General features: G+C 37.4%; 1 protein-coding gene across 1 annotated transcript; it reads left to right on the top strand.

Annotated features, from left to right (window-relative positions):
* The first annotated feature begins 16,006 nt into the window (after positions 1-16,006).
* Positions 16,007-44,455, top strand: LOC118815497 (tumor necrosis factor alpha-induced protein 2-like). Its single transcript, XM_036581649.1, has 15 exons — positions 16,007-16,257; positions 19,884-20,253; positions 23,892-24,261; positions 27,908-28,277; positions 28,950-29,111; positions 36,221-36,872; positions 37,000-37,114; positions 37,246-37,368; positions 37,541-37,635; positions 38,012-38,104; positions 38,924-39,044; positions 39,943-40,068; positions 40,183-40,338; positions 41,863-41,984; positions 43,852-44,455. The coding sequence occupies exons 4-15, from the start codon at positions 28,229-28,231 to the stop codon at positions 44,009-44,011; spliced, it is 1,974 nt and encodes a 657-aa protein (XP_036437542.1). The 5' UTR covers positions 16,007-16,257; positions 19,884-20,253; positions 23,892-24,261; positions 27,908-28,228; the 3' UTR covers positions 44,012-44,455.
* Positions 44,456-52,299: the final 7,844 nt, after the last annotated feature.

A 52,299-nucleotide genomic window follows, 5' to 3' on the forward strand; every position in this document is an offset into this window, starting at 1 on the left:
GGGCTAAGGGATAGCTAAATTGTTGCCAGCACATGCAAAAGTATTTGTAAAAATCTAGGATAAAAATAAATTTTTTAAATGTCAATAATGGATAGTAAAAATAAATTGTAATATGGAATTATTGAGATACCAAAAAGTGTTGAACAAATCAAACTGTCTTCAATATTGGATTATTTTAGAAGTAAACCCCCCTTTGCCTTCATGTAGCTTTACACTCTTGAACATTCTCTCAAGCAGTTTCATGAGGAGCCTTCTGAGATGCTTTTCTAACAGGACTGAAGAAGATACACATATGCTGAGACCTTGCAGTGCTAAAAACTATTACATGGGAAATTTAGATGTGACATAAATGACTTAAAACTTATATTTCTTCAACTTTTTCATGCACAGTTTAGATAAAACAGCAGGTGCAAACATGCCCAACATGCGTCTGCATGAGTATTTCTAAAGTAATGTCTTGGGATGTTGTGTGTTATTGACTTTACCATGAGGAATAAGTGCAGTTAGACACAAAGTGGAGTGTGTATATATATATAAATATATATATATATAGTCCCACACTGACGATGGCAGACCCACCATAAACTAATTTAGAGCTGTTAAATTCAAAATAAGTATATATTCATCAAACGCAATCAAATTTCTCTGTTTTATGAGTTAATATGTTGTCTTTGTCCAATTTAAAAAATGTTCTGTTCTATATTTAAAAAAAAATATATATATATATATATATATATATATATATGTATATATAGGGTTTACATGATTTGTGCATCACTGCATTCTGTTTATATTTACAATTTGCAGAGTATCACAACTTTTTAGAACCAGGCTTGTAGATTCAGCTGCACCAAATGTATCTGTTGTAACATTATACAGGCTTTGTTGCACAGGTTATGTCAGAACCAAAAGAATTTTATATGCTAGCTCAGTGGCGTAGGCCTGAAATAACTTTTTGGGTAGGCTTGTGGAGAAAGGCCTCTTTGGGAATGAGGGAGTAGTTACATTTTTCAAACTCATTGTGTCCTCATCATATCAGCCCCACATTAGTGCAGTCATTATGTGCATTGCTTTATGTTTTAGGATGCTTCCTGATCTGTACCCAACATGCAAGCTTCTTTTTACAACACCAGTTAGCTTGGCGTGTTTAATGCTACATTAAACACCAGTATATAAACAGTCATAAAAATGCTTATACATATGCTGTACAGATTGGATAGTACTGGTAAAAGTAATGCTCTGTATGCATGTGCAGTGCAAATTTGCCAGGGGATGCAGATTAGGTAGCAACAGGGACTCACGTCACATTTTAACACAGTATTCACAGTATTTTCAGCTCTATTAAACTTCGTCCTTCAGCCAAGGCTCACAAGAGAGGAAGCATCTCAAAGGATGAGAAAATGTGTCTATACTTGTTAACTGTATTTCATCAATTGATTGTGAAATTAATGCCATATATCATTTATATCATTGATCTTAAATATTGGCTGCTGCTGGTGGGGCAGCCAACTAACAAAATCTTCCATTTTTACCAGCATGTCATTGGTGTCACAGTCACTGGTGCTAAGTCATATTCATATTCAACACCACTGACTAACGTTAATGTCACAGGTGATCAGAAAACGTGAAAAATTAGTAAATATGGTAATCTTTGTCCATATTGAAGTCTATTAGTGCTTATTTTGTCATTTTGCTCCCATGGCTAGGTACAGCCAAACAGGGCACGAGACAGAGACAGGGGCTGAATAATCAGCAAAAAGGACATAGCGCTGCTTACTTGGCCGCCCCGGTCACCCTGCCTACACTTCTAACTCCCCCTGCCAGTCCAAAAATCCAACTCAAGCTTAGTTGTGAGACTATGCTGTGTATATATTATGTAGTTATACATTTAGGTATACAGTCATTTCTTATTGCATTTTTTAATAATTCGTAATTCTTATTTTATGCTTGTACCACCAGACAGTGTGTATAAGTGTTTCATTTTTATACAGATTTTTTTAGATTTTATGTGTTTATTGTACAACAATTTATTCATTTCAAAATAGAATATGGAGGCGCCTTAAAACATACAACAGACCTCTGTATTTTTTCAGTGCATGTGTATAAAAGAATTTTGGTAACATGATTATTCAAATTAAACTTCTTCATTAAACACAATCACATTCAAATTATGAATCAAATTAAAAATTAATACATTTATGACAAAAATAATGCTTCATAAATATGTTGGATAATTTACCACAGGATAACTAAGATTAAAATTTAGAAATATATGAAAACATCCATTCATAATTTCTGTGATGCAATGAGGAGACCACGCATTGACTTTCAAAAGTAAAAGAGATTATTAAATTTAATAGGAAAAATGTCTTTTAAGATTACAGGAACACAAAAAAGTAGAAATAATTTAAAGAATTTAAAGAATGTACAATTATCTACACACATTCACACAAACACACACAACCTCACACGCAAAGGCTTAACAAGGTAAAAGCTTAAGGGGCAGCAGCAGGCTAAAACTCCCACAACACCCACAAGTGTCTTCCCCAAACTAACGTCTCATCTTCATGATGCTGAATGGCTCCAGTCTGTCTGCAAAATAGCTGATATGGGTACAAACAAGTCCTTAACTCACAGCATCTTTCTCAAAGAAGAGGCACAAAAGCCAAAGAGCTGTTATTCCTGGGCATAAGAAATCTATTCTTTAAGAACATATTCTGTATTAAAAAGATTAAAATCTGGTCATGGGAGATACTCTACCACTGCCAAATTCAACAAATCTTTGAATTTTACATAAAAAAAATATCAAAATGTGTTTGGAATTAAGCTCGGCATTAAGCAAGCACTACAGAGAGGGTCCACCTTGTAGATCCACCCCTGGATCATCGGTTTCCATATATAATTTGTTTTATTCACGGTGTGCAAAATGGTATGCATACCAAGCACACTGTTTTTTCATAGTTAGTCCACAGCTTTACGCAGATAAGATCGCTATAACCAGAAAAGATGGATCTGTACAATCAAACAAATGGCGTGCAGATGCTGCAGGACATGATCATACATGTCCTTGAAAAAAATCAAAAGGAAAACCTCCCCAACATACTGACCAGCTCCAACCTGTTCATCTAACCAGACTAAACTGCCACCTATTCATCTGCCTGCGTGCCGTAACAATGCAGAGCACCTTATAAATCCTGCTAATGTAATGTAAACATGAGGAAATGCACACATCTCTACTCGACATTACAGATATGTAAAACATACTGGAAACCATTTGGCTATAAAACACACTGTAATTTGGTCTATCTGGGTTTTGGACATTTGCATACTTGCCTTACACTATACTGAACTTCTTATATAGCTTTATAGCTGCCAAGAGAAAACATCTGAATCTATTTGTTCAAATGAATCTTTTGGACCTACTATAAGAGCTCTGTTTTTAAAAAATTAAGGTATACTTGAAGGGGAATGTTTGCGAACGAACTTTATGTCAGCTGCTGCTATGAAATCCCAGGTGGTTGCTAAGGTTGCTAGGCTGTTGCTATGGCATGCCACATGGCTGCTTTTTTAAGCCTCGATAAAAGTGACACGAGAACAGAACAACATTTTCTGATGTGCTTTAGAAATGGTTCAGATGATCACAATTTTTAAAACAGAGGTGAGAAGCAGAAATCAAGGGCAGAATAACAACACTGACAGAAACTCAGAACCAGGCTTCATGTTCTGTGTTATATTGTAAAATGATATTGTTCTGTGTAATAAAAAACAGAAACCATCTTTATCATTTATAGGCATTTTAGTAACGTTCACATGCGTACATCTTTCATTTTCAGTCTGTGCCAGATGCAATGGAACACAAGTGGAAGTGTTTAAGATATAAGATTAAAAAAAACAGTCCGCCAGAGGAAACATGCATGGTAAAAGGGGTACAATCTGGAAAACCCCAATGGCATTGAGCTAGGGAAAAGGAAACTGAAAGAGGTTTTAAATGGCCATGAACACTTCACAGCTGTCATCCAGACCACATGACCATGGGATGGAAGGGTGGAGCGACTAGCTGAAGCTTATAAAACACTGAAGAACACAGTCCCTCACACAGACGAGATAAAGAGTCTCCACAACTCAGAGAGAACCTGACTAATCTTCATGTGATAATGAAAACCATCCAGCTTCCCACAATAACCCTAAGGAGGAAAAGTAAAGGTGAGAAGAGTCCTTTGTTTTAGATGTGCAATATTAGGGAGAGTTGTGTTTTTGGCAGATTCATGACCTCAACTCATCTGTTACTCTGTTTAGTCATCTAGCTGTCTAGTCTGATGTGAATAATTATAGCAGAGCTATGAAATGATGGAAAACTGCAATAATATAAACACTGCCATTTTTTCAAATCAATTGACTATTACATATTAATCTCCTTGGAATTGTTCACTATTAAAGCAAATCAGCATACACTGATAGTCTTTTCTCATCAAGTTTCTAATCCCGCACATGAAAAACGGGAACACAAAGCAATTTTTGATCTGCCATCGTCAGTGTGGGACAATATATATATATATATATATATATATATATATATATATATATATATATATATATATATATATATATACATTGTCCCACACTGACGATGGCAGATCCACCATAAACTAATTTAGAGCTTTTAAATTCAAAATAAGTATATATTCATCAAACGCAATCAAATTTCTCTGTTTTATAAGTTAATATGTTGTCTTTGTCCAATTTAAAAAATATATATATAGGGTTTACATGATTTGTGCATCACTGCATTCTGTTTATATTTACAATTTGCAGAGTATCACAACTTTTTAGAACCAGGCTTGTAGATTCAGCTGCACCAAATATATCAGTTGTAACATTATACAGGCTTTGTTGCACAGGTTATGTCAGAACCAAAAGAATTTTATATGCTAGCTCAGTGGCGTAGGCCTGAAATAACTTTTTGGGTAGGCTTGTGGAGAAAGGCCTCTTTGGGAATGAGGGAGTAGTTACATTTTTCAAACTCATTGTGTCCTCATCATATCAGCCCCACATTAATGCAGTCATTATGTGCATTGCTTTAAGTTTTAGGATGCTTCCTGATCTGTACCCAACATGCAAGCTTCTTTTTACAACACCAGTTAGCTTGGCGTGTTTAATGCTACATTAAACACCAGTATATAAACAGTCAAAAAAATGCTTATACATATGCTGTACAGATTGGATAGTACTGGTAAAAGTAATGCTCTGTATGCATGTGCAGTGCAAATTTGCCAGGGGATGCAGATTAGGTAGCAACAGGGACTCACGTCACATTTTAACACAGTATTCACAGTATTTTCAGCTCTATTAAACTTCGTCCTTCAGCCAAGGCTCACAAGAGAGGAAGCATCTCGAAGGATGAGAAAATGTGTCTATACTTGTTAACTGTATTTCATCAATTGATTGTGAAATTAATGCCATATATCATTTATATCATTGATCTTAAATATTGGCTGCTGCTGGTGGGGCAGCCAACTAACAAAATCTTCCATTTTTACCAGCATGTCATTGGTGTCACAGTCACTGGTGCTAAGTCATATTCATATTCAACACCACTGACTAACGTTAATGTCACAGGTGATCAGAAAACGTGAAAAATTAGTAAATATGGTAATCTTTGTCCATATTGAAGTCTATTAGTGCTTATTTTGTCATTTTGCTCCCATGGCTAGGTACAGCCAAACAGGGCACGAGACAGAGACAGGGGCTGAATAATCAGCAAAAAGGACATAGCGCTGCTTACCTGGCCGCCCCGGTCACCCTGCCTACACTTCTAACTCCCACTGCCAGTCCAGAAATCCAACTCAAGCTTAGTTGTGAGACTATGCTGTGTATATATTATATGTAGTTATACATTTAGGTATACAGTCATTTCTTATTGCATTTTTTAATAATTCATAATTCTTATTTTATGCTTGTACCGCCAGACAGTGTGTATAAGTGTTTCATTTTTATACAGATTTTTTAGATTTTGTGTGTTTATTGTACAACAATTTATTCATTTATTTTTTTTTCAAAATAGAATATGGAGGCGCCTTAAAACATACAACAGACCTCTGTATTTTTTCAGTGCATGTGTATAAAAGAATTTTGGTAACATGATTATTCAAATTAAACTTCTTCATTAAACACAATCACATTAAAATTATGAATCAAATTAAAAATTAATACATTTATGACAAAAATAATGCTTCATAAATATGTTGGATAATTTACCACAGGATAACTAAGATTAAAATTTAGAAATATATGAAAACATCCATTCATAATTTCTGTGATGCAATGAGGAGACCACGCATTGACTTTCAAAAGTAAAAGAGATTATTAAATTTAATAGGAAAAATGTCTTTTAAGATTACAGGAACACAAAAAAGTAGAAATAATTTAAAGAATTTAAAGAATGTACAATTATCTACACACATTCACACAAACACACACAACCTCACACGCAAAGGCTTAACAAGGTAAAAGCTTAAGGGGCAGCAGCAGGCTAAAACTCCCACAACACCCACAAGTGTCTTCCCCAAACTAACGTCTCATCTTCATGATGCTGAATGGCTCCGGTCTGTCTGCAAAATAGCTGATATGGGTACAAACAAGTCCTTAACTCACAGCATCTTTCTCAAAGACATGTCAGAGGCCTCACAGAGCACAAAAGCCAAAGAGCTGTTATTCCTGGGCATAAGAAATCTATTCTTTAAGAACATATTCTGTATTAAAAAGATTAAAATCTGGTCATGGGGGATACTCTACCACTGCCAAATTCAACAAATCTTTGAATTTTACATAAAAAAAATATCAAAATGTGTTTGGAATTAAGCTCGGCATTAAGCAAGCACTACAGAGAGGGTCCACCTTGTAGATCCACCCCTGGATCATCGGTTTCCATATATAATTTGTTTTATTCACGGTGTGCAAAATGGTATGCATACCAAGCACACTGTTTTTTCATAGTTAGTCCACAGCTTTACGCAGATAAGATTGCTATAACCAGAAAAGATGGATCTGTACAATCAAACAAACGGCGTGCAGATGCTGCAGGACATGATCATACATGTCCTTGAAAAAAATCAAAAGGAAAACCTCCCCAACATACTGACCAGCTCCAACCTGTTCATCTAACCAGACTAAACTGCCACCTATTCATCTGCCTGCGTGCCGTAACAATGCAGAGCACCTTATAAATCCTGCTAATGTAATGTAAACATGAGGAAATGCACACGTCTCTACTCGACATTACAGATATGTAAAACATACTGGAAACCATTTGGCTATAAAACACACTGTAATTTGGTCTATCTGGGTTTTGGACATTTGCATACTTGCCTTACACTATACTGAACTTCTTATATAGCTTTATAGCTGCCAAGAGAAAACATCTGAATCTATTTGTTCAAATGAATCTTTTGGACCTACTATAAGAGCTCTGTTTTTAAAAAATTAAGGTATACTTGAAGGGGAATGTTTGCGAACGAACTTTATGTCAGCTGCTGCTATGAAATCCCAGGTGGTTGCTAAGGTTGCTAGGCTGTTGCTATGGCATGCCACATGGCTGCTTTTTTAAGCCTCGATAAAAGTGACACAAGAACAGAACAACATTTTCTGATGTGCTTTAGAAATGGTTCAGATGATCACAATTTTTAAAACAGAGGTGAGAAGCAGAAATCAAGGGCAGAATAACAACACTGACAGAAACTCAGAACCAGGCTTCATGTTCTGTGTTATATTGTAAAATTATATTGTTCTGTGTAATAAAAAACAGAAACCATCTTTATCATTTATAGGCATTTTAGTAACGTTCACATGCGTACATGTTTCCTTTTCAGTCTGTGCCAGATGCAGTGGAACACAAGTGGAAGTGTTTAAGATATAAGATTAAAAAAACAGTCCGCCAGAGGAAACATGCATGGTAAAAGGGGTACAATCTGGAAAACCCCAATGGCATTGAGCTAGGGAAAAGGAAACTGAAAGAGGTTTTAAAAGGCCATGAACACTTCACTGCTGTCATCCAGACCACATGACCATGGGATGGAAGGGTGGAGTGACTAGCTGAAGCTTATAAAACACTGAAGAACACAGTCCCTCACACAGACGAGATAAAGAGTCTCCACAACTCAGAGAGAACCTGACTAATCTTCATGTGATAATGAAAACCATCCAGCTTCCCACAATAACCCTAAGGAGGAAAAGTAAAGGTGAGAAGAGTCCTTTGTTTTAGATGTGCAATATTAGGGAGAGTTGTGTTTTTGGCAGATTCATGACCTCAACTCATCTGTTACTCTGTTTAGTCATCTAGCTGTCTAGTCTGATGTGAATAATTATAGCAGAGCTATGAAATGATGGAAAACTGCAATAATATAAACACTGCCATTTTTTCAAATCAATTGACTATTACATATTAATCTCCTTGGAATTGTTCACTATTAAAGCAAATCAGCATACACTGATAGTCTTTTCTCATCAAGTTTCTAACCCCGCACATGAAAAACGGGAACACAAAGCAATTTTTGATCTGCCATCGTCAGTGTGGGACAATATATATATACATATATACATATATATATATATATATATATATATTGTCCCACACTGACGATGGCAGATCCACCATAAACTAATTTAGAGCTTTTAAATTCAAAATAAGTATATATTCATCAAACGCAATCAAATTTCTGTTTTATAAGTTAATATGTTGTCTTTGTCCAATTTAAAAAATATATATATAGGGTTTACATGATTTGTGCATCACTGCATTCTGTTTATATTTACAATTTGCAGAGTATCACAACTTTTTAGAACCAGGCTTGTAGATTCAGCTGCACCAAATGTATCAGTTGTAACATTATACAGGCTTTGTTGCACAGGTTATGTCAGAACCAAAAGAATTTTATATGCTAGCTCAGCGGCGTAGGCCTGAAATAACTTTTTGGGTAGGCTTGTGGAGAAAGGCCTCTTTGGGAATGAGGGAGTAGTTACATTTTTCAAACTCATTGTGTCCTCATCATATCAGCCCCACATTAGTGCAGTCATTATGTGCATTGCTTTAAGTTTTAGGATGCTTCCTGATCTGTACCCAACATGCAAGCTTCTTTTTACAACACCAGTTAGCTTGGCGTGTTTAATGCTACATTAAACACCAGTATATAAACAGTCAAAAAAATGCTTATACATATGCTGTACAGATTGGATAGTACTGGTAAAAGTAATGCTCTGTATGCATGTGCAGTGCAAATTTGCCAGGGGATGCAGATTAGGTAGCAACAGGGACTCACGTCACATTTTAACACAGTATTCACAGTATTTTCAGCTCTATTAAACTTCGTCCTTCAGCCAAGGCTCACAAGAGAGGAAGCATCTCAAAGGATGAGAAAATGTGTCTATACTTGTTAACTGTATTTCATCAATTGATTGTGAAATTAATGCCATATATCATTTATATCATTGATCTTAAATATTGGCTGCTGCTGGTGGGGCAGCCAACTAACAAAATCTTCCATTTTTACCAGCATGTCATTGGTGTCACAGTCACTGGTGCTAAGTCATATTCATATTCAACACCACTGACTAACGTTAATGTCACAGGTGATCAGAAAACTTGAAAAATTAGTAAATATGGTAATCTTTGTCCATATTGAAGTCTATTAGTGCTTATTTTGTCATTTTGCTCCCATGGCTAGGTACAGCCAAACAGGGCACGAGACAGAGACAGGGGCTGAATAATCAGCAAAAAGGACATAGCGCTGCTTACCTGGCCGCCCCGGTCACCCTGCCTACACTTCTGACTCCCCCTGCCAGTCCAGAAATCCAACTCAAGCTTAGTTGTGAGACTATGCTGTGTATATATTATATGTAGTTATACATTTAGGTATACAGTCATTTCTTATTGCATTTTTTAATAATTCGTAATTCTTATTTTATGCTTGTACCGCCAGACAGTGTGTATAAGTGTTTCATTTTTATACAGATTTTTTAGATTTTATGTGTTTATTGTACAACAATTTATTCATTTATTTATTTATTTTTTCAAAATAGAATATGGAGGCGCCTTAAAACATACAACAGACCTCTGTATTTTTTCAGTGCATGTGTATAAAAGAATTTTGGTAACATGATTATTCAAATTAAACTTCTTCATTAAACACAATCACATTAAAATTATGAATCAAATTAAAAATTAATACATTTATGACAAAAATAATGCTTCATAAATATGTTGGATAATTTACCACAGGATAACTAAGATTAAAATTTAGAAATATATGAAAACATCCATTCATAATTTCTGTGATGCAATGAGGAGACCACGCATTGACTTTCAAAAGTAAAAGAGATTATTAAATTTAATAGGAAAAATGTCTTTTAAGATTACAGGAACACAAAAAAGTAGAAATAATTTAAAGAATTTAAAGAATGTACAATTATCTACACACATTCACACAAACACACACAACCTCACACGCAAAGGCTTAACAAGGTAAAAGCTTAAGGGGCAGCAGCAGGCTAAAACTCCCACAACACCCACAAGTGTCTTCCCCAAACTAACGTCTCATCTTCATGATGCTGAATGGCTCCAGTCTGTCTGCAAAATAGCTGATATGGATACAAACAAGTCCTTAACTCACAGCATCTTTCTCAAAGAACATGTCAGAGGCCTCACAGAGGCACAAAAGCCAAAGAGCTGTTATTCCTGGGCATAAGAAATCTATTCTTTAAGAACATATTCTGTATTAAAAAGATTAAAATCTGGTCATGGGGGATACTCTACCACTGCCAAATTCAACAAATCTTTGAATTTTACATAAAAAAAATATCAAAATGTGTTTGGAATTAAGCTCGGCATTAAGCAAGCACTACAGAGAGGGTCCACCTTGTAGATCCACCCCTGGATCATCGGTTTCCATATATAATTTGTTTTATTCACGGTGTGCAAAATGGTATGCATACCAAGCACACTGTTTTTTCATAGTTAGTCCACAGCTTTACGCAGATAAGATCGCTATAACCAGAAAAGATGGATCTGTACAATCAAACAAATGGCGTGCAGATGCTGCAGGACATGATCATACATGTCCTTGAAAAAAATCAAAAGGAAAACCTCCCCAACATACTGACCAGCTCCAACCTGTTCATCTAACCAGACTAAACTGCCACCTATTCATCTGCCTGCGTGCCGTAACAATGCAGAGCACCTTATAAATCCTGCTAATGTAATGTAAACATGAGGAAATGCACACATCTCTACTCGACATTACAGATATGTAAAACATACTGGAAACCATTTGGCTATAAAGCACACTGTAATTTGGTCTATCTGGGTTTTGGACATTTGCATACTTGCCTTACACTATACTGAACTTCTTATATAGCTTTATAGCTGCCAAGAGAAAACATCTGAATCTATTTGTTCAAATGAATCTTTTGGACCTACTATAAGAGCTCTGTTTTTAAAAAATTAAGGTATACTTGAAGGGGAATGTTTGCGAACGAACTTTATGTCAGCTGCTGCTATGAAATCCCAGGTGGTTGCTAAGGTTGCTAGGCTGTTGCTATGGCATGCCACATGGCTGCTTTTTTAAGCCTCGATAAAAGTGACACAAGAACAGAACAACATTTTCTGATGTGCTTTAGAAATGGTTCAGATGATCACAATTTTTAAAACAGAGGTGAGAAGCAGAAATCAAGGGCAGAATAACAACACTGACAGAAACTCAGAACCAGGCTTCATGTTCTGTGTTATATTGTAAAATTATATTGTTCTGTGTAATAAAAAACAGAAACCATCTTTATCATTTATAGGCATTTTAGTAACGTTCACATGCGTACATGTTTCCTTTTCAGTCTGTGCCAGATGCAGTGGAACACAAGTGGAAGTGTTTAAGATATAAGATTAAAAAAAACAGTCCGCCAGAGGAAACATGCATGGTAAAAGGGGTACAATCTGGAAAACCCCAATGGCATTGAGCTAGGGAAAAGGAAACTGAAAGAGGTTTTGAAAGGCCATGAACACTTTACAGCTGTCATCCAGACCACATGACCATGGGATGGAAGGGTGGAGTGACTAGCTGAAGCTTATAAAACACTGAAGAACACAGTCCCTCACACAGACGAGATAAAGAGTCTCCACAACTCAGAGAGAACCTGACTAATCTTCATGTGATAATGAAAACCATCCAGCTTCCCACAATAACCCTAAGGAGGAAAAGTAAAGGTGAGAAGAGTCCTTTGTTTTAGATGTGCAATATTAGGGAGAGTTGTGTTTTTGGCAGATTCATGACCTCAACTCATCTGTTACTCTGTTTAGTCATCTAGCTGTCTAGTCTGATGTGAATAATTATAGCAGAGCTATGAAATGATGGAAAACTGCAATAATATAAACACTGCCATTTTTTCAAATCAATTGACTATTACATATTAATCTCCTTGGAATTGTTCACTATTAAAGCAAATCAGCATACACTGATAGTCTTTTCTCATCAAGTTTCTAACCCCGCACATGAAAAACGGGAACACAAAGCAATTTTTGATCTGCCATCGTCAGTGTGGGACAATATATATATATAATATATATATATATATATATATATATATATATATATTGTCCCACACTGACGATGGCAGATCCACCATAAACTAATTTAGAGCTTTTAAATTCAAAATAAGTATATATTCATCAAACGCAATCAAATTTCTCTGTTTTATAAGTTAATATGTTGTCTTTGTCCAATTTAAAAAATATATATATAGGGTTTACATGATTTGTGCATCACTGCATTCTGTTTATATTTACAATTTGCAGAGTATCACAACTTTTTAGAACCAGGCTTGTAGATTCAGCTGCACCAAATGTATCAGTTGTAACATTATACAGGCTTTGTTGCACAGGTTATGTCAGAACCAAAAGAATTTTATATGCTAGCTCAGCGGCGTAGGCCTGAAATAACTTTTTGGGTAGGCTTGTGGAGAAAGGCCTCTTTGGGAATGAGGGAGTAGTTCCATTTTTCAAACCCATTGTGTCCTCATCATATCAGCCCCACATTAGTGCAGTCATTATGTGCATTGCTTTATGTTTTAGGATGCTTCCTGATCTGTACCCAACATGCAAGCTTCTTTTTACAACACCAGTTAGCTTGGCGTGTTTAATGCTACATTAAACACCAGTATATAAACAGTCAAAAAAATGCTTATACATATGCTGTACAGATTGGATAGTACTGGTAAAAGTAATGCTCTGTATGCATGTGCAGTGCAAATTTGCCAGGGGATGCAGATTAGGTAGCAACAGGGACTCACGTCACATTTTAACACAGTATTCACAGTATTTTCAGCTCTATTAAACTTCGTCCTTCAGCCAAGGCTCACAAGAGAGGAAGCATCTCAAAGGATGAGAAAATGTGTCTATACTTGTTAACTGTATTTCATCAATTGATTGTGAAATTAATGCCATATATCATTTATATCATTGATCTTAAATATTGGCTGCTGCTGGTGGGGCAGCCAACTAACAAAATCTTCCATTTTTACCAGCATGTCATTGGTGTCACAGTCACTGGTGCTAAGTCATATTCATATTCAACACCACTGACTAACGTTAATGTCACAGGTGATCAGAAAACTTGAAAAATTAGTAAATATGGTAATCTTTGTCCATATTGAAGTCTATTAGTGCTTATTTTGTCATTTTGCTCCCATGGCTAGGTACAGCCAAACAGGGCACGAGACAGAGACAGGGGCTGAATAATCAGCAAAAAGGACATAGCGCTGCTTACCTGGCCGCCCCGGTCACCCTGCCTACACTTCTAACTCCCCCTGCCAGTCCAGAAATCCAACTCAAGCTTAGTTGTGAGACTATGCTGTGTATATATTATATGTAGTTATACATTTAGGTATACAGTCATTTCTTATTGCATTTTTTAATAATTCATAATTCTTATTTTATGCTTGTACCGCCAGACAGTGTGTATAAGTGTTTCATTTTTATACAGATTTTTTAGATTTTATGTGTTTATTGTACAACAATTTATTCATTTATTTATTTTTTTTTCAAAATAGAATATGGAGGCGCCTTAAAACATACAACAGGCCTCTGTATTTTTTCAGTGCATGTGTATAAAAGAATTTTGGTAACATGATTATTCAAATTAAACTTCTTCATTAAACACAATCACATTAAAATTATGAATCAAATTAAAAATTAATACATTTATGACAAAAATAATGCTTCATAAATATGTTGGATAATTTACCACAGGATAACTAAGATTAAAATTTAGAAATATATGAAAACATCCATTCATAATTTCTGTGATGCAATGAGGAGACCACGCATTGACTTTCAAAAGTAAAAGAGATTATTAAATTTAATAGGAAAAATGTCTTTTAAGATTACAGGAACACAAAAAAGTAGAAATAATTTAAAGAATTTAAAGAATGTACAATTATCTACACACATTCACACAAACACACACAACCTCACACGCAAAGGCTTAACAAGGTAAAAGCTTAAGGGGCAGCAGCAGGCTAAAACTCCCACAACAACCCACAAGTGTCTTCCCCAAACTAACGTCTCATCTTCATGATGCTGAATGGCTCCGGTCTGTCTGCAAAATAGCTGATATGGGTACAAACAAGTCCTTAACTCACAGCATCTTTCTCAAAGACAGTCAGAGGCCCAGAGCAAAAGCCAAAGAGCTGTTATTCCTGGGCATAAGAAATCTATTCTTTAAGAACATATTCTGTATTAAAAAGATTAAAATCTGGTCATGGGGGATACTCTACCACTGCCAAATTCAACAAATCTTTGAATTTTACATAAAAAAAATATCAAAATGTGTTTGGAATTAAGCTCGGCATTAAGCAAGCACTACAGAGAGGGTCCACCTTGTAGATCCACCCCTGGATCATCGGTTTCCATATATAATTTGTTTTATTCACGGTGTGCAAAATGGTATGCATACCAAGCACACTGTTTTTTCATAGTTAGTCCACAGCTTTACGCAGATAAGATCGCTATAACCAGAAAAGATGGATCTGTACAATCAAACAAATGGCGTGCAGATGCTGCAGGACATGATCATACATGTCCTTGAAAAAAATCAAAAGGAAAACCTCCCCAACATACTGACCAGCTCCAACCTGTTCATCTAACCAGACTAAACTGCCACCTATTCATCTGCCTGCGTGCCGTAACAATGCAGAGCACCTTATAAATCCTGCTAATGTAATGTAAACATGAGGAAATGCACACATCTCTACTCGACATTACAGATATGTAAAACATACTGGAAACCATTTGGCTATAAAACACACTGTAATTTGGTCTATCTGGGTTTTGGACATTTGCATACTTGCCTTACACTATACTGAACTTCTTATATAGCTTTATAGCTGCCAAGAGAAAACATCTGAATCTATTTGTTCAAATGAATCTTTTGGACCTACTATAAGAGCTCTGTTTTTAAAAAATTAAGGTATACTTGAAGGGGAATGTTTGCGAACGAACTTTATGTCAGCTGCTGCTATGAAATCCCAGGTGGTTGCTAAGGTTACTAGGCTGTTGCTATGGCATGCCACATGGCTGCTTTTTTAAGCCTCGATAAAAGTGACACAAGAACAGAACAACATTTTCTGATGTGCTTTAGAAATGGTTCAGATGATCACAATTTTTAAAACAGAGGTGAGAAGCAGAAATCAAGGGCAGAATAACAACACTGACAGAAACTCAGAACCAGGCTTCATGTTCTGTGTTATATTGTAAAATTATATTGTTCTGTGTAATAAAAAACAGAAACCATCTTTATCATTTATAGGCATTTTAGTAACGTTCACATGCGTACATGTTTCCTTTTCAGTCTGTGCCAGATGCAGTGGAACACAAGTGGAAGTGTTTAAGATATAAGATTAAAAAAAACAGTCCGCCAGAGGAAACATGCATGGTAAATGGGATACAATCTGGAAAACCCCAATGGCATTGAGCTAGGGAAAAGGAAACTGAAAGAGGTTTTGAAAGGCCATGAACACTTCACTGCTTTCATCCAGACCACATGACCATGGGATGGAAGGGTGGAGTGACTAGCTGAAGCTTATAAAACACTGAAGAACACAGTCCCTCACACAGACGAGATAAAGAGTCTCCACAACTCAGAGAGAACCTGACTAATCTTCATGTGATAATGAAAACCATCCAGCTTCCCACAATAACCCTAAGGAGGAAAAGTAAAGGTGAGAAGAGTCCTTTGTTTTAGATGTGCAATATTAGGGAGAGTTGTGTTTTTGGCAGATTCATGACCTCAACTCATCTGTTACTCTGTTTAGTCATCTAGCTGTCTAGTCTGATGTGAATAATTATAGCAGAGCTATGAAATGATGGAAAACTGCAATAATATAAACACTGCCATTTTTTCAAATCAATTGACTATTACATATTAATCTCCTTGGAATTGTTCACTATTAAAGCAAATCAGCATACACTGATAGTCTTTTCTCATCAAGTTTCTAACCCCGCACATGAAAAACGGGAACACAAAGCAATTTTTGATCTGCCATCGTCAGTGTGGGACAATATATATATACATATATATATATATATATATATATATATATATATTGTCCCACACTGACGATGGCAGATCCACCATAAACTAATTTAGAGCTTTTAAATTCAAAATAAGTATATATTCATCAAACGCAATCAAATTTCTCTGTTTTATAAGTTAATATGTTGTCTTTGTCCAATTTAAAAAATATATATATAGGGTTTACATGATTTGTGCATCACTGCATTCTGTTTATATTTACAATTTGCAGAGTATCACAACTTTTTAGAACCAGGCTTGTAGATTCAGCTGCACCAAATATATCAGTTGTAACATTATACAGGCTTTGTTGCACAGGTTATGTCAGAACCAAAAGAATTTTATATGCTAGCTCAGTGGCGTAGGCCTGAAATAACTTTTTGGGTAGGCTTGTGGAGAAAGGCCTCTTTGGGAATGAGGGAGTAGTTACATTTTTCAAACTCATTGTGTCCTCATCATATCAGCCCCACATTAGTGCAGTCATTATGTGCATTGCTTTAAGTTTTAGGATGCTTCCTGATCTGTACCCAACATGCAAGCTTCTTTTTACAACACCAGTTAGCTTGGCGTGTTTAATGCTACATTAAACACCAGTATATAAACAGTCAAAAAAATGCTTATACATATGCTGTACAGATTGGATAGTACTGGTAAAAGTAATGCTCTGTATGCATGTGCAGTGCAAATTTGCCAGGGGATGCAGATTAGGTAGCAACAGGGACTCACGTCACATTTTAACACAGTATTCACAGTATTTTCAGCTCTATTAAACTTCGTCCTTCAGCCAAGGCTCACAAGAGAGGAAGCATCTCAAAGGATGAGAAAATGTGTCTATACTTGTTAACTGTATTTCATCAATTGATTGTGAAATTAATGCCATATATTATTTATATCATTGATCTTAAATATTGGCTGCTGCTGGTGGGGCAGCCAACTAACAAAATCTTCCATTTTTACCAGCATGTCATTGGTGTCACAGTCACTGGTGCTAAGTCATATTCATATTCAACACCACTGACTAACGTTAATGTCACAGGTGATCAGAAAACGTGAAAAATTAGTAAATATGGTAATCTTTGTCCATATTGAAGTCTATTAGTGCTTATTTTGTCATTTTGCTCCCATGGCTAGGTACAGCCAAACAGGGCACGAGACAGAGACAGGGGCTGAATAATCAGCAAAAAGGACATAGCGCTGCTTACCTGGCCGCCCCGGTCACCCTGCCTACACTTCTAACTCCCCCTGCCAGTCCAGAAATCCAACTCAAGCTTAGTTGTGAGACTATGCTGTGTATATATTATATGTAGTTATACATTTAGGTATACAGTCATTTCTTATTGCATTTTTTAATAATTCATAATTCTTATTTTATGCTTGTACCGCCAGACAGTGTGTATAAGTGTTTCATTTTTATACAGATTTTTTAGATTTTATGTGTTTATTGTACAACAATTTATTCATTTATCAAAATAGAATATGGAGGCGCCTTAAAACATACAACAGACCTCTGTATTTTTTCAGTGCATGTGTATAAAAGAATTTTGGTAACATGATTATTCAAATTAAACTTCTTCATTAAACACAATCACATTAAAATTATGAATCAAATTAAAAATTAATACATTTATGACAAAAATAATGCTTCATAAATATGTTGGATAATTTACCACAGGATAACTAAGATTAAAATTTAGAAATATATGAAAACATCCATTCATAATTTCTGTGATGCAATGAGGAGACCACGCATTGACTTTCAAAAGTAAAAGAGATTATTAAATTTAATAGGAAAAATGTCTTTTAAGATTACAGGAACACAAAAAAGTAGAAATAATTTAAAGAATTTAAAGAATGTACAATTATCTACACACATTCACACAAACACACACAACCTCACACGCAAAGGCTTAACAAGGTAAAAGCTTAAGGGGCAGCAGCAGGCTAAAACTCCCACAACACCCACAAGTGTCTTCCCCAAACTAACGTCTCATCTTCATGATGCTGAATGGCTCCGGTCTGTCTGCAAAATAGCTGATATGGGTACAAACAAGTCCTTAACTCACAGCATCTTTCTCAAAGAACATGTCAGAGGCCTCACAGAGGCACAAAAGCCAAAGAGCTGTTATTCCTGGGCATAAGAAATCTATTCTTTAAGAACATATTCTGTATTAAAAAGATTAAAATCTGGTCATGGGGGATACTCTACCACTGCCAAATTCAACAAATCTTTGAATTTTACATAAAAAAAATATGTGTTTGGAATTAAGCTCGGCATTAAGCAAGCACTACAGAGAGGGTCCACCTTGTAGATCCACCCCTGGATCATCGGTTTCCATATATAATTTGTTTTATTCACGGTGTGCAAAATGGTATGCATACCAAGCACACTGTTTTTTCATAGTTAGTCCACAGCTTTACGCAGATAAGAATGCTTAAACCAGAAAAGATGGATCTGTACAATCAAACAAACGGCGTGCAGATGCTGCAGGACATGATCATACATGTCCTTGAAAAAAATCAAAAGGAAAACCTCCCCAACATACTGACCAGCTCCAACCTGTTCATCTAACCAGACTAAACTGCCACCTATTCATCTGCCTGCGTGCCGTAACAATGCAGAGCACCTTATAAATCCTGCTAATGTAATGTAAACATGAGGAAATGCACACATCTCTACTCGACATTACAGATATGTAAAACATACTGGAAACCATTTGGCTATAAAACACACTGTAATTTGGTCTATCTGGGTTTTGGACATTTGCATACTTGCCTTACACTATACTGAACTTCTTATATAGCTTTATAGCTGCCAAGAGAAAACATCTGAATCTATTTGTTCAAATGAATCTTTTGGACCTACTATAAGAGCTCTGTTTTTAAAAAATTAAGGTATACTTGAAGGGGAATGTTTGCGAACGAACTTTATGTCAGCTGCTGCTATGAAATCCCAGGTGGTTGCTAAGGTTGCTAGGCTGTTGCTATGGCATGCCACATGGCTGCTTTTTTAAGCCTCGATAAAAGTGACACGAGAACAGAACAACATTTTCTGATGTGCTTTAGAAATGGTTCAGATGATCACAATTTTTAAAACAGAGGTGAGAAGCAGAAATCAAGGGCAGAATAACAACACTGACAGAAACTCAGAACCAGGCTTCATGTTCTGTGTTATATTGTAAAATTATATTGTTCTGTGTAATAAAAAACAGAAACCATCTTTATCATTTATAGGCATTTTAGTAACGTTCACATGCGTACATGTTTCCTTTTCAGTCTGTGCCAGATGCAGTGGAACACAAGTGGAAGTGTTTAAGATATAAGATTAAAAAAAACAGTCCGCCAGAGGAAACATGCATGGTAAAAGGGGTACAATCTGGAAAACCCCAATGGCATTGAGCTAGGGAAAAGGAAACTGAAAGAGGTTTTAAATGGCCATGAACACTTCACAGCTGTCATCCAGACCACATGACCATGGGATGGAAGGGTGGAGTGACTAGCTGAAGCTTATAAAACACTGAAGAACACAGTCCCTCACACAGACGAGATAAAGAGTCTCCACAACTCAGAGAGAACCTGACTAATCTTCATGTGATAATGAAAACCATCCAGCTTCCCACAATAACCCTAAGGAGGAAAAGTAAAGGTGAGAAGAGTCCTTTGTTTTAGATGTGCAATATTAGGGAGAGTTGTGTTTTTGGCAGATTCATGACCTCAACTCATCTGTTACTCTGTTTAGTCATCTAGCTGTCTAGTCTGATGTGAATAATTATAGCAGAGCTATGAAATGATGGAAAACTGCAATAATATAAACACTGCCATTTTTTCAAATCAATTGACTATTACATATTAATCTCCTTGGAATTGTTCACTATTAAAGCAAATCAGCATACACTGATAGTCTTTTCTCATCAAGTTTCTAACCCCGCACATGAAAAACGGGAACACAAAGCAATTTTTGATCTGCCATCGTCAGTGTGGGACAATATATATATACATATATATATATATATATATATATATATATATATATATATATATATTGTCCCACACTGACGATGGCAGATCCACCATAAACTAATTTAGAGCTTTTAAATTCAAAATAAGTATATATTCATCAAACGCAATCAAATTTCTCTGTTTTATAAGTTAATATGTTGTCTTTGTCCAATTTAAAAAATATATATATAGGGTTTACATGATTTGTGCATCACTGCATTCTGTTTATATTTACAATTTGCAGAGTATCACAACTTTTTAGAACCAGGCTTGTAGATTCAGCTGCACCAAATATATCAGTTGTAACATTATACAGGCTTTGTTGCACAGGTTATGTCAGAACCAAAAGAATTTTATATGCTAGCTCAGTGGCGTAGGCCTGAAATAACTTTTTGGGTAGGCTTGTGGAGAAAGGCCTCTTTGGGAATGAGGGAGTAGTTACATTTTTCAAACTTATTGTGTCCTCATCATATCAGCCCCACATTAGTGCAGTCATTATGTGCATTGCTTTAAGTTTTAGGATGCTTCCTGATCTGTACCCAACATGCAAGCTTCTTTTTACAACACCAGTTAGCTTGGCGTGTTTAATGCTACATTAAACACCAGTATATAAACAGTCAAAAAAATGCTTATACATATGCTGTACAGATTGGATAGTACTGGTAAAAGTAATGCTCTGTATGCATGTGCAGTGCAAATTTGCCAGGGGATGCAGATTAGGTAGCAACAGGGACTCACGTCACATTTTAACACAGTATTCACAGTATTTTCAGCTCTATTAAACTTCGTCCTTCAGCCAAGGCTCACAAGAGAGGAAGCATCTCAAAGGATGAGAAAATGTGTCTATACTTGTTAACTGTATTTCATCAATTGATTGTGAAATTAATGCCATATATTATTTATATCATTGATCTTAAATATTGGCTGCTGCTGGTGGGGCAGCCAACTAACAAAATCTTCCATTTTTACCAGCATGTCATTGGTGTCACAGTCACTGGTGCTAAGTCATATTCATATTCAACACCACTGACTAACGTTAATGTCACAGGTGATCAGAAAACTTGAAAAATTAGTAAATATGGTAATCTTTGTCCATATTGAAGTCTATTAGTGCTTATTTTGTCATTTTGCTCCCATGGCTAGGTACAGCCAAACAGGGCACGAGACAGAGACAGGGGCTGAATAATCAGCAAAAAGGACATAGCGCTGCTTACCTGGCCGCCCCGGTCACCCTGCCTACACTTCTAACTCCCCCTGCCAGTCCAGAAATCCAACTCAAGCTTAGTTGTGAGACTATGCTGTGTATATATTATATGTAGTTATACATTTAGGTATACAGTCATTTCTTATTGCATTTTTTAATAATTCATAATTCTTATTTTATGCTTGTACCGCCAGACAGTGTGTATAAGTGTTTCATTTTTATACAGATTTTTTAGATTTTATGTGTTTATTGTACAACAATTTATTCATTTATCAAAATAGAATATGGAGGCGCCTTAAAACATACAACAGACCTCTGTATTTTTTCAGTGCATGTGTATAAAAGAATTTTGGTAACATGATTATTCAAATTAAACTTCTTCATTAAACACAATCACATTAAAATTATGAATCAAATTAAAAATTAATACATTTATGACAAAAATAATGCTTCATAAATATGTTGGATAATTTACCACAGGATAACTAAGATTAAAATTTAGAAATATATGAAAACATCCATTCATAATTTCTGTGATGCAATGAGGAGACCACGCATTGACTTTCAAAAGTAAAAGAGATTATTAAATTTAATAGGAAAAATGTCTTTTAAGATTACAGGAACACAAAAAAGTAGAAATAATTTAAAGAATTTAAAGAATGTACAATTATCTACACACATTCACACAAACACACACAACCTCACACGCAAAGGCTTAACAAGGTAAAAGCTTAAGGGGCAGCAGCAGGCTAAAACTCCCACAACACCCACAAGTGTCTTCCCCAAACTAACGTCTCATCTTCATGATGCTGAATGGCTCCGGTCTGTCTGCAAAATAGCTGATATGGGTACAAACAAGTCCTTAACTCACAGCATCTTTCTCAAAGAACATGTCAGAGGCCTCACAGAGGCACAAAAGCCAAAGAGCTGTTATTCCTGGGCATAAGAAATCTATTCTTTAAGAACATATTCTGTATTAAAAAGATTAAAATCTGGTCATGGGGGATACTCTACCACTGCCAAATTCAACAAATCTTTGAATTTTACATAAAAAAAATATGTGTTTGGAATTAAGCTCGGCATTAAGCAAGCACTACAGAGAGGATCCACCTTGTAGATCCACCCCTGGATCATCGGTTTCCATATATAATTTGTTTTATTCACGGTGTGCAAAATGGTATGCATACCAAGCACACTGTTTTTTCATAGTTAGTCCACAGCTTTACGCAGATAAGAATGCTTAAACCAGAAAAGATGGATCTGTACAATCAAACAAACGGTGTGCAGATGCTGCAGGACATGATCATACATGTCCTTGAAAAAAATCAAAAGGAAAACCTCCCCAACATACTGACCAGCTCCAACCTGTTCATCTAACCAGACTAAACTGCCACCTATTCATCTGCCTGCATGCCGTAACAATGCAGAGCACCTTATAAATCCTGCTAATGTAATGTAAACATGAGGAAATGCACACATCTCTACTCGACATTACAGATATGTAAAACATACTGGAAACCATTTGGCTATAAAGCACACTGTAATTTGGTCTATCTGGGTTTTGGACATTTGCATACTTGCCTTACACTATACTGAACTTCTTATATAGCTTTATAGCTGCCAAGAGAAAACATCTGAATCTATTTGTTCAAATGAATCTTTTGGACCTACTATAAGAGCTCTGTTTTTAAAAAATTAAGGTATACTTGAAGGGGAATGTTTGCGAACGAACTTTATGTCAGCTGCTGCTATGAAATCCCAGGTGGTTGCTAAGGTTGCTAGGCTGTTGCTATGGCATGCCACATGGCTGCTTTTTTAAGCCTCGATAAAAGTGACACGAGAACAGAACAACATTTTCTGATGTGCTTTAGAAATGGTTCAGATGATCACAATTTTTAAAACAGAGGTGAGAAGCAGAAATCAAGGGCAGAATAACAACACTGACAGAAACTCAGAACCAGGCTTCATGTTCTGTGTTATATTGTAAAATTATATTGTTCTGTGTAATAAAAAACAGAAACCATCTTTATCATTTATAGGCATTTTAGTAACGTTCACATGCGTACATCTTTCATTTTCAGTCTGTGCCAGATGCAGTGGAACACAAGTGGAAGTGTTTAAGATATAAGATTAAAAAAAACAGTCCGCCAGAGGAAACATGCATGGTAAAAGGGGTACAATCTGGAAAACCCCAATGGCATTGAGCTAGGGAAAAGGAAACTGAAAGAGGTTTTAAATGGCCATGAACACTTCACAGCTGTCATCCAGACCACATGACCATGGGATGGAAGGGTGGAGTGACTAGCTGAAGCTTATAAAACACTGAAGAACACAGTCCCTCACACAGACGAGATAAAGAGTCTCCACAACTCAGAGAGAACCTGACTAATCTTCATGTGATAATGAAAACCATCCAGCTTCCCACAATAACCCTAAGGAGGAAAAGTAAAGGTGAGAAGAGTCCTTTGTTTTAGATGTGCAATATTAGGGAGAGTTGTGTTTTTGGCAGATTCATGACCTCAACTCATCTGTTACTCTGTTTAGTCATCTAGCTGTCTAGTCTGATGTGAATAATTATAGCAGAGCTATGAAATGATGGAAAACTGCAATAATATAAACACTGCCATTTTTTCAAATCAATTGACTATTACATATTAATCTCCTTGGAATTGTTCACTATTAAAGCAAATCAGCATACACTGATAGTCTTTTCTCATCAAGTTTCTAACCCCGCACATGAAAAACGGGAACACAAAGCAATTTTTGATCTGCCATCGTCAGTGTGGGACAATATATATATACATATATATATATATATATATAATATATATATATATATATTGTCCCACACTGACGATGGCAGATCCACCATAAACTAATTTAGAGCTTTTAAATTCAAAATAAGTATATATTCATCAAACGCAATCAAATTTCTCTGTTTTATAAGTTAATATGTTGTCTTTGTCCAATTTAAAAAATATATATATAGGGTTTACATGATTTGTGCATCACTGCATTCTGTTTATATTTACAATTTGCAGAGTATCACAACTTTTTAGAACCAGGCTTGTAGATTCAGCTGCACCAAATATATCAGTTGTAACATTATACAGGCTTTGTTGCACAGGTTATGTCAGAACCAAAAGAATTTTATATGCTAGCTCAGTGGCGTAGGCCTGAAATAACTTTTTGGGTAGGCTTGTGGAGAAAGGCCTCTTTGGGAATGAGGGAGTAGTTACATTTTTCAAACTTATTGTGTCCTCATCATATCAGCCCCACATTAGTGCAGTCATTATGTGCATTGCTTTAAGTTTTAGGATGCTTCCTGATCTGTACCCAACATGCAAGCTTCTTTTTACAACACCAGTTAGCTTGGCGTGTTTAATGCTACATTAAACACCAGTATATAAACAGTCAAAAAAATGCTTATACATATGCTGTACAGATTGGATAGTACTGGTAAAAGTAATGCTCTGTATGCATGTGCAGTGCAAATTTGCCAGGGGATGCAGATTAGGTAGCAACAGGGACTCACGTCACATTTTAACACAGTATTCACAGTATTTTCAGCTCTATTAAACTTCGTCCTTCAGCCAAGGCTCACAAGAGAGGAAGCATCTCAAAGGATGAGAAAATGTGTCTATACTTGTTAACTGTATTTCATCAATTGATTGTGAAATTAATGCCATATATCATTTATATCATTGATCTTAAATATTGGCTGCTGCTGGTGGGGCAGCCAACTAACAAAATCTTCCATTTTTACCAGCATGTCATTGGTGTCACAGTCACTGGTGCTAAGTCATATTCATATTCAACACCACTGACTAACGTTAATGTCACAGGTGATCAGAAAACGTGAAAAATTAGTAAATATGGTAATCTTTGTCCATATTGAAGTCTATTAGTGCTTATTTTGTCATTTTGCTCCCATGGCTAGGTACAGCCAAACAGGGCACGAGACAGAGACAGGGGCTGAATAATCAGCAAAAAGGACATAGCGCTGCTTACCTGGCCGCCCCGGTCACCCTGCCTACACTTCTAACTCCCCCTGCCAGTCCAGAAATCCAACTCAAGCTTAGTTGTGAGACTATGCTGTGTATATATTATATGTAGTTATACATTTAGGTATACAGTCATTTCTTATTGCATTTTTTAATAATTCATAATTCTTATTTTATGCTTGTACCGCCAGACAGTGTGTATAAGTGTTTCATTTTTATACAGATTTTTTAGATTTTATGTGTTTATTGTACAACAATTTATTCATTTATTTTTTTTTCAAAATAGAATATGGAGGCGCCTTAAAACATACAACAGGCCTCTGTATTTTTTCAGTGCATGTGTATAAAAGAATTTTGGTAACATGATTATTCAAATTAAACTTCTTCATTAAACACAATCACATTAAAATTATGAATCAAATTAAAAATTAATACATTTATGACAAAAATAATGCTTCATAAATATGTTGGATAATTTACCACAGGATAACTAAGATTAAAATTTAGAAATATATGAAAACATCCATTCATAATTTCTGTGATGCAATGAGGAGACCACGCATTGACTTTCAAAAGTAAAAGAGATTATTAAATTTAATAGGAAAAATGTCTTTTAAGATTACAGGAACACAAAAAAGTAGAAATAATTTAAAGAATTTAAAGAATGTACAATTATCTACACACATTCACACAAACACACACAACCTCACATGCAAAGGCTTAACAAGGTAAAAGCTTAAGGGGCAGCAGCAGGCTAAAACTCCCACAACACCCACAAGTGTCTTCCCCAAACTAACATCTCATCTTCATGATGCTGAATGGCTCCAGTCTGTCTGCAAAATAGCTGATATGGGTACAAACAAGTCCTTAACTCACAGCATCTTTCTCAAAGAACATGTCAGAGGCCTCACAGAGGCACAAAAGCCAAAGAGCTGTTATTCCTGGGCATAAGAAATCTATTCTTTAAGAACATATTCTGTATTAAAAAGATTAAAATCTGGTCATGGGAGATACTCTACCACTGCCAAATTCAACAAATCTTTGAATTTTACATAAAAAAAAATATCAAAATGTGTTTGGAATTAAGCTCGGCATTAAGCAAGCACTACAGAGAGGGTCCACCTTGTAGATCCACCCCTGGATCATCGGTTTCCATATATAATTTGTTTTATTCACGGTGTGCAAAATGGTATGCATACCAAGCACACTGTTTTTTCATAGTTAGTCCACAGCTTTATGCAGATAAGATTGCTATAACCAGAAAAGATGGATCTGTACAATCAAACAAACGGTGTGCAGATGCTGCAGGACATGATCATACATGTCCTTGAAAAAAATCAAAAGGAAAACCTCCCCAACACGCTGACCAGCTCCAACCTGTTCATCTAACCAGACTAAACTGCCACCTATTCATCTGCCTGCGTGCCGTAACAATGCAGAGCACCTTATAAATCCTGCTAATGTAATGTAAACATGAGGAAATGCACACATCTCTACTCGACATTACAGATATGTAAAACATACTGGAAACCATTTGGCTATAAAGCACACTGTAATTTGGTCTATCTGGGTTTTGGACATTTGCATACTTGCCTTACACTATACTGAACTTCTTATATAGCTTTATAGCTGCCAAGAGAAAACATCTGAATCTATTTGTTCAAATGAATCTTTTGGACCTACTATAAGAGCTCTGTTTTTAAAAAATTAAGGTATACTTGAAGGGGAATGTTTGCGAACGAACTTTATGTCAGCTGCTGCTATGAAATCCCAGGTGGTTGCTAAGGTTGCTAGGCTGTTGCTATGGCATGCCACATGGCTGCTTTTTTAAGCCTTGATAAAAGTGACACAAGAACAGAACAACATTTTCTGATGTGCTTTAGAAATGGTTCAGATGATCACAATTTTTAAAACAGAGGTGAGAAGCAGAAATCAAGGGCAGAATAACAACACTGACAGAAACTCAGAACCAGGCTTCATGTTCTGTGTTATATTGTAAAATTACATTGTTCTGTGTAATAAAAAACAGAAACCATCTTTATCATTTATAGGCATTTTAGTAACGTTCACATGCGTACATCTTTCATTTTCAGTCTGTGCCAGATGCAATGGAACACAAGTGGAAGTGTTTAAGATATAAGATTAAAAAAAACAGTCCGCCAGAGGAAACATGCATGGTAAAAGGGGTACAATCTGGAAAACCCCAATGGCATTGAGCTAGGGAAAAGGAAACTGAAAGAGGTTTTAAATGGCCATGAACACTTCACAGCTGTCATCCAGACCACATGACCATGGGATGGAAGGGTGGAGTGACTAGCTGAAGCTTATAAAACACTGAAGAACACAGTCCCTCACACAGACGAGATAAAGAGTCTCCACAACTCAGAGAGAACCTGACTAATCTTCATGTGATAATGAAAACCATCCAGCTTCCCACAATAACCCTAAGGAGGAAAAGTAAAGGTGAGAAGAGTCCTTTGTTTTAGATGTGCAATATTAGGGAGAGTTGTGTTTTTGGCAGATTCATGACCTCAACTCATCTGTTACTCTGTTTAGTCATCTAGCTGTCTAGTCTGATGTGAATAATTATAGCAGAGCTATGAAATGATGGAAAACTGCAATAATATAAACACTGCCATTTTTTCAAATCAATTGACTATTACATATTAATCTCCTTGGAATTGTTCACTATTAAAGCAAATCAGCATACACTGATAGTCTTTTCTCATCAAGTTTCTAACCCCGCACATGAAAAACGGGGACACAAAGCAATAGAGAACTCAAACCTATTTGATGTGGTAAAACGCAGTCTTGTCGAGTCAGAGTCAGAGACTTTGACAAGGATGTGCGCGTCTCCTCACGTTTACATTCACATTAACGGGATTTATCAGACGCTCTGTTTTGTCACGCCACGCAGGCAGATGATTAGGTGCCAGGTTTAGTCCGCGGGTTGGATGAGCAGGTCGGAGCTGGTCAGCGCGTTGTGATGCGCCGTTTGTTGGACAGCACAGATCCATCGTTGCTGGTTTAAGTATTCCTGTGTGCCTAAAGCTGGAGGCGTACCGTGGAAAAAACACAACGCGCTCCGTGATTTGTGGGGCAAGTCTGTTGGTTTCTAAACTGTAATTTTTACAGATGTGCTGGAGTCGCCTGAAGCTCTCAGCGCAGCGATGTCGACCGAGAAAACCGAGAAGTCTTCCAACGGTGCTGGAGGCGAGAAACGCAAGAACAAGATTAAATTCCCGGACCGAATGAGAATGACGAGCCTTATGAAGCGCCATAAGCCTAAATCTCCAGGTACCGCCTTCAAGATTTCCTTGTAATATGGTCTATTGAACTGACGTCATATATATATATATATTTTTGACGTCATATATTTTTGATGCTGAATAGACTGACTTTAAGTGTTGCAGCAGTATCCTTCTGCATTTCTTGATGTTTGCAAATAGATAGAAACAGAAAAAGTATTAATCTATTTTGTTAGAAATGGTTTCCTTTGTCTCTGTCTGATCCCACCTTGACCTCTCTCTATCTGGTTGTTCTCCATCGGGAGTGCGCAAGAAGCAAAGACACACACACGTACATCAAAGATTCGAGACGCACTCATTTATTTTGGAACGGCAGGGCTATTTTATACACTTAGAAGCAGACATGGCTGGCAGTTGGTCAGTTCAGAGATAAACAAGATTTCTAAGAACAATATGCAGATGAGGTGTGAAAGAAACAGGGAACCACGGCTGAACAGGGCGTGGCTGCCAAAAAATGTACTTGCAGATCAAGACGTTCCTGACACACAGACATATGATGTTTAATTTAATGAACAAAAAGATTCTCCCTTTAGGAAAATCCACTGAATTTCCTTTCATTCCCCTCTTTTGTTCCCTAGGAACAACACTCTTAAAAAGGAGTGTCCACCACCAGGGCTGGGTAAAAAACCTGCAGCAAGGCCCAATTAGTTCAGGAAAAGTCCCAGCCTACCCAAATTTCGTTTTGGCGTAGGATGTTCACACTCCCAGGTGGATTTGAGCATACTTGTGACTAGTGAAAACCGCGTCAGCATGCAGTACACAAAATAAAATATAATAGCGTTACAGAGAGCACATAATATAAAAATGGAAATAGTTCAAATTTAAACAAAAGAACAATCAACAGACCCATTGCCAGTGTATTCATGAGATTGACTAGAAACTTGTTTTGACAACAGAGGAATAGATGCCATGGCAAGGGTAAAAGATCTTTCAACAGTGTGTTGGACTACAAGCACAACTCAAACATAAGCAAAAAGTTATTTAAAATGTTTACTCATACAGAAGTATACGGATGGTCTTCTGGCCTGTTAGCAGCTTTGTGCTGCGTGACAGGCAGTGTAGGTTGCTAGAAGATAGATTACTAGCACGTCATCCCACAACGTGTCAACAATAGCTCATCTTGATCAATCCTGTCTTCTCAAAGTCCGACATGGATAGAGCTGACAATCCATCTGGACTGCAGTCTTCACCTAGTCGACCTAGAGAAATTCACCCCTCTTAGTAACCGGAAAAAGCCACACATCAGCTCCTGAGAAACTGAGAATGTGAGAGAAGAAGAACAAAACAACAAAAAGGACACACAACCAAATACTTACAGCTCAATCTATCTGGGGGCCCCCTTTTATTTTAGTAGCATGTATCCACTGCACTTGTGTATTAGTCAAAACAGCTGTTCTGGTTATTGCAATGACAGTGCATGGTGGTCCATGGAGTGCTTTGCCAACTTTCCTGGAAAGCAAACATTTAATTAGTACCTTTTTGCCTTGTTTAAATGGGTGTGTTGGTTGGTCTGTGGGGAGAGGGAGAGAAACAGCAACATTAGCTTGTTAACTTGTCAATCAGCAGCTGTGTAATCTGACACAATTATGTCTATGTCACCACTATTCGTCGGACCAGGTTTACCTTGCACCCATGGTGTTGGGAACGCTTGTCCCATCAAAACCTCAAAAGGAGACAGTAGTTCTGTGCACATTCTGCACATTCTGCATTCTTCAGTTCTGGGCATGCATCTAAAATCAACGTTGTTGTTTTTGTCACTTCTGGAATACAGTATATTCTGTTAATATTTTCAATCACCCCTCTTCGTGCAACATGTGGAATACCATGAAAATGTTGTATGAGGAAAGGCAAACAAGATTTTGGCGGTGCTATGCAACCCTCAGGACAGGTCAAAATCAACCGAACGCTCACTACAATTGTGTGAGGACCAGTAGTCCTTATCTACTTGTGAGCTATTTTCTTGTATCATGGCAATGCCAGTAAGGCTAGGATCAGTAGACAATGGATGAGAGAAAACTGAGAAATAACAATTATGTTGACTAAGGTATGAACGTGGTGGGCCATTTTTCGCAGCATGTTTTGCGACAGCATCTGCTACAACAGCTGCTTCCTCTCCCGAACTAGGGGACTCATGGCCCCTCAATTTTGGGCCCAGATTCGGCTGTAATTGTGAGCCACACCCCAGCTATACATGCTGTCAGTCAGGATGCTGATGTCTTGATCTTTAATTAGAGTACATGCCCTAATGAGGGTCACAAGTTCTGCCATGTGTGCTGACTGATAAGGAAGTAAGTGTGCTTTAATTACCACATTAGGAAGTTGACATACATCATAACCACATAGACAAAACACCATCACAGGGCTTAGAGCATGAGCCATTTACAAAAACCTTTTCAACATGCTCTAATGGTGATGACAACAAATCAGCACGACAGGCAGACTCTTCTATGATGTCAGCACAACAGTTGTGAGCCTCAGGCAGAAATTCAGAATCAGGGAGAGATAACATTTGATGCAAATGAAATGCTGGAGATTGTGGTGAAGAGGTTTCAATAGACAAATTGCTAGTGCATGTCAAAATGTTCTTGTAACCACTGTGCCTTTTTGCTGCCATGTGCTGTGTTGACATGGTGTTAGGGAAAGTAAGCACCTGATGTGAAGTGTACCGTGTCAATCGGTGTGAAAGGGCAGTTTTTTTTTTCTGCATCCAGTACCATCAGGGCAGCTGCAGCTACAGCCCGCAAACAAGCAGGCAGCCTTTGTGCCATTACATCTAATGTTTTGGATAAATATGCAACAGGTCTCATGTGGACCCCATGCTGCTGAGCCAGCATACCTGCAGCAACCCCATAATGTTCATGTGTGTACAGATGAAAGGACTGCATATAGTTAGGCAGGCCCAGGGCTGGAGAAGAGCACAGGGACCGTTTCAGTTCTAAGAGGGCCTCTGCCATTTCTGTGGTCCATTCAATCGTATCAGGAGTATCTGACTTGCAGCGCATTCTCAAAATCTTGTCACAATAAGAGCAGTCTGGAATCCATGCATGACAGTAATTGATCAGTCCCAGAAAAGACATCATGCCTTTCTTGGTGGATGGAGGTCTAAAACTCTGAATGAGCTGTATTCTGTCCTTTCACAGTCTGCAGCTTTCCTTTGACAAAGTGAAACTGAGATAGTAAACTCTGGTTTGACAGTACAGCAGCTAGTCAAGAGCAGCTTTGAAACACGCAGCTAAATGCTAAAGCAGACACACAGAGCCAGCCTTGCACATGGCCTCATCCTTCACCCTCAGTAGCAGATCATCAGCATACTGCAACACAGTACAGCCTTGAGGGTATCCAGGGAATCATACATGGTGGTGGCAAAAACAGCGGGAAAATCCACACATCCAGGAGACGCTGCCATGTGTATTGTGGTTCTTTGAAACTGAAAGCAAAAGTGAGTGTCCTCATGGACTAGGATGCAGAAAAAGGCTGAACACAAGTCTATAACAGTGAAATGTGTGTGTATTACTGGAATTCTATTAACTGTAGCACAATTGGCGCAAGTGGGATGACAACATCATTAAATCTTGTGTAAATGTCTGACCTCTACCACCCGCCCTGGTAACAGGATTTATTGGTGTGTTATATGGAGATGTTGTTTCACGATTATGCCTTTTAACAGTGACTGTATCACACCCTCAATTCCTTCCTCCTTTTCTCCAGACAAAGGGTATTGCTTGCAGCGCACTGGCTGTTGTGTTGACAGTTGGCTTTAAACAGTACACAACTTAATAGACCCACTTGGTCCTTGTATTCTGCTCATAATGATTTAAGGATTGCCTGATCATTTGGACAAGTTACTGACAGCTGAGGTGTTTTTGAACATTAAATTGGCACCCCACTCACTCCCACAGAATTCATTTTGGCATGACACTGGCCCATTATATTCATTGCCACTAATTAAAGAAAATGCCACTCCAGTGTGTACAAGAAAATTAAACCTTTTGCCATCTACATACAGTTACATATGTGGCAAATCACCTGAGACAAGAGTTAATGTCTTAAAAAGCATTGTCAAACTAGGTGCATCTTCAACAATGTGGGGTGCGTTCTGTGGGCAGCCCTATGCATTCGTCAGTTTCCAGACAACAGGTTGTCCGGTGTGTGTTTTAGGGCCCTCCGTCTGAATCTGGAACGGTTTTTGAGATTGACTTTCATCAGAGCACTTTTTTCTACATTCTCTAATCCGAGGCCCCTCTTTTCCACAATAATGACATGCCCCTTGCCTCTTCCACTCATTATTTTGAGATAGGATCATTTTATAATCTGGACCTGAGAGCCGGGAGTAACTAGTCATTTTCAACAGTGAATCAGCAAATTGTGTGGTTGCTGTGGGGATGGAAGGCTGGAAACAATCTGTTTTATTACATTTATTATTATATCAGGTGTTGTGGGTGTTACCACATTACCAGTAATGGAAAAAAGTGCAGCAGTATTCTGCCTCTGTGAATTACGGGCCGTTACATTCTCTACATCAGAATTAGAATCAGTCAGAAAGAGAACTAGCAGCAGAATTATTGCTGGTTTCATTCTGCTGAGTTAATCGATCCTGAAGTCAAAATGTTTTCAGTAAAACGAATCCTGTCATTAGCAGCCTAGTATACCGAAGAGGAGCCGAAGGGACCCAGGGAAGTCAGATTAGTACATTAGTACTTGACTTGGTCTTTTTGTTAACCGTTGTTGCCCATTTAGGGGTGACATATTTATCCCAGTCAATTTTCATTTTACTCCATGTCACCAGACAATGATCCACATATTGCTAATCCCATTTGGGATCCCCTACACCATCTCTTATGCATGCTGCTGCTCATGCAAGTTTCCTCGAGGGATCCGTCTCTCGGATATGTCCGACTACAATAAGAACGAGATCATTCTGTCCATCCCACCAAATTATCTATCCACGTGGCGGTGCACTCACCTAAATTATTCCTGTCCATCCAGTCCCTTGGGCTTTCCCCAGAATTAGGTTTTACAGTTTTACCCCCCATTTTTATTTGGAGAACAAACAGAATGGAGGTTGGGATTGGTCTTCGCTACTTCGCTGGACCAGCAATGGACAACCCAAACAGACTAGTGTATCCTATCTTTCAAGGACTTTGTAAATTCCCCTTAGAATTCACACGCCTAATCTGTCCAATGATGTAGCCCCTGTGGCCTCAGGGGAGGAACACCTCTACAAGATCACCGTCAAGGAGAATGAGCAAAAAAAGATCAGTACTCAGCTCCCGACGGAGATCCCACTCTCTGACACCAAATTGTAAGAAATGGTTTCCTTTGTCCCTGTCTGATCTCATCTTGACCTCTCTCCATCTGGTTGTTCTCCATCGGAGCTCCAGGAGTGCGCAAGAAGCAAAGACACACACACGTGCATCAAAGATCTGAGACACACCCATTTATTGTGGAACGGAAGGGCCATTTTATATACTTAGAAGCAGACATGGCTGACTGTTTGTCAGTACAGAGATAAAGAGATAAATTCACTGAATTTCCTTTCATATTTGATCAAATTTTTCTTTTGCATTTGACACTCCTATTTTGAAAAAAGTTCATTAAAGTGTATCAAATATATAATTACACATTGAAGGAATATATAAATCAGTGGTTCCCACCGCTGGTCTTGTTCATGCCTGCACTGTCCATTGCTAGCCTGCTCTAACACACCCATGTCGGCTCAGGAAGAGGTTGTTAACAAGCTGATTCATTAAATCGTGTGTGTTCCTTCAGGAAAAAACAGGGTTGGGAACAAGTGTTTTGGGAATACTTGTGGGCCCTATGTGATATTCCTGCTTTAGGTCCACATCCACCCCAACCCTATTCTTCTGTATGCAAGAATTAAAAAGGAATAAAAAGATAACATATTTAGATACTTAGAAAAAAAGAAACTTCTAGTCTCACTGTGATTTTTCTATATACAATATCGAATAATGTTAAGAAGTTCATTCTCAGGCCCACTGGTGGCTTGGGGGCCCTAAGAAACTGCTTGAATAATAGAATAATAAAAGTTTTCACAGTCTTATTGAATTTAGAGGTTTTTGTGTTGTAAAGCCAGAAATGAACAAAAGTCATGTTAAACATTGTTCTGTCTGTAATGTAAACATGCAACCACAATATTCAAGAAAAAAAACAAATAGATAAATTATTAGGAAAAATAACAGGAAAACCCTACAAAACCCTGGTTGAAAAACTGTGCACATCCCCACAGATAATATTTCATTAAAGGACATTTGCAGTAAGTCTTTGAGTAAACGAGACTTTACACCTTTTTAAAGTTGCTTCAAAAATGTCCTATGGGGTTGAGTTTTGGGCTCTGACTGGGCCGTTCATAGACACTGATCTTCCTTTTTAAAACCATTGATTTACTTGAATGTGAGGTTTGAACCGTTATCATGTTGGGAGGGGAAATTCCTCTTTATCTTTAGCTTTCTGGCAGAGGCCAGCAAGTGTGTCAATATATCTTTATTCATTATTACTTTTATATTATTAATCTTCTGGAGAAGTTTTGTCAGGTCCTTATGTAACCTAACTATCCCAGAAGGATGAAAATGTCAGGAACAGCTACATTAACAGCTGATTTCTATTTGTTGTCAATCAGAATTCACTTGTGCAACTGGGCAATAAAGCCATCAAGATCACTGGGCCCCCCTGCCCCCCCAGTAAGCGTCCCTCACCCCCGATGAGCAGTTTGCAACCATCCTCTCCTACACTTCACCTCTCCACTGCACGAGACTTGCGCTTTTACATCATTAGTATGTCTCATCTACACAGCTTTTCCTTTCAGAGGAGAGGTGTTTGTCTATCAGTAATTGGCAGAACAACACAGTGCCCAGCCACGTTCTCTCAACACATTGCCCCTTCGATCGGGATACAGTAGGTCCTGTTTGTCAGTGATTAGCCTGAACTCTAGTGCACAGCAAGGCAGTATAACTCCAGTAGATTTTCTAACATTCCCTGATCCATTTTCTGATTAGTAAATCTGCTGCATACTGGTAATGACATTTACATACATAAAAATCCTCCTCTCATTTAGCCTAATAGTGAGCTGTGTTCTTTCAGAAGTTCCAGTGGTCTTGGATTTCAACCAAAATCTGGAACAAAATCACTTAGCAGAAGCAAGTCAGCATCTTCTAGCACAGGAAGAGCACCTCTTCAGCTCAGAGTCAGCAGATGAGCAGGTGGTTTGCACAGACGATGATGAGGACAGACTGCAGAAGGACTATGAGACTCTGAAGCTGCGCCTGCGAATGGTCATCCATGATTCTTTCAACACGGATAATCAGGAGGCCCTGAAAAGTGCTGTGGCTACTATACTTCAGGAGGAGGAACGAGACCGCATCTGGGAGAAGACAGCAAAACACGAATGTCCAGTTTGGAGGCCGATGGGATGCCGAGAGATCCATGACACACTTCTCCAGAAGGTGGTGGAGGTACGGCTTCAGCGGGCAAATGAAGAAGAGAGTGGAGCGGACAAGCTGTCCACCTCCCTAAAGAAAGATGTTTGCCGGATGGGCAAGCGCATTCAGAATGACCTGCTGCGAGTGGTCAGAGACGTGCAGGGATGTTATCCACCGGAGTTTGACGTGTGCAACATGTACACTCAACTGTACCATCAGGCGTTCTCCACGAAACTCCAGGAGTTGACTCAACCCAACACTGAGTTGGAAGACTGCATCTACATACTGAGTTGGATTAACGATTATTATCCAAAGTAAGGGAAACAATACAGTGTGTCTTTTGTCATTATTAAAGATTTATAGTGTAAATGAGACTTAATTTTTCTGTTGTAATTGTCTAGAGATTACCACAGTTTGAATTGTTTAAATATTGCTTTTCAGGGGTGTGTTGCAACAGAAAGAATTAGAGTCCCACATCAGTAGTGAAGCACTAGGACCTTTGTTACCTGAAGAAAGTCTTAAGGCATTGGAGGAGCAGTATCTATCACACAAAGAGGTAATGCGATACATCAGCTCAAGATGATATGGGCTTATTTATTAAACATCCGTATATAATCCCATGCTCACTATTTACAATCTACAGTGCACATTATTTTTACATTAGATGATGTTCCATCTTCTTCTTAGGCTGAGGTCAGAACATGGTTGTCCAGTGCCCTAAAGAAAGAGGAGGAACATTGGCAGACTGACGAAAAACCTGAACTGATGGATAATTACTACATTTCCCATCTTGCCCTTGATGTCATACATGTATGAACAACACTGGGCTAACATATCATATGACGTATATGTCACATTGCATGTTTGTTGTACTTTCCTTTAGTTACAGCATAAGCTCTAAGTCTAAGTTGGCTTGTTACTGTATAGGCCCACCTATCTGGACTAGGGTGTTTCATTATAGCATGAACTTCTCATTTTACAGCTTGTTGATGGTGCGATTAAAGAGGCCGTGACTATTTTGGGTAATGAGGATAAAGCTCAGAGGATTCTGTTTCAGCTAGCCAGCTTTCTTGCAAGGTAAGATACCAGTGTCCCAAACCTAAAGTCCTTTGCAGCTTTATAGCACCCTTATGGCCTTTTACCACAAAGTTGGCATATTCACATTGGCAATTAGAGAGCTATACTTAAACACTACCATTGACCACTGTCATTTCATATGACAACAAACACATAGGGTCCCTGGAGGAACAGAGAGAAATAAATAAAATAAATTCAAATTATCTGTCGGCAAGATCGATTCTCAACCTAATATCAGAGAGAAAATCTCTCTACTCCTGAAGGTGCCTTTGACAAAAAAAGATGTCTCTCTGTTTCATCCCTCATGGTTCTCAATTTTCCAAATGTGTATGCCATAGTGAAAATATTTTTGAACAAATTTGTTTTCTCTTGGCAGCTATAAGAAATCTATTGCTGAACTTCTCAAAGGGAAGAACAAGAACATTCCTGACATGCTGAAGGCCAGCCTGGTCAGCATCAAGCAGTTAAGGTGAGACAAACAAAAAACACATAGTAATAATTTGAAAGTCCTACAACAGTAGCTTAGGTAAAATGGCCATATTCTGATCAATTGAAGGGGCCAAATCTAATCTTGACAAATTCACTTTAAATAAATGGTCTAATTAATTTAACTTGGATCATTGCATTCCTGGCATTTACTGCCCCAGAGACATTAGAGGTCAGTTGATCTAATGTTTTATTATTGAATAACAATTAATAGTATAACATTTTTGGCCTCTTCTTGGAGATGAGTTTGTAGGTGAGTCTTTCAGCTCAGCTTGGTTTGTGTTTTTCATGTCTGATATTCTTTTTGACTATCAATTCAATGTTGAATACTATTGCTTTGTTTTAATTGGTATTGTTATTACTGTTAAGATAATAATAATATTAATAATAATAATAATATTAACGCTAATAATAATAAAAAGACCACCACCAACAACAAAATTGACTGCTGTTCCAGTTGATTTTCCAAACTTGTGTGTTGATTTACCTCTATGTGTATGATCAACTAATGTACAGGTATGGTTTACTGTTACAGTAAATAGACACTGGCATAAATAGGCATACGTGATGCTTTATACACAAGTATCTCATCAGACTTTAGTATGAATTATAGAACTTCATAAAATGCAGGAACTTAAATGTGAATAGTGTTACTGTGTAGCTTGATTTTAGACGAGTAATACAGAAAACTATTTGCACTAGTTGCTGTCTAAGTAACTATACTTGAAATGTTTGTCGACCTGTCAAGATGTTACTCTGTGGAACATGACACAAGTACAAAACAAAGTATTTATTTCTGCAGGGAATACATAGAGGCAAGAGAAAATCTTTCAGATGTGAAAGGAACCTGGCTGTCCACTGCAGCAGATCTGAGAGAGTCCTGTCACAGATACTTCCTTAGCACCACACACAAGGAGCTCAAGGTAGCTAAAAATAAGGTGTTTCTAAACTAATAGCTGGCTGTGTTCTCACAGCCAGTGCCTGCCGCCAATCATTTGATGAAATCCAATTCATGCTCTAAATGAGTTACATTGTATTACACTGACATACATTTCAGGCATTATGATGTTGTGATGTTGTAAGTAACTAGTAAATTCTGCATTTTTTGCAGTATACAGACTAAACAGACTATATAATGGCCCTGATTACATTCAAAGAGTAGCTGACCATTTTATGAAGAGCATAATTTTTCATATTTTTTTTTAAATAATGATAATTATGGTATTTGTGGATCCACGTTGGCATACAGAAATAAAGTAAGAGAGCAAATGAGATCTTTGTACTGTTTGTACTTAGTTTGGATTTTTTCAGTATTACACTCCTAGCTTGTATGAGATTTCTACAATACGAATAAAGTGCTCTGGAAAATTGGCCAAAGCAAAGGAATTTATTTTGAATTTACTATTATTGAAAGCACACATTGACTTTACTACCTAAAAATTTAAAAACATTGCAAATCCAATTTAAATGTTGTATTTGACAACATTTTCAATGCCCCTGGTCAAATGAAATGTTTTGTTGGAGTTAAATCTGTTAACAGATCCCTCTATTGAGAACACGCTTCTGCACATTGTAATGCATAATTACTGTTAATTTGCAAAATGTAACAAACTAGAGAAGAATATGTAAAATGTGGCATGTGCAAAACTCATGGAACATAACATTTATTTTTTCAAACAAATAGAAATTGTGTGCTAAAATTTGCAGGGTCAATGCCATATTCAAGTTTGTTCCCTGTAGAGGATTTTCAGAGAGAACATGTGATTTGACTAGGATTGTTCAAACCTTTGCACATAAGTGTAACATGTCTCATCTACACAGGGGCATTACCGAAAGCTGTGGACTCAGACCTGGTTTTCAGGGAGCCATAACATTATCGGAAATCTCCTCAGTGCTCTGGAGGATCAGATAACACATTTCACATTCCTAAAGCCTGCCTGCATGGAGGTGAGCATCACAAACTCTAAACTGATTAACCAGGTCAGAAACCAAGGATTTCTGGGTACTTTTGTTTGTCAGAGTGTGTTAAAGTAGTCCTAAAGTCAGTGTGACTGTGTGTAGGAGTTGTTGAGTCAGCTGCATACTGAGGTGATGACAGAATATGTGAGGAGGATGCTGAAGAGGAAAGTGAAACTAAAAGACAAGGACGAGCAGGAGACAGCTGCAACCTTTCTGTGCGAGGACAGCACCAGAATCAATGCACTGTTTGTCAGAAATGTGAGTACATGAAGTATATACACTTAAACCTGTCCTGAATTTTAACTATGTTAACCAAAGATCAACAAAATGTCAGTTTTCCCAATGTCATGGTTTGTCAGAGAAACAAATATAGTGAACAAATAGTCAATATAAACACACAGACAGCCTACTGTATTATAGCCTTCTCTAACCTGAGCTACATAGAGTTGTGCCTTCTTTAGCTTAGCTTTAATTTTCCTAAATGTGACCTAGCGCATAAGAAAATCTACGTTGTTTAGTCTTGAAAGTGAAAGTCACATTTTTGAGGGTGTTTTTCCTTTTTTTTCCCAAGAGTATTTGCTTTTAGCCCTTACAGAACCACCAAATTATACACAAGCATGCACACAAACATATCTACCCATATAAACATTCCCTGCATTTTCCCTCCTTTGCTCAGTGCCTCAACAAACCCACAGGCATTCCTTTCCTCCTCTCTCATGCTACGTCTCACTATAAGCATTAAACTGAACTCAATGTTTTTGGTTTTTTTGGGGAGGTTTTTCCGAACATCTAGCCAAGAAAAAGTCTGTTGAAAACCTACACACATGGGAAAGTAATTTAATGCTTTTGGGCTTGTGTAACAATGGCCAAGCAAACAGAGCAGATGTGTTAATGTAACCAGGAGTCGGCAAGTAAGCTGAAATGGACAGTACAGGAGTGCCCTTGAAAATCAATGAAGAAAAAGTAAAAACATAAAACTTGAAGTGGAAGCAAACTTAGGGAAGTAACACAACACAACAAATGAACAGTGTATACAGGCCAAATATAGGTCACAAACTATCAGCAATGCTAGGTTGTGAATTTAGGGCAGAAAACAACTATAAACCCACACAGCACTGAGGAGAAACAGCTGGAAGCAAAGATTATGAGGAGGAGTTACAAATAGCACACAGGATGGGCATCACCCCAAATGGATGTGATGACAATCTATAGTTAAACAGAGGAAATGAGGCTGGAGCTGCGTCCAAAACTGCATGCTGCCATATTAAATAGCATGTCAAAATAGTACACCACCAATATCCGTGCAATATGTGTAGTATGTATAATACTGTACTATGGCTTTGGACATAGCTTGGGGTAAATGCTGACCAGGGAAACCATGACAGTTCACAATACTGTGGTGTATTTATCCACTGGCACCATGTGTTGAGGATGTTGTTGGCTCCATTGCATGTGAACTTTGTGCCTTGCGGATGTTCATGTTCTAAGCAGAGCACCCAAGGTCTTCCTGAAGACACGGTGGTATATGTGCTAATAGACTGTCTAGTGGGCTTAAAACAATGAGGGGTAACAGATTGAAGGCCTTATTCTATAGAAGGGCTGAGTGGTTACTTGATTGATGTCAGAAGCGGTTGTGTGAATTTGATTGGTAAAAAAGGTATAGGGTAATGCAGGGAGGAGATAGGGAGCCTACACTTATATAATGCTTCGTTTAGTTTGTTAAATTAAATGACCTATTTGTGGAGAATGTTTTCTGAACAGATTGTCACTCTTCTCCCACAGGGGTCCAAAGAGAAATGGCTTTCCAGTGTCCTACCCAAAATGTCAGAGGTATTGAGGCTGCAGGACGCAGGGTCACTTCAGCTAGAGATAGTTACGTTAGCAAGAACCTACCCAGATATAAGGTGAGTAAAGGACACAGACAGGTTGGTGCTAGAAGTTGTGTTATAACTGCATATAGCTACAATTATTCAATTTCCATGCTTACAAGTGGCTAATGTTCAGTTAAAGGAACACCGAATAGAACAGTGAAGTGCTATTTAAGCTGGATTAGTTTTATCAGATAGTTAAATGTAATTTGTAAGGAATTTGGGTCGGGGGTTTGTTTGGGATAACGTATCTGTGTAATTTCCTCTAATTGCCACAAATATCCCTGACTGAATCTTCATAGCCAGATTTGTACATCAAAGTTACATGACAGGTGCCACATTCAATAGCCATAACAACGCAGCACAAGGCAAGCAGGGCAATGAAAAAGAAACAGAAAATGCACCATTAGCTATTAGCTTATCATAGGCATTTTTTAAGGATAAAGGAACAGTTGTGCTTCCTTTTAGCAGTATATGCCTTGTCCTAAAGTTGACAAGAAGAATCATTGTCTATTACCAGCTTTGTCACATTATCTAAGGATGTAGCTTCCCATTTCCTTCAACTTGATCCTTTAACAAGACCCAATCAAAACCAGTTAAAGGTTTGTGTTGTGGAACTTTTGAAACACTATTTTTCATAGGTGTGACAACACACTGAGATCAGTTTTCTGGACAGGGATCAAGCCTAGTTAAAATTTTCATGTTGGGTAGAATTTTGTCTCCATTCAGAATACTGTATAGTCCATCTCTAAGCTTAATCCCTGTCTGGGAAACTGACCTTAGATGTTTTGAAATCATTAACAATAAGTGTATAGTATTTTTTTTCAAAAGTGCTATAAAACATTCAAACCCTCCACCCAGTGAAGAAACATATTTCATCTATTTGGAGATCAGTTGCCACCAGTTGTGCTGTTTTGAAACAGTAGACTCAGTAAGAAAAAAGAATGCACTGTCAGATTCCTTTCACACTCCCCCAGAAATTATGCCGGCTATTTTTGGGCAAAAACAAAGGGGTTGGGTTCTGTTTTCTGTTGCAGAATTCATTTGATTGCAAGAAGGGATTCTGAGTAGATCTTTTTTTTGATAAAATTAAAGTGACAGTGGCAACATTTGGTATGGTCAAAGCTTTAGTTGAAATTTTTATGGCTTTTATAGCTTTTTGTACTATTTTTCTTCAAATCTTAGCATTGATTCAATATGTCCTTGTCTATGTTTTCATCAAAGGAATTTTTACAATAAATGTTTTAATGTTTCAAAGAGTTTGTTGATGTAGGCTATGAAAACAGAAATTGTAATCGTTGATGAATTTGAACCAAAACTTCTGCTTAACTTTAGCAGGAAATTGTTAATCTATACCTGAAATGTTGCGAAAACCTACACTGTAATGTAGGGGGGTAATGTACTTATGTATTTTTGTGTTTAGAGGTTTATACATAGTGTAGAGAAAAGTGAATGCTGAAACTGTTTAGCTCTTACAGAGAGAGGTGTGCAAAAATAGTTACAGCCTTTCTAAATGGAAAGTGCTCAAACAGCTCTATATGGCAGAGAAAAGTGACGTAATGATTCCAATGGAAAAATAATGACAACAATGCAATAAAAATAAAATAAACACACTTTCTTTAGTCAGAGAAGCCAAAGGTAAACAAATTCCAATATACATGAAATTAGAGATAGAATAAACACTCGTTATTCATACGCTAAAGCTTATGCAACAGGAAATTACATCATTATGTAAAGCATTTTTATTGCTAAAAGTCAGTTTTATGGAAACAAACTGATCAACAAAATACTGCAATTTTCTTCAGATTACTTTTTGGGCAGAAATGGAAACAGCTATTTCTGTTAAGAAAGTTGCTGTTATACTGACCACATTGACCCTCATCTTCATGTTTCTTCTCCCCAGTGAACGCCAGGTCCTTGCCCTCCTGCAGCTAAAGACTAACCTTTCCAGTGTGGATGTACGCAACATTAAAGACAGCCTAAATGAGAACAGAAATTCGCCAGTCTCTGAGCCTCCACCACCTTTCTTTTGCAATGTGCCTGTTAAAAGAACGCTCATCTAATGGTCTGTTATAAATACAGTATAATCAGACATATGGTACTGTGGAGGGCTCTTCTGAAGCTTATAATGTGACACTGTACCTTACTGTCTGCTGTTAAACCCGCCATGAAGAGCCAATATTATTGCATGCTGTATAATAAATAAAAAATAATAAACTGTTTATAGGTTTTCAGTAATCTTTTTGCCAAGGTCAGTAGAGCAGAATACAGGAGCTCACCGAAAAATCTATGAGCTGAATCCCTCTTTATTTCCATGGGCATTTTATTCAGCAGTCGAAAAGCAGCTGGCTGACATTCATAGTCATTCTCAAGATTGCACCACAAAAAGGAATCCAGTACTCTGATTATTAGTCAAGAGACATTCACCCAGGGCTATTCGATTCCAAAAACATTTGGAGACAACTCTGACTCCAAGAAATGGGAATCAATGTTACAATTAAAAAAAATGTAAATGAGAAAAAAAAAGTCAACATAAATCAAATTCATAATATACCATTATGATTTATGTTCTGAATGACAAAGTAAAGACACAGTAATGTCCTTGTGCTATCATGTGCCTCAGTTCTTCTTCCAAGCAATTTTTTTTTTCTTTTTCTCTGCTATTTTCTCATTGTGGTGAAACAGTGTCTAACAAAATCCAGATGTTTATATAAGTGTTTTTAACCAAATGGTAGACTACTAAGGAAGACAAAGACATCCTTGCATTGGTGTTCTTAGATCTAAATTCTCTTCTATTTTTTTTAAGTAAGAGACAAACGCTTGTAATGTAGAACCACCTGTTACAGATATCATTTTTCAGCTTGAGAGAAGTCGACAGCAGGCATCAATTCCAAGACTTTGAGTCACATCCAAGCTCTCTGACAGCTGGGCTTTGATCACTGAATAGACTAGCTATGTGATTTGCTTCACAAGGCATCAGACTTAGGAGTACACTCTGAAAAAAGCTTCAACGGTTCTTTAGTAAACAAAATGGTTCTATATAGAACCATCAAGAACCATTTGCATGCTTAAATGGTTCTTTGCATTGTGTTGTAAAATGTTTCTATACAGAACATTTTTGAAAATGGTTCTGCTGTTATGAATTCAGGCTCGTAACAGTAGAACTCTTTTTACTGCTATACGCAGCCATATACAACACATCTGCCATCAGTCTGAAGAACCATTTTACCATGCAAAGAATTATTTAAGCATGCAAATAATTATTTGAACGTTCATGATTCTATATAGAACCATTGTCTTTACAAAAGAACCCTTGCAGAATCGTCTTTTTAATAGTGTACTATGAGAAGAGCCCGTTTTCTGATGTAAGAGAAGACCTCGCAAAACTATTCAACATCCCTGCTGTTGTGTGATAGCAGCTTTCAGGCTATGACTGCATTAGTCAACCTTCACACACATTCCAGTGCTGTGTTGTTTTTTTTTTATTTTGCAGTTAGAAAGAAAGGAAGCTTGAAAGATTTCATATTTATTTCATTTGTATGCATTTCTTTGTGAAACTCCAGCCATAAATGAAACCCAAGTAAGTCTGAAACATTAAATATGACATTTCATTCTGTAATCACATGTTTTGCAGGTTTTGTTTAAATGTTACATGAAAAGTCTTCATGCATGGCACAGTTATAAATTGAGAGATATTTGACTGACAGAGCAGTGGAGCTAATATTAAGGTGATTCTGCCAAGCAAGTGTTTGCACTGTTCACTGTTTAGCCAAATCAGTGTTTTCTGTTTACAGTTAGCATAACATCTCTTATCAAATGTAATACTCTGTTTTTTTGTTTTGTTTTTTTTGTAAACACTTGTTTAGATGTTTCTTATTTTACAATATGCTCATGACTGATTAATAACGTTATTATATGATTACATTGTGATTTTGTGTTTTTTTTGCATTGCTCTGTAATTCTTGTGCCCAGACACATGGCATGTTTTCAGATGTGGGGGTGGCCAAAATAATTGAATGATGACTCAAAATAGCACATTTACCCTTGATGTAACTAAATGACAGTATGTGTCAGCTGTAAAAGGGAACAGAAAATCAATACTTTGATATACACGTTTTAAAAGCAACACAAGCCAACTAAGAGAATTCTCAAACCGCAGCTTGAAAAAAAAAACATTTTGATCCAAAGAAAGATCTTACAAAAATATATATTTTAAAATAGAAAGAATCTTAAAAATCATGACAAATAAGAAGAAGCTGCACTGGCAATGAGAAAGAGTTGCCACAAAGCCAACAACATTTTTTTTCAATGTGAAATTTAACAGTAAGAGAAACTTACTGAGTTTTAATTGTTCACACGGTGATGATGGTGATAGGAGCTGGATGACCAAAGAATTTAATTCCTCCGAGATGTTGTTTTATAATAGTGTTGCCATAAAGTTTTGGCCTAAAACATGTTTTTTTAAAAGTTGGTTCTGGGGGAGAGCTACATGCAGGGTGTAGTTTGCAAAGAAACCTTATTTTTAGGATTTACCGTTATCTACATCTAACCATTATCAGCATTACATTTAAAACCTCAGAAGACTTGTAAGCTTACTGATCGCTTTGAATAGTAAATAAAATAGCAATATTTGTGTTGTAGACATTATGACCCCTAGTTCCTATCACCACAACTGTGAAGAAATCTGATCCAGTAAGTTTCTCTGCAATGAACCATTTCACATCAAACCACATTAAATGACTTTGTTTACATCTCTGCAATCGAATTATGCAGAAAAAATGTTGATTGCTGAAATTTGCTTTCAACAGCATGTTTGCTAAACTCCATAAATTTACAGCCTCAAAAATCCCAAAGTTTAAATCGCACCTCTCTCGCTCAGTCTCAGTAAGAACTGCATAGATGGGCTTATGGCAGGGCTACTATTTGAAACTACTTGCAAGGCCAATGCATAAAGACATCACATTGCATATAAAATACTTGGACCTGGAAAACTGGGAAAAGGAATCTGGTGTGATTAGCTTTCTTTCTTTCATTTTCTTGTAGCCTTATGTCTGCATTGGTCATCCTGAGCCATCTCCAATCTACATGCTTGAAAAAGGCGGTTCTTCAAGGGTTCTTTAGTAAAGAAAATGATTCTATATAGAACAATGAGCATTCAACATTTTGCATAATTAAAGGGTTTTTTGCATCATAAAAGGGTTCTACGGATTAATGGAGAGTGTCCTGTAGATGATTCGATATAGAACTTGCACTTTTACGATGAAAAGTGTTCTTTTCATTGTAAAAGTGTTCTTCAGATTGATGGAGAATGTGCTACATATGGCTCTAAAAAAGAACTTTTTTGAAAATGGTTCTATATAGCACCAAAAGGGTTCTTTTATTGTGAGAATGTAACAATAAAAGAACCCTTTTGGTGCTATATAGAACCATTTTCAAAAAAGTTCTTTTTTAGAGCCATGTGTAGCACATTCTCCATCAATCTGAAGAACACTTTTACGATGCAAAGAACACTTTAATCATGCAAAGAGTTGTTTGACTGTTTATGGTTCTATATAGAACCATTTTCTTAACTAAAGAACTCTTGAGGACCAACTCTTTTAAGTGTGTACAGTCTGGACCAAATAGTCCAGGTCCCCTCTTAATCTCACACTATTAAAAGATGTTAATACTCTACACAGATTTGCTTAAAAAATAAATCAATTGCGGTTTTATGAAGGATGAGGTCAGATACCTTCCTTGAACACTTTAACTACCAGTTGGAAACATTATAGAAGGTTCTGGAGTATATGGAAAATTTTATTCCTGAAACCACTTCTTAAGAATTTCCAATGTCCTACATTCTAAAATAAACTGAAGATATTCTAAAGGCATAAAAATGCTTTACTCTTTATAAGGTACATTATTTTTATATACATTTATATATTTCTAATGTCATTAGGTGGTTTCTTAACTTACTGTATGTTGAATCCTGTGGATTGCATACATTACTAAAAAGAATAAACTGCCAGTAAATAAATAAGAATGCTTTGAGATGAGGATTTAAACCACAATGTATGCATATTTTTTTTTAAGAAAATTCTTTTGTACATTTGCTGTATAGTTCTAAAATAACATCAACCACTCAAAAAATTAGCCTATGTTGAATAATAAATTGTTAAATATTATGTGTTTTTGTTATGGCAAAGACACTGCTGAAAATGGCACAGAAGCATCCCTAAACCTTGATTAAAACCACTGATTAAGAATGTGAAGATCTATGAGTATGCATGATAACACAAAACAGTAACACTCCCTTGCTTCCCTATTTCTAAACCCTGCCATTTCCCCAAGCTACCCTGCACACTGTCTCTATAAACAGATTGAGCAGTAGTAGTGCATGACTCCTGATTTTCTAGAGTGGACTCTAGATTCCTGCTAGTAGAATCAAAGAAGTCAACTCAGCAACTCCATTTTATTTTAACCAAAACAGCATAACACAGATGTAGCCAAAATGAAAGCATCCTAAATGTAGTTTACCCACTAGCTGTCACAGATCAATGATATGATCAGTCGGCTCAAGAGTTTTCTCCCTCAGTTCCCAAACAGTTTTTCATTCAGTAGGAATGAGTTTAAATCATACAAAAACAAACAAAAAATACATTTATTCACAGTGTAGCAGGTTGGTGCCTCACAGTAAGATTGGCCTGGGTTCAATTTCCTCGCTGGGCGACCAGGGTCATATATTTTGAGAGGCAGGGGTCACAGCATGGTCAATCAGGCCAAATGCGGGCAGATCCATCCACTAGGGGGGATGGCTAAGACGCACATGAAGAGCCACTGAAAACAAAACAGGAAACAACAAGAAACAGGTGTTGGGAATAATGAAGATGACAATGATGATAGCTCATCTGCTGCTGTGCAGTTTGTGTTGGTCATCCTCTAGTCCTTCATCAGTGGTCACAGGGCGCTGTTGGCTGGATATTTTTGGTTGGTGGACTATTCTCAGTCCAGCAGTGACGTTGAGGTGTTTAAAAACTCCAGCAGCGCTGCTGTGTCTGATCCACTCAGACCAGCGCAACAAACACTAACACACCACCACCACTTCAGTGTTACTGCAGTGCTGAGAATGATCCACCACCCAAGTAGTACCTGCTCTTTGAGGGTCCATGGGGGTCCTGACCGCTAAAACACAAGGTAAAAGCAGGCTAACAAAGTATGCAGAGAAACAGATGGACTACAGTCTGTAATTGTAGAATTACAAAGTGCAACTATATAGTAAGTGGAGCTGATAAAATGGACAATGAGCGCAGAAACAAGGGTGGTCATATCGTTATGCCTGATTGGTGTATGTACAGTTAAACTGGAAAAGATAATGATTTGAGTTTTTCTGGAATTCTTCAGCCGATAACATGGACATAAACATTGCGAAGATGCAACAGAAAAACATAAAATAATTGAACAGATCTGATTTAAAAGAATGAATTGGACACTGCTGTCCTCCAGTCAACCCTTGACCACACCCCTGCTGCCTCCCACTATTACTGCTTTTCTCTTATGGTGTACTCTTGCATTTTTCTTTCATAATCCCATTATGTCTATTACATTATGCTCTGGCACTGTCAGTAATGTTTCCTTCAGGAGATGAACTGCAACATGCTGTTATGTTGCAGTTCATCTCCTGAAGGAAACACGCCTGGCTCAGAGAAGCAGAGAGGCATGGCACAAAGAGAAACCACATACTTCTGGGAAGGCACTGGTAACACTAAATCTATAGAAGACAGAAAATGGAACACCTCCAGTTCATTAAGCACTTTGTAACCACACAATATTACTGCTTACTTTCCCTGCTCCTCTTGAACAACTGCAGTACTGTGTCTGTCAAAGCATTCGTGCCCTGATGGAAAACCTGTTAAGTGGGTGATGGATTGTTTTTGCTCATTCGCTAATGGAAATAGGATGTAACAACTCTGTTTTGTCATTTGACAAAATGGGGATTCAAAATGGTGAAAGCACTCCAGCATGATAGTGACAGTTAGTACAACATTGTTGCAGATGTACATTAACATGTATTTTGTACATGTGTCTGACCCAGGATATCACCAGACCATTCTGCACCCTGGACACCCTTGTCAAGAACATACAAATACATTGTATGTCTGTAGGATTGTAGACACCTGGTCATTGAACATTTCTTTTGAAATCAAGCATATTAATAGGGGATTTGTCCCTCTTTTGCTGCAGTAACAGCCTCTATGTTTTTACACTCAATGTTGGAACACTGCTGTGAGAATTTGATTGCATTCAGCCACAAGAACATTAGTGAGGTCAGATACAGATGTTGGATGATTAGGTGGACAAACGCCACTCCAACTCTTCCCAAAAGTACTGGATAGTGCTCTATCACTCCAGAGACTGCAATTCCACTGCTTCACAGTCCAATGTTGGGGGTCTTTATACACCTCTTCCAAATGCTTGGCACTGGGTCTGGTCATCTTATGTTTACACGTGGCTGCTCCAGAGTGTCCCATTTTATTGGCAATGCTTTTATATGTAGATACAAGTTGGGTGTGCAGTGTTAAAGGTCTGTGTCAGCACTGGGTGCACTTAAAAGCAGCTGAATTCCCTAGTAAGGTGTATGTAAACACAAACACACATTCTATGACAGTAATCAGACACAGCTCCATTTCCTTCAACTACAAACAAGAGTAGTAAGCCAGGCAAAAAGAACATTGACATGTAGTTTTATCTGCAAATATTTCATAGGCCTGTATGTAAAATTTTAAATTGAAAGCATTAGTAAGACCAGTATCTCAGCATTTATAAGTATTTTGGCACAAAATATGTTTTTTAATTGTTCCAGTTGTACAACTTTCTGGTTAGAGTATTCAGGGAAAACAGAATTAACTTTCTGTTTGGACTGTTTGGCCCCTGCAACTGACAAGCAAAGAGGTTGGGCTGCCGTACCCTTAATTTAGAATGTGCAGCCAGCACTTTAGAAATGCCTCCAAGTGTATCCATGTCAGAATGGACTTTGTAGCAGTAACACAACTACACAAAATAATAATTGTCAAAAAGATTGTTAAAATTCCTAAATCTTTAAAGATCTATTTGAGATTATGGTACACTTCATACATTTTTGACCTACATAAGATGGTGAGGGTCACTAACCACTTCCAACCTTCATATCTTACCACATGAATTTACTTTGCCAGCTGTAGTTGTTCAATCTTTTCTAAAATTATTAATGGGTAACAGAAAATTTTCAGCTAGAGGTAGGCCCAAGCTTTTATCCTCTCACATACAGCCTTTCTACTGCAGTCCAACAGTTAAAAATAAATAAATAAAAATAATTATTCAGATATTTGCAAGAATTATGTTTCAATCTATTTAAACCCAAGGCAATAAATGACAGTAATAAGGAAAATATATATAGAATCATGTGGCATCAGTCTGGGGATGGGCTGGGAAGCTAAGATAAACCCTGAGGAACACACACAGGCCAAATGTAGGGGCAAAGCAGAGTTTTTATTTAAACTTGAGAAACAAAACCCAAAACTAAACTGAAAATACAGCCTGCTGGGGCTACTCACAAACAGAACGTTCTCCAGCCAAGATTCTCTCCAACCCCCCTCCCCCAACTTGGAGCCCTCAATGTTTAAAGTGTCTAGGCTTCTCCCCAAATCAGTCTCAGCTGTCTGTAATCAGTAAGGCGCCTTACACATGTGACACAGGGCTCTAGAGGCAGCTCCACCTTCACGGTCCCCTCCCATTACAGCACAGCCACCAGGGTCAAAGAGGAGGCAGTATTTGGTGACTGGGCCCATTGTCTGTATATATATAAACCGGGCCCAGCATTTTTTTGTAAACGAGTTGAACGGAACATAAATTATCACAACCATACAGCCACAGGGGAGGCAGCATAATCCAGGGCGTAGGGGTAGGCTGTTGGGTGGGGTTTGACGTTTTGTCCGCCTCTCTCTGTGAAAGAGACCGAGCTGGGTAGACTGGGCTTCGTTTAGCTTGCCACAGTACAGGTCGTCACCATGTCTAAATCTGTGGCTCACCCTTGTCCTCAGAATCTGGCTTGAAAACTAAGGGAAACCCCAAGAACCACAAACATAGCTGCCAAATGCAGGTGCAAAGTAAAGTGTTTATCTTTTTTAAACATGCAAAACTGAAAATACAGCCTTACTACTACACTAAATACAGCTACTTATAAACAAAGTCGAAAACAGAGTGCTCTCCAGATCTTTTTGATTTCTTTTAAAGTGAAGTTTTAATTTTATTAAACATTATTAATTAAGGGTTTTCATTTTTTTTAATAAAAAACTTTATTAAAAAATTGCTGTCCCTTATTTTCACATCACTACTA

This window comes from Colossoma macropomum, unplaced genomic scaffold (assembly GCF_904425465.1).
Source record: "Colossoma macropomum unplaced genomic scaffold, Colossoma_macropomum, whole genome shotgun sequence".
NCBI classification, from domain to species: domain Eukaryota; kingdom Metazoa; phylum Chordata; class Actinopteri; order Characiformes; family Serrasalmidae; genus Colossoma; species Colossoma macropomum.

Coding starts and splice junctions, on each gene's coding strand:
- LOC118815497 (XM_036581649.1), top strand. CDS start 28,229: ATGAAAACCATCCAGCTTCCCACAATAACCCTAAGGAGGAAAAGTAAA. Junction 28,278..28,949: donor CCTAAGGAGGAAAAGTAAAG/GTGAGAAGAGTC, acceptor TAATTTTTACAG/ATGTGCTGGAGTCGCCTGAA. Junction 40,069..40,182: donor TAAAGCCTGCCTGCATGGAG/GTGAGCATCACA, acceptor GACTGTGTGTAG/GAGTTGTTGAGTCAGCTGCA.